This window comes from Nuphar pumila, chromosome 17 (genome assembly GCF_984573655.1).
Source record: "Nuphar pumila chromosome 17, dmNupPumi1.hap1.1, whole genome shotgun sequence".
Taxonomy (NCBI): Eukaryota; Viridiplantae; Streptophyta; class Magnoliopsida; order Nymphaeales; family Nymphaeaceae; genus Nuphar; species Nuphar pumila.
This window is the reverse complement of record NC_143265.1, coordinates 8,233,442-8,305,530: the sequence shown is the minus strand read 5'-3', so window position 1 is coordinate 8,305,530 and position 72,089 is coordinate 8,233,442. Positions and strand designations below refer to the sequence as shown.

Sequence of the window (72,089 nt, the reverse complement as noted above, 5' to 3'; positions counted from 1 at the left end):
GTTGGCCTACAAGGGCTCTGGTCATCTGACTTGAGGGTTGGCTCAAGGCCTTTAAGTTGAAGGTTGTCCCAAGTTCGATATTCAGGGTGTTCATCCCTTGCTGTGTGGTCGAAGGTAACCCCAAACTATTCTTGTGGTGTGGACAATGAAACAGAGCCACGATCGACGTGACACCTCTTGGTAGGGCTAGTAAATAAGCTGAAACGGGTGTTCAAGCCTAGCTCATTTTTTGTGGCAGGCTGAGTTGAGCTCAAGTTCATGGCAAGCCCGAGTCAAATGAGCTGAGTTCTAGTTGACTCGTTTATGAAACAAAAAAAATACATTTTAAGATTAAAAAAACACTAAAATTTGGCCTCTAAACCTACTGACCCAAGCTGAAACTAGCTCATTACAACATGAATGCATTGCTTCATGTTGTAAACAATAAGATGCTAATTCTAAACTTATTGGCTTGCAAGCCAAACAGTTCTCATACATGCTCCATGACAATGTATATATATATATATATATATATATATATATATATATATATAGAGAGAGAGAGAGAGAGAGAGAGAGAGATGCCAGAGCACCTACTCCCACATAGTAGAAACAAAGGTTGCATTTTCTCAATCAGTTTATTTGATAGAAATCATGTTTTGGATCATGTTTTTGAACATGAAAAATATGTTTTTTTAAGTCATGAAATTTTGGTACATTGTGAGCCATTGATTTTTGAAGATCTTAAAAAAACTATATGTATTCCATAATTACATTATCCACAGCTCAAAACTTTTGAAGGTAAGTAGGTGCTTCGGGAGCACCATATATATATATATATATATATATATATATATATATATATATATATATATATATATATATATATATATATATATATATATATATATATATATATATATATATATATAGAGAGAGAGAGAGAGAGAGAGAGAGAGAGAGAGAGAGAGAGAGAGAGAGAGAGAGAGAGAGAATGTATTTTTTTCTAATTAATTAACAAGCTTATACCAGTCGAGCCAAACCAAACACCTATTGTTTGTGTTTGGCTTGCCGAGCCTACTTCACTAATTTCAACAAGCTCTTTACGAGCCAAACGCAAGCTGAGCCATGAGCGGCTCATCTCATTTTCCCGACCCTACCTCTCAGCTTGCAGTGGGACGTCCCAACCATAATTGTGATCTCTCCCTGTTATACAAAAAACAGTAACAAAACAAAGCAAAAAGCTGCACATCTTGTTGTTCCGCAACCCACCATACGGCATGCATAAGGCAAGTGGATTGTTGCAAAGGGGAATCCACCATTCTCATCCTCTTATATCATAATTTATCAATCGAATAAAGTGACACCATTGATGTACGGTCTAAGAGATAGAAAAGAAAAAGTGTTGATAATTGCAAAAGCAATACAGCAATAAGGCAGCAACAACAACAGTGACAATCCCTTGGAGCACACCAAGCTTCATGCACATACGAAGACAATACGGGGTCTGTTTGGAAACTGGCAATCCCAGGGAGTTTATGCATTTGGGAAAGTGGCAGGTGCCAAATCCTACCACCTATAGGAGGTGGTAGTTACCAAATCCAGGAATTGTTGCAAATACAAAAGAGAGGGTTTCACTTCCTTTCTCATGTGCATAAAGTCTCATGTTACATGAGTTTCCAAACATAACCAGAAAGGTAGTTTGAACATGTTTTTACCAAAGGAGTAAACTACTGTTAATACGTCACGACCTGAAGACAGATCTAGTTCAAGCATCATGTGAGGTTCACAAGGACTCTCACGGTTTCCTCAAATGTGAGAGTTCCAAATGAAGTTCAGGTTCATATAGAATTCAAGTTGTTCAGGATGCTAATGTGGATAATGTGAAGATACACACATAGATAATGTCAAAACTGAAGAGACACACGTAGAGGAAAAACTGAATTATCCTAATATCAAAAAGACACCAGCTGTTGTAAAATTTTACTCTTTTTTATATAAAGGAACCTCTCATCTCAAGTCACATGATGAAGAGAGATATAGAGAGAAAGGTCAGGCTCCCGTGGTATAATTGCTTGTTAATTAATTAGAAAAAAATACATTCTCTCTCTCTCTCTCTCTCTCTCTCTATATATATATATATATATATATATATATATATATATATATATATATATATAATGATAGGGTGCTCCCGAAGCACCTACTTACCGCCTTATAGAAGCTTCAAATTTTCAAAAGTTTTGATCTTTGGATAATGTAATTATGGAATACATATAGGTTTTTTAAGATCTTCAAAAATCAATGGCTCACAATGTACCAAAATTTCATGACTTAAAAAAACATATTTTTCATGTTCAAAAACATGATTCCTAATAAAAAAACTGATTGAGAAAATGCAACCTTGGTTTCTACTATGTGGGAGTAGGTGCTCTCTCTCTCTCTCTCTCTCTCTCTCTCTCTCTCTCTCTCTCTCTCTATCTCTATCTATCTATCTATCTATCTATATATATATATATTTACATGGAGCATGTATGAGAACTGTTTGGCATGCAAGCCAATAAGTTTAGAATTAGCATCTTATTGTTTAATTACAACATGAAGCAATGCATTCATGTTGTAATGAGCTAGTTTCAGCTTGGGTCAGTAGGTTTAGAGGCCAAATTTTAGTGTTTTTTTAATCTTAAAATATATATTTTTGTTTCATAAACTAGTCAACTCGAACTCAGCTCATTTGACTCGGGCTTGCCACGAACTTGAGCTCAACTCAGACTGCCACAAAAAATGAGCTAGGCTTGAACACCCATTTCAGCTTATTTACTAGCCCTACCAAGAGGTGTCACGTCGATACCACAGGAAACATATAGGATCGTGGCTCTGTTTCATTGTCCACACCACAAGAATAGTTTGGGGTTACCTTCGACCACACAGCAAAGGATGCACACCCTGAATATCGAACTTGGGACATCCTTCAACTTAAAGGCCTTGAGCCAACCCTCAAGTCAGATGACCACAGCCCTTGTAGGCCAACAACATGTCTAGTTAGCGATGAGAAAATGAGCACTCTACATCCATTGACCATGAATTTTCAGCATTGCCTATGGATCCTATATGTTTCCTTCCATTTATATATACAGATTCAGAAGGCCAATGCGGTTATCTTGTGAGTCCAGATTTACATGCTTAGCAATCTATATGCTAACAAACAAGTGAAAGAGGTACGCACACTTCACATAAACGCATGTAGAAGCGAAAGAGAGAAAAATATAGATAAGCTATTGTAAATGGGAGTCCAAATGAAGGTTGCATGCATGCATGCCTCAAAACAAAAAGATCACTTATGGTGTGACTCAAACCCGGCTGTTCAAACCCAAATTAATGTCAGGAAACGGGGGCTTCAGTTTCCAAGCATGTGTGTTCTTTGCGAGAAGGCGGTAGAGGACACAACTCACCTATTTTGGTTTTGCCCGGTAGTTTTAGACCTATTCTTTCAAACTTGGGGTGCACCGCCGGTTCAAACGCATTCGAGTTCTTTTATTCGGGACCTCTTGTTTGGTCTCATGAGTTTACGAAACAAAAAAAAAAAGGAGATTATTGTGGCGGGTATGGTTGTTTTCAGCATGGTGGGTGATATGGACTGAAAGAAACGATATCTTTTTTAGAGGCATCAAATTCAATTTTGGAAGGCTACGTCAGCGGGTTCTGTTTGATGTGTATCTGACTCTTAAATTACATAGTAGAGACGGGGGTTTGGATCTACTTGTACTCTGAACTGTGCACAGTCACCATCTAGATGGTGGCTGTCTTACTCTTATGTTCCTCTCTCATCCAATATTCGGTTGGATGTATTTTGGTAATGTTGAATGATAAATGTTCTCTCTCTCTATCTCTCTTTTGATATGAGAGGTTCCTTTATATATAAAAAAAAAAGTTTATAATTTTACAACAGCTAGTCTCCTTGATATTAGGAGAATTCGGTTTTTCCTCTCTGTGTGTATCTTCAGTTTTGACCTAATTTTCTAGTGTTTATGGGTTCTTCCCTCATTTTTTGGTCTGCTCGCAAGCAACAGATTGTTGAGCACTCTTGAAGCTGAATACAGGTCCTTGTCCAACACTGCTACAGAAGTTCTTTGGTTAACCTTTCTTCTTCGTGACTTGCTAATTCTTATCACTGTCGTTCCCATCATATGGTGTGACAATATTGATATAGATGTTCGTTTTATTCGGGGATCATGTAGCCAAATGCAGGTGAAATACATCTCCTCTGCAAACCAGCTAGCTGATGTAGTTGCTAAACCATTATCTCACACACGTTTTCATCTCCTTTCTGGCCAATCTCAACACCCTTCCTTGATCGTTGAGCTTGAGGGGAGCTAGCTATTAATGTGAAGACAGATACAGTTCCAGTATCATGTAAGGTTCACACAACAAGACCTGGAATCCCAAGTACTCTCACTATTTCTTGAAATGTGAGAGTTTCAAATGAAGTCCAAGTTCATCATCAAGATAGACTTCAAGTTGTTGAGGAATCAGGATGCTAATGTGGATGCTGAGCATAACGTCAAATGTGAAGATACACACATAAATAATGTCAAAACTGAAGATACACAGAGAGGAAAAACCGAATTCACCTAATATCAAGGAGATTCCGGCAGCTGTAAAATTGTAAACTCTTTTTTTTATATGAAGGAACCTCTCATCTCAAGTCACACGGTGAAGAGAGACAGATCAGAGAGAAAAGCCAGGTTCCCGTTGACGTAGACCAGACTCTGGTCTGGTCGAACCACGTTAAGTCCTGATTTTTGCGCATGAGTGTGTGCTTGATTTTACTTTAACAACTACCATCCCAACTACCAGTTTTCAAACAGAGCTTAGAAGTTTCTAGTAATTAGGGTTGAATATAAGTATATATATATATATATATATAGAGAGAGAGAGAGTAATGGGTCCCTGCTAAATATGCTAAATGAAACGTGCGAAATGAGTTTTCCACGGTTTTTTTTGTTTTATTTCTAAATTTTGACCATACATATTTGATCTATGTACTTGATTTTATAGGGATCAGCTCTTGAAGTGTTCCGATTCCAACACATGGGTGGGTTTTTATAACGTTTTAAAAAAAATAAAATGTCCAAAATCTTTGTAATTTTTTTTAAGCTCCAAATATCTTTTTTTTTCATCCAAAACGCATGATCCAGGTATAGATTCCTCGTAAATCGACCAGTGGCATAGCTAGGATTCATGTGAGGGGGGGGGGCAAACAGGGGTGTAGGAAAAAAAACTGGTTTAATAGTCGGGGGTTCGGGGGCAGCTTCCTCGAAAAAAAAATTGAGATAAAATAAAAAATGGCTACAATTATTAATAAAAATTTATTTCATATGGACGAATCAAACTATTTGCTGCAGTCAGGGCTGGACTAGGACTGGGCTGGGCTACAAAAATGGATAAAAATCTATTTCATATGGAATCAGGGCTGGGCTAGGACTGGGCTTTAAAAAAAAAATAACTGTTTCAGGAGGCAGGACTGGGCTACGCCTTTGAAATCGACCATGTCCAACACATTTATAGAGTTGAAACTGCAAAAAAACCACTAAAAACAGAAAAACTCATTTATCACATTTCATTTAGCAAGGACCCATTTCTCTATGTATATAATAGAGCTAGGGGAATTAAGGTTGCTTCCTTTTACAAAGTTACTAAACTACTTGTATACTATTAGGATTCGAATTGCACCGTCACAACACATGGAGACCTGCACTAACTGCTCCTACCAGACCAGCTGAACCCACCCACCCCTGTTGGTAATCAGGGTTGAATAACTTGAAGCAATGTTGTTAAAATCGGTTGATTAGGTGAATCAGTTTTCTTGAAAAAAATTGATCGAAACAATCTTGAATTGGCTCTTTTTTTATCACCAGATGACACATGTCATTAACAAATAAAAAATGTTAATTTTTTAATCCTCTTAAAAAAATTAAAAAATTGAATCGAATCAACCCCTTTTGAATCATCTTTGGGCCCATTAGATCTGAATAGACCGATTCCGGCAAATTCAGACCGACTTTGACAACATTGCCTTAAGAGAACAAATCCAATGATAGGGTCCGAGTACTTTTTAAAGTACTTGGCCACCCAAAGAGTACATCATGCTCCCCCCTATCTTCATGTGGTCTGTAACTTTTATTAATAATGTCTTTTATAAAATTCCCACATAGACTAGCAATTTTAATCTTTTTAATAATCATTTTTTTGGTTTAGTGTGTTATATTGATAAATAGTCACTAGATTTATGAAAATCTCTTGATAATATTGCGAGAAATTGCCTGAAAGTTTAAAACGGTAATTTCTTGTGAGATTTATAAAAATACATAAATACCGTGATTTAAACACAATATTTACGTTTTAAACAGCTATTTTTGTGGGGAAAAAACATGTATTTTTATTTTTAAATAAATTTGTATTAATATTTTCTTATAAAAATATTTTTTTATATTTTTTATATTTACTTTTTTTTTGCCAAAAAAAAATGCGAGATTGTGTTTTAAATCACTTGACAAATAAGTGATTTTAAACACTATTAGGTTTAGAACTATAAAGAATAATTTTCCATTTAATAATTTTTATCAGGTAGTGTTTTTGTTTAGGAAAATCATTGAGTACCTTAATAATCAATTAATAAATAACCAAGCTTGAATTCAATCTATAGCTCATTTAGTTGAATATGCTAGGGTTTGAGCTTAAGCTCATCAAGAGGTGGATTAGCATGTATAATATTTACTAAAAGTGCAAAAAAAGTGTGTGTATATATATTATACTTCTTTTTATGATGAAGAACCCTCGACCAAGCAAGAAAAACCCTAGATGGGGCCCCACGACCACCCTGCCTTACATGGCAAGTTTAGATCACATATTAAATGGGTTCGTAAATGGCTTTGCTTGAGCCCACCCAAACCAAGCTCAAACATATCGTCATGCTTGACCAAGCTGAGCCAGCTTAAAAGTAAAACATCCCATGTGCCTGGCTGAGCTTTTACTTGTCTCAGCTCGTGCATAACCCTACCTAATATTTTGTTTTCCCTTTCTTCTGTGTATTTTTTTTCTTGAACCAATCTCTCTCTCTCTCTCTCTCTCTCTCTCTCTCTCTCTCTCTCTCTCTCTCTAGGTTTGTGTATCTGTTCTCAAACTGTGCCCTTTTTTTACTGAGGCAAATGAGGTCATACTTTATATCCATTATATTCAATCACCACCGCACATCTCACTTGGGAAGCCGTGACCGGGCCCACATGTTTGTCCATCAAGCAAGATGTGTGGTGGGGATTGATTCGATTAAATATCATGGGTTACATACAATATGACTTGGGATTTTTTTTTATTCGTTTGTTTTTTTTGCAAATTGGTCCCTCCCTTATAGCAGATTTACAAAATAGTCCCTAATCAGTCCTTGCGTTTTCATTGACCTTCGCAAATCAGTCCATTGACGTTAACAGCCGTTAGCTTTCTTGACCTTAACTGCTAAAGGACAGACAGATTAACAGTTTCAAGATGTGTGGCGAGGATTGATTCGATTGAATATCATGGGTTATATACAATATGACTTGGGATTTATTTATTTTTTTAAATTGGTCCCTCCCTTATAGCCGATTTACAAAATAGTCCCTACTGCTATTTTGCAAATCAGTCCTTGTGTTTCCATTGACCTTTGCAAATCAGTCCACTGACGTTAACAGCCGTTAGCTTTCCTGGGCTTAACTGCTAAAGGGAAGACAAATTAACAGTTTCAAGATGTGTGGTGGGGATTGATTCGATTGAATATCATGGGTTACATACAATATGACTTGGGATTTTTTTTTATTGTTTTTTTTTTTGCAAATTGGTCCCTCCCTTATAGCCAATTTACAAAATAGTCCCTACTGCTGTTTTGCACGAGTCCTTGAATTTTCATTGACCTCCTTTAAGGTTAACAGCCGTTAGCTTTCCTGACCTTAACTGCTGAAGGGCAGACAGATTAACAGTTTCACCCATACAGGAGGACCAATTTGCAAAATGTGAAGAAGGCAAGCACTAATTTGCAAAAAAAAATAACAAACCAACAGATATTTGATGAAGACCAATTTGGTAACCAATTATCCCCGAAGGACCAATTTGCAACAACGGTGAGAAAGACAATGACCGATTTGCAAAATGGCAAAAGGTAGGGATTATTTTGCAAAATAACTATAAGACAGAGACCAATTTGCAAAAAAAAAAAAAAAATTGTATTAGCAAATCATTATTTTTTGGAAACTCGGGTCGGATCCGGGTCTGGTATAAAATTTCACAAACTACACCCGGGTCCATGTATTAATGGGACCTTTGGGTCCGGACCCGAGTCTTCTTATTTATCACCATACCCAGACCATATATATAGGGTTTGGATCTGATCGGGTCCGGGTAAACCAGGCCCGCTGACACCCCTATGCACCAAAATACATATAGAGACAGGTTTTGTATGTTTGATAGATGCCCATTTTAAACTTTATCCTGTTTAGTTACTCAATTGTAATCGGTCTTTGACTATAGAGAGAGAGAGAGATGGGACAGGTTGGACAAAGACCACCTCAAGTATTAAGTCCAAAAGAAGGAATTAGGTAGTGGTCAAAGTCCAAGCTCCCCTAATGAGGTTGTCCAATGCCAATTGAATTCCTTATTTATTGTTTGCACCAACATTAACACCAGTAGTCAAGCTAAACAAAACCAACAGAAATCAGATTTTAGTATGGATAGTCAAGCAAACAATACCAACATATTGATGCATTAGAGGCATGATACTTTACTTTTTGTTTTTTCTTTTTAGATAATTGGAGAAAATTATATGACTCACTCGTGAGCTCATTGGTGTAAAAGCTTAAAGCCTGAGCCAGGGCTAGGTCAAGATGTACCTAGGCCCAATATCCATTTATGGATTTGTTTTAAGTTGTTTAGATTTTTTCTTAGTTTTCAAATTTAGTTAAGATTTAGATTTATCTTATATCTAAATTAGATTATGAATTTCGTATATAAATGTCAATTATAGAGGGTTTTATTTTCAAAAATGAATGAACGAGTTTACGAGTATTTTTTTTTTGCTGTTTTTTTCGTTACATCTCTATTTTCTTGTAGTGTAGCGTATGAATTGCTTGGTAGATTGTAGAGTTCTTTGCAAATCCGACAACGAATTTGTGTTATAAACAGTTTGGATTTGGATCTAATGTAGCTAATACCGTATTTGATTATTCAAATGACTAAACAAAATCAGATTCAGATTCAAATGGTGAAAAGCTCATACTAGATCTGTTTTTGTTTTTACTTGTAAACTGATTGAGATATCCATCAAATTCAGATATTTGTTGGATTTGATCACAAAAAATCAAAAGCATATTCACATCCAATTATGATTAGATATGGTTTTGGCTTACCAAATGCAACTAAATAGAATTGAATTCAATCTGATATGGGATAAGGTTTGATTTATTGACATTCCTACCTCCATTAATGGGTTTGAAACTTTTAAGATTCGTTTGGTTGTAATTTTTAAAAGCTAAAATATTGTTTAAAAGAGATTCACTTTCAAAATTTTATGAAATTTTAAATCTCCAATCTCACACAAATGAGTTTTTTTTTTTAAATCACACTTTTAGGTTATGTGCCTACTCATTTTGTTTTTTGGATTGTGTGCCAAAAAAGATTTTTGTTTGGTTGATTTTGAGGTACTGTTCATTTTAAGCTTACCCTAGTGTCCCTTCAACTTTGTACATTGGCAAATCACGTCAACCTTGGTAGACACTCTTATTTATTGTTTATTATTCAGTGCACCAAAGTTCTTGACACAAAAGAGACGAATTCGGTGCATCAAGGTTGGAAAACAGCAATTGCCATTGTATGGTCCACATGGATGGTCAAAGTCCATTGACCATCGTACGTGTCAAACGTCAGTCAATAACCAAATGACACGTGTAAAACGGGATCACGGTTCTGACTAGATAACCACTGGTGGGATAGTGCCACGTGGAACACACACACAAAATGCAGTCTTTGGTACCAAAGACAGTTGGCCTCTCTTTCTTTCCCAGCCAAAGTAGAAAAAAATCTTACTCTTTTCTACCGTGAGAGGGTTAGCAGTTTATTGCCAAACTCCAGTTAAAACGGGTAGTATTCACTAATCTTAGGTTTGAATGATTAGGGCTGAAAAAATGGCTTGGCTCATGTTGGGCTCACTAAGAGCTTGTTCAAACTCATAAAATAGGTTGGGAAGCTAAAATATGAACAATAGTTACTTGGCTTGGCTCGACTCATATAAGCTCGTTAAGAAATTAAAATATATATTTTAATTATATTTTACATGTATTTTTTTTAATCATTTTTTTGAAAGGATTTTATATGTTCTATTGCAACTTACATTATACAGTTGCGCTTAGAGTCTATTTTTCTTTTGTTGAGTCTGATGTAAGTTGCCCAGTTTAGGTGAATCAATACCCAAAAGGACAACCCGTATACTTGAACTGTAATAGCCTGCGGACAAAATTGTGAATGAAGTAAATGCGTTGAGCTTTCTTTTGTTCACCCTCGTTGTGATTGCTTCTTGTGATTGCAATTTCTCTTCCTTTATTCTCTCTTGTTCTCTTGCACTTTGTTTACAAGCTTCCTCGACCGGCAAGCGAGCTGACAAGTAGGCTTGCAGCGGTGAGGAGGGATCATCGCGCCGCACTGGCTCATTGAAGAAAATAGGCTCATGACAAGTGGTACCAGAGCCCGTTCTTGTGCTGGGGAAGGGACTCCGGAGTCGGTGTCGACAAACACGCCGACAAGCTATGATTTGTGAGCAAGACATCGTAGCGCCTTATCAAAACTTGCGCAACACCAAAGGTAAGGCAGTTGCCAAAGCTGAGAAGATGGGTTCACCTCGGGGCCAAGAAGAGTTGGTTGCAACTGTTAACAAGCTGGTAAAAGATGTGACTTTGCATGAGGAAGCGATTTCACGCGCATGTGAATCATTCAGTAGACTGAATTATGTGGTGGCGAGCCTACAAGAGCACGTAAACTTACTAATGAGGCAGGTTACTTCGTTGACGACTATAGTGGCCGACTTGTAGACTGAAGTGGGGGAGCTTCAGTTGAAGAACCGTACGTTGCAGCGGGCGGTGACCCTAAATGGCGAAAATGGTGAGAGGCCATCAAGGATTGATGTGCCAAGACCCGCAAAATTTAATGGTTCTCATGATAGCAAGGTCATTGAGAACTTTTTGTTCCAAGTAAAAGACTACTTGGATATCCAAAATGTGATCATTGAGGATCTGAGGATTAAGGCCGCAGCAGCCTTACTTGATAGAGATGTCATCGCTTGGTGAAAGCGGAAACGCAGCGACATGGAGAGGGGTCAATGCATGATAGACACCTTTGGCGACTTTAAAATGGAGTTGCGCAATTATTTCATGCCAAAAAATGCGCAGAGGCAGGCGTACCAGATGGTTCGTGAGCTCAAACACTGTAGTTCGTTGCAAGACTATGTCAGAACGTTCCAAAAGCTTATGATGGAGATACCTAACATGCCAGAATACAACATGCTTAACTGGTTGTGGGACTTCAACCATGGGCACAGTCTGAAGTGGAAATGAGCAACCCTCGTATTTTGGAAGATGCATATGTGGCGGTCGAGCACTTAGTTGACACTCAGCGCAAGTCTTTCACTCCATCCACCAAAGTCGGGAAGAAGCCTGACCACGGAGGCAAAAAGGATGAGCAGTGCGATGATAAAGGTGAGGTGTCGACACACCATCAATCTGAAAAGAAACAGAACTACACAAAGCATAACAATAGCAACAAGGGTGCGATTGTGACATGCTGGTTAACTGGTGATAGGCACATCGCCAGGTAGTACCCAGAGTGCCTCGTGAAGGACGATCGGCAAGCCAACGCTGCACAGGAAGAATACAGCGATACTGAATGTAGTGACACTAAGACTATGCAATCAAGGATGGGGGCCATGCGATCGATTAACATAGCTAGAAGTTGCGCGGCTAAGAACATGCAGGTTAGTAAGGAACTTATGTACTTGAAAGTCATTATGAATGAAAAGTCTACTTCAGCAATGATAGACTCAGGGGTCATACACAACTTTGTCTCGCGGAAAGAGGAAGAGCGGTTGGGCTTGAAGCCTGGGCCAAAGTAGAGGACCATCAAAATGGTAAACTGTGAGGCCAAGCACATCCTTGGTGAAGCAAAAGACGTGGCTATTCAAGTGGGGAGTTGGGCCGACAAAGTCAACTTCTCTGTGGTGCCCCATGACGATTTCAAGGTAATTTTGGGTATAGAGTTTTTGCGAAGCCAGAATGTTATAATGTTGTCAAAGTTTAACACGTTGACGATCATGGGATCAAACTTTTCTCACACAGTGCAGTACCTTACGCAAAAAGGCAAGTCTTCAGTGCTATCGGCAATGCAACTGAAGAAAGGTGTCAAGTATGGGGAGCTGACATTCATAGTTGTAGTGCACGCAGAAGAAGGGAAGGTAGAAGCAGCAGTGTCGCCAACCCTAGCCCCGCTATTAGAGGAGTTTCGGGGGGGATGCCTCCGAAATTGCTGAAACGACTTCCGCCATGACGTGAGGTCGACCACAAGATTGAGTTGACCCCGGAAGCGAAACTTCTTGCAATGGTTTCATACCATATAGGGCCAGCTGAGCTGAAGGAGTTGTGCAGGCAACTAGATGAGATGTTGAATGCAGACATTGTTTGTCCATCGAAAGCCCCATTTGGTGCCTCGGTTCTTTTTCAGATAAAACATGACGGCCCGAAGCGGTTATGTGTGAATTATCGTGCTTTAAACAAGTACCCATTGTCATTGATAGTAGACTTGTTTGATCAGCTAAGCAGTGTCTGTATCTTTTCCAAGTTAGATCTGCAATCGGGTTACTGACAGGTGAGGATTGCTGAAGGTGATGAGCCGAATATAACTTTTGTCACTCGTTATGGTGCTTACAAATTCTTAGTAATGTCATTCGGGTTGACAAATACTTTAGCCACGTTCACGACTTTAATGAACCAGATCTTCTACCCTTACTTAGACAAGTTCATGATAGTCTACCTAGATGATATCGTGATCTACAGCAGCAGCATGGAGGAATATGTCGGGCACTTGTGAACCGTGTTTCAGGTGCTGAAGGAGAATGACCTTTGTGTTAAATGAGAGAAGTGTCTCTTCGGGCAGGAGGAGATCAGCTTCCTTGGCCACGTTGTGGAGCATGGTGCGCTGCGTATGGATGGGAAAAAGATAAGGGTCATCTAGGAATAGGTTCTGCCAAGCAAAGTGTCTGAATTGCAGTCATTCCTTAGTTTGACAAACTACTATCGATGTTTCATCGAAGGCTATTCCCTCATTGTTGCGTCCCTCACCAATTTGTTAAAGAAAAATCGGACATGGCTCTAGACATGAGCGTGCCAAGATGTCTTTGATGGCTTGAAGAAAGCCTTAGTGAGGGAGTCAATGCTTCAACTGCCTGATCATTCGAGACCCTTTGAAGTTCACACGGATGCTTCAGACTTTGCCATTGACAGAGTTATTATGTAAAATAGCCATCCGATTGCATATGAGAGTTACAAGCTGAAAAATGGAGAAAGGCGTTACACAGTGCATGAACGTGAGATGACCACCATTGTGTACTGCTTGAGGACCTGGCGTCACTATCTCTTGGGTGCTGAGTTCGTCGTCAAGACGGACAATATGACCACGAGCTATTTTTAGACACATAAGAAGTTGATGCCTAAACAAGCTCGATGACAGATGTTTTTTGGCTGAGTTTGACTTTGCCTTGGAGTACAAGGTTGGAAAGACCAATGTTGTGGCAGATGCCCTAAGCCGTATGGCTGAACTGGTAGTTGCGTGCGCGGAACCTTCTGAAGTGCATTTGGAGGGCGCATTGCTAAGTCGCATCCGCAAATGTACGCAGCAGGATCTGACTGCACAACACCATGTTTCTCTAGCGTAGGCAGAGAAGACTCGACGATTTTGGTTACAGGATGGCTTCCTTGTGACAAAAGGGGGACACATCTTCGTGTCGCGGTGAAGAAGCCTCCGTCGAGAACTACTTAAGAAGTGCCATAATACACTATGGGTTGACCATCCTGGTCAGGAGCGGACCTTAGCACTCCTTGAGTGTGGATACTATTGGCCACAGATGAGAGACAACGTTGAGGGGTATGTGCAGACATGTCTCATCTGCCAGCAAGATAAGGGGACAAACCAGAAGGCTGCTAGTCTCCTTGAGTCTCTACCAATTCCAGAACGTCCTTGGGATAGCATCTCCATGGACTTTATTATTAGTCTGTCAAAGGTAAAGGGCCTCAGTTCTATTTTGGTTGTGGTGGATTGTTTCTCAAAGTATGTCACCTTCATCCCAACTTCTAAGGAGTGCCCTGCAAAGAAAACTGCAGAGTTGTTCGTAAAGCATGTGGTGAAGCACTAGGGCATACCAAAGAGCATTGTGAGTGATTGTGATGCTCGCTTCAGGAGCAAGTTCTAGCGTTAAGTATTTCAGCTACTTGACTATGATTTGTTATTTTCAACAAGCTTCCATCCGCAGACAGATGGGCAGACAGAGTGCATCAACAAAATACTTGAGCAGTACCTTAGGCACTTTGTTAGTGCCAATAAAAAAAAATGGTGAAGTTCTTTGATGTGGCACAGTTTTGTTACAATCTGCAGAAGAGCGAATCTTCAGGCCACGACTTGTTTGAGATAGCCACGGGGCAGCAGCTACTGATCCCGCACACTCTTGCCACACAAGAAAAGGGAAGACCATCATTCGCCTATCAGTTTGTTCACGAGTGGCACAAACAGAATGACTTGGCGAAGGCATTCTTACACAAGGCGCCAAAGAGAATGAAGAAGTGGGCGGACAAGCATTGTCGGCCTGCGGGATTCCAAGTTGGAGACCAAGTGTTGGTGAAGCTATATCCTGGTCGTACATGCATCTTCCGCGGGCGGCACCGCAGACTCCTCAGAAAGTATGAAGGACCCTTCATCATCACAAAGAAGGTGGGCAAGCTGGCATACAAGTTGGAGTTGCTCCCAGACTTCAAGGTGCACCCGATGTTTCACGTGTGCAACCTCAAGCAGTTCAATCCGGATGATGGAGACCCAGAACACAGTGCGCTCTCATCATGCAGAGGACCCCGGCAGCACAACAGAACGAAAAGCACCTCAGTCAGATCCTTTGCCACAAGGTCAACTACTTGGGGAGATGAAGAAATACTTTGTACAGTGGAAGGAAACAACGGAACCAACGTGGGAGCCTGCATTTCGAATGAACAGCCGCTACTTGGCTAAAGTCAGAGCTTACCACGAAATAGATGGCGCCAAGAACAACGCATGATTTAAAGGAGGGAACATGTTTTCTTGCGACTTACATTGTACAGTTGCGCTTAGAGTCTGTTTTGCTTTTGTTGAGTCTAATGTAAGCTGCACAGTTCAAGTGAATCAATACCCCGAAGGGCCAACCCATATACTTGAACTGTAATAGCTTGCGGGCAAAATTGTGAATGAAGTAAATGCGTTGAGCTTTCTTTTGTTTACCCTCGTTGTGATTGCTTCTTGTGATTGCAATTTCTCTTTCTGTATTCTCTCTTGCTCTTTGATTACAAGCTTCCGCGACCGGCAAGCGAGCTGACAAGTGGGCATGCGACGGTGAGAAAGGATCGTTGTGCCGCGCTGATCCATTGAAGAAAATAGGCTTGTGAGAGTATCACTGGGGTTTTGAATCTCCAACATTCCACCACAGGGAGACGCTGACAGCTCCTACCAACCATGTATAGCCCCATTGGTTGTAATCACCAATGCATTCTTTTATAAAAAAAGCAAACTCAAATTTGGCTAGAACTCGGCTTGGCTTGGCTTGCCACAAGAATGAGCCAAGCTTGAACGTTTCAAGTTTGGACGGTTCAGCTTGTTATCATATACTTTGAATCTTAATTTGAATTCCAAAGTAGTTATACCCTAACTTGTTTTTCAAGAAAACTCTCTCTCTCTCGCGCGCTATATATATATATATATATGTGTCTTGATCATTTCAACTCAAAATTTTATGTATTTTTTTTTCATTCACCTGGTTCTCATGTTTATTCTTTAATGCAATTTTGCAGTCAACAGGAAACTGTCCTAATCGAGGACAGGAGCACTCAGGGAGTTTTACATTGTGGACAACTAAATAAGGTCGCGATAAACGTGACACCTCTTAGCTCGTAACGGGACATTTAGACTGTAACAGTGGTTTTTCCTTGTTAAATAAAAAAGAAAAAAGACAGAGAATACGCATACATGCGAGATCCCAACTAGTCCAACTTGAGACTTTATTTTAGTTATCTTTTCTCCTCCCCTCTCTTTCACCCTCTGTTCCCAATAACTAAAAAAATGTACACATTGGGACGCCTTGAAAGATCAAGAAATTCTTGGGTTCCCCAATATGTTATGCCATTATCAAACTTCCTTTTTGGGGTTTTAGAGCGGGGCAAGTTTTGGAGTCGTTGTTTCATCTTTCTATATTTTGCTCTAAGGTAGGTTTGGCTGCTCCTTTAAAAAAAAAACATGATTAAGAATCACTTTCTAATTTACTTGAGATTCAGAATTACATGGGTCTCATGTGATTTTGAATTTCAAGCAAATTAGAAAGTGATCCACTCTCTCACCGCTTAACTTTTTATGTTGGGCTGCTTATACAAATCAAATTCACTTTCTCATTCAAATGAGAAAATAAATCAGAATGATCCAACCAAACCTGTCCTAAAACTCCACAAGTACTCCTGCCTATTGAGAAAGCTATCAAACAATGTTGAAAGGAACTTGAATTTTTCACATTCAAGATATACAACTATGAGAGCCTAGAAATAGGATGAAAATACAGTTTCAGCATATTGCCAAACATAGCCTAAATTTCAGCAAAAATCTAATTACTTTGCAAAGTACTTAGCAATTAACATCCCTGAATCTGACTATATCCTTGAGGTGTGGGTCCCCTTTCGAAGGAGGAGGAAAGGTGGGGATATGGCAGTCAGTGATTGGGACAACTATTCTTTTAAAGTAATCACTGAATTTGCTTTTATTTGACATTGGAGGAATCCGGAGATCCAGCCAGGATGGCTTCCGAAGTTTGAACCAGGTTTCCCAAGCTAGATGAGCCAGACCAATTTCCTTCACTGACCACGCCATAACTCAAACCGGGTGCATGATCAATGCGATTAGCATGCTGGATACCTGACCCTCCAAACCCATCCGGACCTGCCTCCAAAATTCAGGTCCTAGCAATGGTTCTATCCAGTATTGCAGTCTGAGATGTCAATTATCTAAACCCTGATTACCAAGCTAATAACTTGGTACGACTCGGCTTGACATTAAACAAACCGGTTCCATATTTTAAAAATGGAAAATAAAAAAATTAAATTTTGCCACAGTTCCAGGAAATACTCAGAAAAAACAGATTCGAGAGAGAGATGTAAAATTAGAGAATGAAGAAAGGGTTGCCACAGTTGTAGGAAATACCCAAAAAAACCAGATTTGTGTGTGTGAGTGGGAGCAGTGTGAAGTTAGAAAATGAAGAAAATCTGAGACTTGCACAGTTTCAGGAAATACCCGAAAACCCAAATCTTAGAGAGAGAGAGAGAGTATTGTAAAAAAATAGAAAATGAAGAAAATTGAGACTTGCCAAAATTCCAGGAAATACCGGAAAACCCCAGTTTTTAGAGAGAGAGAGAGCAGCGGATGCAATTTGCGTGTAACATCCGAAGGAACCCTCAGGGGGAAAATTCAACACCCCCACACAAATATAACACCCCAAACCAAAACTGGGGTCTGAAGGGAAACCCCAAACCCTCCTTTCCCCACACCCTCCCCTTATGTTTCTCATCTATTCCCCTCTCCTCGAGAGATAATCACACACAGAGGGTCATTCATTCACACCCCACAATCACTCAAACACATATACCCACAGAGGCAGAGGACCATCTTAAATCGCTCCCACCATTCAGAATTTTGCTCACCATCGATCTTCTCCTCCTACAATCCCTTCCTCTTGCTGCGGCGGGCAAGAAAACCAAGGAAAATAACGGAACTCAAGAACAATACAGGAACCAGAGTCTCCCCCTCTTTTCTCTTTCTATGTATCTCATCATCATCTTCACCAATCACCACCATCGTCTTCAGATACATATTCCGGTTTCTCTCGCCTTCTGATGCCGTTGATTGTCTGTTTCTTCTTGTTGGGGATTCGTTTTTAATCCATCCTCCCCAAAATCTGCCCCCCCCCCCCACTTGGTCTTTCCTGCTGCTGCTCCGGCGCCCCAGAATCCAATCGCCGTGATGGGGGAATCGTCGCCTTCTTCGTTTTTCCGCACTCCGCTTTTGCCCACTTCTTGATTTGGGGGAGGGGGGTTTCTGATAATTGGGGTTTTGAATTGGTGGAAGAGGAAGGAGGCGGTATTGAAAGATTGAGGTTAGGATCGAAACTTTGCGGCAAAGACGGGGAAGAAGTACCAGATTGCAGTATGTGGTTATTAGTTTCTGCATATAGTTTCAGGTTTCGAGATTTTTGAAGATCGAGGTTGTTCCAATGGTGAACTTCGGTTGGGATCTTGGTTGAAGCCGGCACCGTGGAGGGGGCAAATTTGGGATTAGGGTTTTGTATGCCGTCGCCCGATGACCCGGTTCTGTGAATCCTTGCAGTGGAACGACGAATTCGGAATTGGGACATGGAAGAAGGCTGTACATTATGATCGCTGCCGAAGGCTTTGGTTTTTGCTGATGAAATATGATGATTCGATTCTTTGAGCTTATTGGATTCTAAAGCGGCTACTTTCTAAGAGAAAGTAAAATCCACTGGGGATTCATACTGCGGTTGGAGCTTGGTATCATCTTCTTTGTGGCGTTGGTGTTGGGAAATGCTTTACCTGAAATTGCTGAAGGTGTGCTTAGTCAGAAATAAATGGGTGATGGTTAAACGATCAGGTTTTCGAGGGCCGCTGTTTTTCAGGATTCCTTTTGGGTTTACATAAACAAATCATCTCCGACAGTGTAGATTGATTGTAGTAGTTCTCGTTTGTTTGTGTTTGATTGATTTTGGTGGTTCGTATAAGTTTTTTCTAAATTAATTTCTCCAATTGAAGACGGTGTTGCTGCAATTGGGTGTGGGCAATTGGGTTGGAAGTGTTGGCATTTGATCAGGAACAGGTTTCAGCTCTGAGGTGGGTGTGGAAAAGAGAGATGAAAATGGAACTTCTCTGAAGCTGGAAATGAAACCGGGGACATGGTGGATGAACAAGATCACAAGTGCAGGTTCGTTCCTCATTCGGAACAGCATTATCTGGAGTTAATTGCATTTGTTTGCTCGGTGGAAGGAGAGTCCATTGCTGATCCAAGGATTGTGTGCAATGTCTCGCTGCTTTCGGTTCCCACCACCAGGATATGAAAAGAAAACTAGAACTGGCGATTTAGATTTGGTACTAAAGGTTGTCTGCCTTCCCATTTTGCTTCATTTGGGTTAGATTCTAATTTAGCATCGCGTTAATATCGTTTTCTCGATACCAATATATATGCTTATAATCACTATTTTTTTTATTACTTTTGTTTCTTCATGGTATTACTAGTATTAGAGTTGAGTAGATTGGATAAATTACTGACATGTGTTGTGTTGAATTGTGCTACTGATTTAACATGCTACTGTTTTAAACTTCTGCATGGGCATTGGTTTTGTGTTGTTTGGTTAATAAATGACCGGTTGGTTGATTAGAACCTTGTGGTGATTGACCTTTATTAAAATTTCCTAACAAGATGTATTCTTGCAAGAAGAGGTTTCTTAGCAGGTAGATTGAATCATATGATTGAGTTGGGCAGACCACCTGAGGACTGTATGAAGATTCCATTCTGCACTGTGAATGTACCTGAGCGATAGCATGTCTTACATGATCCCATCAAAGTTCTTGCAACAGTCTACCTAAACTGATAGTTGAAGTCTCATGCCACAAAAAAACTAGCTATTGAACAAGTGTCAAATATATTTGTCTTTTCCAGTCACTGACTGCTTTGACGTTCATGTGTCTATTTTTGGATGAATACAAATACAAAAATTGTTGTTTAGCCCAAGAGGATCAGCATTAAAAGGTTAGACAATCACTCGTAATGAAGAAACATGAGGTGCTTTTAAACCTGTGTTGACTTAAACTGATTACCAGGGAATGAGCAACTTAGCAGCAACATGAATTCTGGAGCGACAATTTTCTTGGTCTCTGTCATACACAAATCAATGCTTCCAGTGATCTAGATCCATAAGAGATTCTATATATCCTGCTTTAACTGTGAAAACAAAAGCATAATAATATGTGACTTTTTCCTAGCTCTGTCAAACTGCTCTCCTAAAGATACACATGAAGACATGGCAGTGGAGCATTTCAAGATTTTTCCATTACTGATTCCAAGCCAGTGGGTCTTAGACTATTCATGCTTATGTTACCATAGCATGATGAGTGGGTTTTATTGAATGTCAGAAAATGTGGACAGGGTCATTTGACTCATTTCACTGATTCCTGTTCCAGACGATACAAATGCAGTTACTTGTTTGTCCTTTGACACCTGTCTGCTAATAAAGATTCTGAAAATTGGTATGCACAATGAAATATGCAAAGGAGTTTTGTAAATCATTGCACATATATGTTGCATCCGTGATGTGGGTTGGCTTTCCATGTCTTATGGAAATATACACAGGCAGCACATTATCTAAACATGCTAGAAAATGGGCATAATTCACAACCATGGGTATTTGGTATCATGAATTGCCAACTTATCTGAAGCATATAGCTATTCTCTTCGGTGAGGCAGTGTAGGCTTTATGCTGGTGGATATGGTGTGGTCAAAGTTTTCCTAGCTCAATGGGGGTTATTATTTATTGGAGGAGGTTCAAGGTTGGTTGACAAAAGACATTAAGGACTGCGTGTGAACTTTGGTGGGTTATCTTTGGCTTGGTGTGATTAGATTATTAGATTTTTATTAGATTATTAGAGTCCACAGGCCAGTTATATGAAAGGTATGGGTGCATGATCTGCATGTTTTTTGTTGGATATGATGGCTCATATGGGATGTGATGACATTAGATTTTAGAAAGTCGCTATGTGCTTTGGATGCTTAGATGCTCTGTTTATAGGAACTGATGATGTCAATGATGGAATCATGGGATCTACAGCACTTCTCTAAGGATCAGCTTAGTTTAGATGTCTAATTGATAGTAGACAGGTTGTTTTTGATGGACAGAAAACCCTTCTAATTGGTAGAGTTGTTGCAATACATAGGGATAGAGTCGATAGACTGTATATTATTGGAAAGGGGGCAGTGGAGCTGCTGTTGCCTGAATTTATGATAAAGGGGATTCTGGTCATGCCATTACCAATGCTGTATAGGAAAGGATGTCATTTCCTGGGGCGGAAACTTTTGCATGTTTGATGATGAATGAGAAACTGCTTATAAAGTTATAATAGATAATGCTCAGGCTATGGATATCTAGTGGGAAGATGTGTTTCAGATATGATATTTGGAGAAGACATGTTTCATATATGATAGTTGGAGACTTGGAGTCTTAGAGATTATGTTGTGGTATAAGTGCCTCAATGCAGTGTGTTAAAATGTGAAAATCTTAAGCACTCGAGATGGCATAATGCATAAGCCATGGGAGAAAGGGAAAAATCTAAAAAAATTGTGGGGGATCTTCAATTGATGTTAATGATGTAAGAAATTCAAAACTTGAAGGACATTATCATTTGAAAAAAAGGCGATGGTCAAAAACTGTGTTACATATAACTGAAATGCAGTAAGAAAAGCTAAGTAGCATGGCCATCATTCAATAATAAGCAAACACAAGAAATGAATATATGATGTCGGTAGGTTGCTATATTTTTTTACCCCTATGTTCACTGGTTATGGAACCATCAACCATCAAAATGCTGGTTTCTTAATAGTATTGTGATTATCTCCTTGATGATATCGTCTCTTGACTCCTTGCTTGCTGGAGTGGCATAATCTATATCCTTTATTTTTTACTACATGAAATATTGGCCATATGTTTACTATATTCGTAAACCTTCCTCCATGCTGTTATAAAATCATGAGAGCAGCAAGATTAATCATGCTCGTCGTCTAATTATTGCGAAGAAAACAATTGCTATAAAACTAGGTTGCCTAGAATTAAGGTCAAGTCCTCTTGATTAGCCTATATATATATATATATATATATATATATATATATTAGTAATGATACGGTGCTCCTGGAGTACCTACTCCCACCTAATAAAAGCTTTAGATTGCCAAATTTCTTAATTTTTTTTAGTTGATCAGACCCTGTAGATATGATCTATAAGCATTATTTAGTAGAAAACAAGTTTTGGATCATGTGATTATAACATATGTATGCTTTTCAAGACCATTAAAAATCAACGACTCACAATGTATCAAAATTTCTTGACTTAAAAAATCTTACTCTTATGTCCCAAAAACATGATTCAAAGCATGATTCCTATCAAATAAACTCTGTTGAGTACATCCATAAGGTTTAATTGAGAAGATACAACCTATGTCACATAGGTGCTGTTGCGGATGCAGTGATGCACCACTTTAAAAAAACTTGGGTGCGGGGGTGTGGGGAGGGTATATATGTATATATATAATTTTTAACAGTTTTAAGTTAACACTAATGAAATAAAAACAGTTATCATATCATCAATTCATTATGCATAAATTCATGCAATAAATTAAATTAATTGCTATTACTCATCAATAAAAAATAACACGACACTGGTGCGGAGGTGCATATATATATATGTGTGTGTGTGTGTGTGTGCATTTATGTATTTATATATAATATAAATAAAACTGGAATTCGTCAGGGTTAACTGAATCTACTTTTGGATAGAAATGGACCAAAGTGTGGTTGACTTCACTTGACACAAAGGAAGTCTGTCCAAGTGTCGCACCCGCATGGGTGCAGGTGCGGTGCCCTGTTAGAAGAGTCCGTGTTTCATAGCCTACAACCATGATTTCTATTATGTGGGAGTAGGTACTCCCATAGGTACTCCCATACAACTCAACACGAATCACAAATTCCTTATCTCACCTCTGAAATCAGAATTAAGCAATAAATGGCATCATTATAAAATTGTATTTTTCCCCAGTATTTGAATGTGAAAAGAACATACATCATAGTGGCAATTTCATTATTCTGAAAGATTTGAATGTTGAATGTTATTCAGACACGTACTATCAATCTTAGTGCGTCTTATGTTCAAGTGAATACAATGAATCATTTCTATACTGTGAACATGTTATGGAGTGGAAATTCGGTAGATTAAGTGGAAACTCTCCAGTTTCTGAATTGCCAACAGGGAACAGTTTGTCCTTCATTTTTCTGGCACATTGCACATGCCATGGTAGGATGGATATGATGTTATGCATTAGTTATTAGCAGTAAGCTTGTAATGTTTCATTTCATGGATATCACGATTTTCAATATTAGTTAAAATTTTCACATGATTAACTCAACAGGCATTTCCGTTTCTTCAATATCTGATGCTAGCCCAGGTGGGATGATGCTAGTTATCTTATAGAAATGTGCTTTCCAGTTGATAAACTGCTATTTTTTGCATCATAATAACAACTTATTATATAGCACACTTTAGTGATCTAGAGAAGAAAAGATTCTGCTTGAGTGCTGGAAATTATATTTTACAATAAGAATAATGATTTTTTGACCAAGGTGTTGGTTTAAAGAAACAAACCTTGACAGGTTGAGCTTGATGCTGCCACACATTGTTTGAAAGTTTTTCCTCGAAGTGCCTTCATCTTTTCTGTTAAATGAAAAGTATCCATTTTTGTACTGCTGGCAGCATAGATGATGTTTGAGTTTTGTGTGGTTTGCAATATCACTGCTCTTAAAATAAATATAATAGTTGTCTTGAAATATTTTTTTTATAAACCAAAAAAGAGAAAAAAATGCTATTGCATCAATGTCTTGCAGAGAAAAGCCAGTAGATATGAAAACTTCTAAATCTTAGAAGCAGTGTCACCGATATCACCAATATTTTGAAATTTTTGTGATATTTTTGGTATTTCAAGGTCAACCGATATTTTCGCGAGTTATTCTTGATATTTTCAAAATATCACCAGAATAAAAATTATCGCAATATATTCTCGAGATTTTCGCGATATATCCTGAGATATTAAAAAACATATATATTTATATATTTTAAGTAATTTTTTGTTTCTTTTATATTTTAAAAGCTTTTCTAGTTGTTTCTTTATATTTTTGTAAGAAAAACAGTACAAAACCAACTATTCTTGTCTTTTTTATTATTCACTATATATTTTTTTCAACTTTTAAAGCTTCCGAGTTCCTGAGATTTTCTCAAGAAAAATCATTTGAGAAATTATCTCCGAGAAAAACCTTCACCGAGAAATTACCTTGAATGATATAGGTGGCTATGCTTAGAAGTGTAACAAGGTGCTAATCACAATCTATCACTGCACAACTTATATAAAAGGAACAAGGACAAAAGGTTCCTCCATCGGCCAATCTATCCTCAATGTTTGATGGGTTCATCCAAGAAATTATGCATGTAGTGGATGGATGATAAATCTTTGGGAAAAGTTTTAAGTTCTACTTCAGCCAAAAGCTTGACCTTGGCAAGACCATTCTTGGTTTGAGAGTATGGTGAGGGTGTACATTGTGATGTATATGTAATGAAAAGAGGCGGAAGCACCAGCCAAGAACACAAACACTAAAAGTGTATACACAAAACTCACAAAAGTAGGAAATGACTTAAAGTCATAAGTTGAATATTATTGAAGAAAGAAATAGGAGGGTGAAAACCCAATGCCTTTACAATGAGAGAGCCTCCTCTATTTATAGAGGAGGAGAACTAAAAGGAGACCATAAAGGGGGCTCCCTTCTAGTCGTTGGGAGCCCCAACGGTCATAAATATGATCGTTGGGGCCCCAACGACTAGATGGGTGGGGCCCCAACGACTAGATGGGTGGGGCCCCTTATGGTACTCCAAAGAGAAAAATAAGAAATAAAAAAGAAAAAGGAAAAAGAGAAAAAATAAAAAAATAAAAATTACATGGTAATTTACCAAAACACCCCTATCGGGTTTTTGGTTGTATAGAAAAACAGAAAAAGAAAAAAGAATTATGTATATATACATATATGTATATATATACTTATATATATACGAATGTATATATATATAAGTATATGTATATATATATATTAATATATACATAATTTAACACGCCCCCTCAAACTTTACGGGGAGAAGACCGAAAGTTTGCTAAGAAGAAACATGAATCGTGGAGTTGACAGCGCCTTGGTGAAGAAGTCAGCCAGTTGATATTCTGAAGTAACATATGGTAATGTGATGGTCCCTCTTAGATATTCGTCTCGAACATAATGGCAATCCATTTTGATATGTTTGGTCCGCTCACGAAAAGTGTGATTGCTGGCAATGTATATCGCACTTTTGTTATCACAGCAGAGCTTGGTGGGAGTGAAAATGGGAACGCCCATGTCACCAAGGAGACTTCTGAGCCATACGATTTTCATAGTTGTCATTGCCATGACCCGATATTCAGCTTCAGTGGATGATAGTGAGACCTTCTGTTGCTTCTTGCATCTCCACGAAATGAGTGATTCACCTAAAAAAATGCAAAGACCTGTAATTGAGATACGATCATTGGGATTTTCTCCCCAGTCAGCATCAGTAAAAGCAGTTAACTCAAGAGATGAGGAAGACGATAAGAAGAGTCCCTTGGAGATGGTATTTTTGATGTATCGTACAATTCTCATTACGACTGCCATATGAACCGAAGTAGGTGCATGCTGAAACTGGCTTGCTGCATGAACTGCATGAGCTATATCTGGACGTGTGATGGATAGATAGGTGAGGGATCCAATTAATTGACGGAAGGGGGTTGGATCCTTAAGAGGAACACCATCCTCAAGTCTCAGTTTTGCATTGATAACTTCGGGAGTCTCAACTTTCTTTTCATCGGATATTCCTGATTTTGTACAAATTTCTGCAGCTAATTTCATTTGAGATAGGATGTATCCTCGCGCGGAATAAGCCACTTCAATTCCTAAAAAATATCTCAAGTATCCAAGATCAGACATATCAAAAGTTTCTTTTAACATAGACTTTATATCATTTACCCCATTTTTGTCATTCCCAGTGATGATCATATCATCAACGTATAGCAGAAGCATAACAATGAAGTCACCTGTCTTCTTAACAAAAAGAGCAGTGTCAGTATAGCAAGAAGTAAATCCTGAATTGATTAATACATTACTAAACTTGTCATACCAAGCTTTAGGAGCTTGCTTAAGTCCATACAAGGCCTTTTTTAATTTTAAAATTTTTTCATTTAAATTCATACCTGGAGGAGGTTCCATATAAACTTCTTCATTTAAATTTTCATTCAAAAAGGCATTTTTGACATTAAGTTGAAAAATTGGCCATTTTTTAACAAAGGTTATAGCAATAAGAGCTCGAACACTAGTCATTCGAGCAACTGGGGCAAAAGTTTCATCATAATCTACCCCATACTCTTGGGCATATCCTTTGGCTACTAACCTAGCCTTATATCTTTCTAATGAACCATCACTCTTAGTTTTAACTTTAAAAACCCATCTACATCCAATGAGTTTCTTGCCATTGGGTGGATCAATGATTTCCTAAGTTTGTGCCCTTTTAAGAGCATTAAGTTCAAGTTTCATAGCTTCATTCCAATGAGCATATTGTTTAGCATCATTGTAATGAAATGGTTCATGAAAGGAGTGAAGAGCAAGTAGATATGCTCTAAAATTTGGAGAAAAAGAATCATAAGAAACAAATCTATTTGGTACTTTGGAAATACGATTTGATCTTCTTTGAGAGGTTTCTTCGATCGACTCACTTTGAGAGAATTTTTCAAGGGCACAAGGTGGATTTCTTTCATTCCTTCTAGAGTAGACTTGTATTTGTCTTGAAACATTTTCTTCTAAATTTTGATCATCATTTGGATGTTCAAGATGATCTTCAATGAGAGGTTCACTATGATCAATATGATCATCTATGATGTTTTCTTGAGGCAACAAGTCAAATAGAAAGGAATAATCAATATTTTCATTTGGTTGGTGTGAAAAACCATTTTCTTCTTCTAAGAATGTGACATCTTTTGAGATATAAAGTTTGTTTTTGAGTATGTCAAAACATCAATAAGCTTTTTGTTTTTCGCCATATCCTAAGAAAATACATTCAATAGCCCTAGGAGAAAGTTTATCATTTTTGCGAGTTAGAACAAAGCATTTACATCCAAAAATTCTTAGTCTTTTATAATCGGGAGACATATTGTAAAGTTTTTCAAATGGAGAAAGATTTTTCAAAGAAGATGAAGGGGTTCTATTGATAAGGTATGTTGAGGTTAGAACCGCTTCGGCCCAAAAGGATTTTGGAATATTTTTTGAAATTAATAACGTTCTTGTGGTTTCTATTATGTGTCTATGCTTTCTTTCCGCAAGACCATTTTGTTGCGGAGTGTTGGGACAAGAACGTTGATGACAAATTCCATTTTCTTTTAAATAACTTTGAAATTCATTGGACATGTATTCGCCTCCCGAATCAGACTTAAGAATTGATAGATTTCCTAAAAATTGATTTTTAACCATCGCATGGAATTCTTTAAAAAATGAGAAAACTTCGGATTTGCAACTTAAGAAGTAAATCCATGTAAATCGAGTGAAGTCATCAATAAAGACCACATAGTACGAAAAACCTCCTTTGGACAAAATAGGGGAAGGTCCCCATACATCGGAATGAACAAGTTCAAAAGGCTGAGTGGTGAAATAATTTCTTTGAGGAAATGGAGTAGCTTTAGAGTTTCCAAAAATGCAATCTTTACAAGTCATGTGATTGTCTTACAAGTATTGTTCAAAAAAGGGAAAAGAGACATTTTTACAAAATTTGGATTACCAAGTCTCTCATGCCAAATTCCAATACTTTTGTCCTTTACAAGATTGCAAGATGACTTAGATGGAAGAGTCAAAAAATCCATAAAATAGAGATCACCCCTTCTATGGCCTTGCCCAATCAGCTTCCCTGACTGGAGATCCTGCACGGTGCAATCTTTAGGTGAGAAAGAGACTTGACATCTATGATCGGTGATTTGGAAAACAGAAAAAAGATTTAGATTAATCTTTGGAACAATTCTTACTTTAGGAACGAAAAAGTTTCGAGAGTTTTTAAAATCAAGTGTTCCAATACTTTCAATTTTTAAAGATGTTTCATCGGCCGTTGAAACATAAGAGGATATAGGTTCGGAAAAAACATTAGAAAGAGAGTTTTTATGAGATGTCATATGAAAGGAAGCACCGGAGTCTAGTATCCACATATCTGGAGGTAATGAAGAATAGGCGATGACAGCTCCGGATGTTGAAGAAGAAGTCTTGAGAAGATGTTGGAGAACATCGGAGATATGATTAAGAGTTTCTTTGATATCTCCCTCTTTGGCACTTTCTTCTTCCTTCTTAGGAGAATTTTCTCCAACCGCGGCTACTTTTCCCTTAAGCTTTGGACAAACCGGTCTAATGTGCCCCGGTTCATTACAATAGTGACATATTACTCCCTTTCTAGGCCCATTATTTTTGTTAAAGTGCGGAGGTCTATATGCTTTTACATTTGATCCGGACCTAGTAACGGCCAAAACTTCATCACCCTTAAATGCTTAGGCCAAGTCGAGTTTCTTCTTGGCATATTTCGGTAAGGGCATCTTCAATGGGTAAGGCTTTACTTCTATGGAGAAGGGATGCCCTAACTTGTTCAAATTCCGGTCGAAGACCATGAAGAAATTGAAAAAAATGCTCTTTTTCAATTTGTTCCCTTCTTAACTCAATATCTTCCGGAGCCACCCATTTAGGCTCAAGAAGAACGAGTTCATCCCAAAGAGGAGTTAGAGAGCTAAAGTAGTCCCGGACACTCATATCCATTTGTTTGGTGGAACGGATTTTTTCTTGACAAAAAAATTGATGGGCAAGATCCTTTTGGGTATACATACCCTTAAGGAAAAACCACGCCTCATTGGCCCTCCTAAATTTGGCAATATTAGCACAATTTTTTAGGTCTACATTGTTCATAAACCATGACAAAATTTTGGCATGGTTATTTTCGCAATCCTCAACTTTGGATTGATGATCATTGATAGCTTTGATGCGCTCATCACCATTTAAAGCTTTTTCAACCTCATTTTCGATTTTAGTGAGAACAAGAGAAGGCTCGGGAGTAGCTCCCATAACAAAACCCCATAGTTTCTTACCTCTTAGATGATTTTCCATAGCGGAAGCCTACATAAGATAGTTGGACCCATTGAGCTTAAAAGAAAGCTCAACTTTAGAATCACGTTCCATCGACACCAAATATTCTTTCTTTCTTCAAAAGCTTGAGAGGCACACGTCCCAAGATAGCAAAGAGAAGCCCAATCACCAACCGAGCTCTGATACCATGTAATGAAAAGAGGCGGAAGCACCAATAGAGCAAAAGCACTCTTTAAGAGTGACCACAAGAGCCAAGAACACAAACACTAAAGTGTATACACAAAACTCACAAAAGTAGGAAATGACTTAAAGTCATAAGTTGAATATTATTGAAGAAAGAAAGAGGAGGGTGAAAACCCAATGCCTTTACAATGAGAGAGCCTCCTCTATTTATAGAGGAGGAGAACTAAAATGAGACCATAAAGGGGGCTCCCTTCTAGTTGTTGGGAGCCCCAACGGTCATAAATATGATCGTTGGGGCCCCAACGACTAGATGGGTGGGGCCCCTTATGGTACTCCAAAGAGAAAAATAAGAAATAAAAAAGAAAAAGGAAAAAGAGAAAAAGAAAGAAAAAAGGAAAAAATAAAAAAGGAAAAATTACATGGTAATTTACCAAAACACCCCTATCGGGTTTTTGGTTGTACAGAAAACAAAAAAAGAAAAAAGAATTATGTATATATACATATATGTATATATATACTTATATATATACGAATGTATATATATATAAGTATATGTATATATATATTAATATATACATAATTTAATAGTATAGTGGGTCAGGGCGATCCTCAGATCAGGCTTGGGCTTAGGGATGGCAGGAAACCGGGGCGGGGGCAGGGGACAAGGTCTCCACCCCTGCCCTGTCTCAAAATTCTGTCCTCCATCCCGGCACGGGTTTTGATTTTATCCTCCATCTTCGCCTCCATTCCCGGTCCAAACGGGGCGAGGCGGGGCCCCGTTTCCCCTCGGTCCACTGCCATCCCTAAAGAAGGAGAGGAAGGTTTACTAACGGGGATCGGGGATCGGGTAGGGCGGGGCAAGGCAGGGGTGTGGCGGGGCAAGGCAGGGGTGTAGGGGAAAGCGTAAGTCCATCCATGCACGGGTTTTGATTTTAACCTCCATCCCCGCCTCCATTCCCATTTCATGTCCTCCATCCCCGGTCCAAACGGGGCGAGGAGGGGCCCCGTTTCCCCCTGGTCCACTGGCATCCCAACTTGGGCTGGCTGTTTCAAGCTTGGCCTTGCCCAGCCTGGGTTTAGTCCTGGTCCACATGTTGGCAGGCTAGGTATGGGCTCCCTCATGCATAATTCAAATGTAAATACACTGATAAATAAAAAACTTGAAAAAATTCAGCCTTACTCATGGACTACTGCCCGTTGCACCCCTCCAACCCCTCTCTCCCATGTTCTGACAATCGGCAGCTATCTCTGCAGGAAAAGCTGCAATCCAAGTATCCAACCACATCTCTCTCTCTCTCTCTCTCTCTGGCCTGCCCCGCTTAGCGTAGGTACATGGGACTAATGGGAAGGCCATGGGATGAACATCCAGTCCTAGCCTTTCCAGTTCCCCAACCTTACAGTTAGTGGGTTTCTTTGTAACATGAGTACTTAAAAAGTGGTGTACTCATGTCAACACTGGTACCTTTGGGTGCTTCTGGTTGCTTCCACATGAAAACATATTAGATGATGTGTAATTGTGAATTTTTCTACAGATACTTTGTAGTTTTTGTAATCTTTATATTTTAGTATAACTCTCCATTTGTAATATATATGTCATGTATATATTATGTGGGTGTGAAAAAGATATACAACCGAACCACACCCCTGCACCCTTTTTTTGGAAAGCATGTGTGTCATACCTGTTACCCCTGTCATACTAGCATCCATACCTCTGTGACATATGGAGCTTCTAATACTCAGCAACCTGAAATGGGCTGGCTTGACCCAAAATTTAGGCTTGATAATGATTAGCCTAGGCCTAGCGCAGCTCAATAGGCAATTAGGACTAGTCATGTGTGCATATGTGCAACAAACTTATATTAATAAAGTCATACCTATTTGAAATCGCAATCCACCTAGAAGGTTATGATGGTTGGTGATTACAGACTATGTTGGAGTAGCTTCCATCTGTGTGCTTCAATTTTAACTTTAAAACAAAAGAACTTTTATGGAATATAATCTTGGCAATCAGGTTTCTGAACACCATCTTATTTTAGGCTTTTTGGGTTATTGAATACCGACTCTATTTGAAGTTTGAAACAAGGACTATTTTCTGCACAATGCTTCTTTTAAAGAACAAGGTTGTTGAGGTTGTACTATCATTTTATGCATCAGCAAGGACAGGATAAAATTACAAAAACTTGCACAAGGTTGTAGTATTGTTTTATGCATCTGCAAGTACAGGTGATAAAATTACAAAAATGTGTGCAACGTCCATGCTATTTTCATCCTTTTTGCATACAAAGGATTTGCTTGTTACTAATAAAAATTTAGCCTCCATTCTTCATTAGATCCTTTGTTTCACTCTAGTAACATCACAGATCGGGGTTGATGTGACATAAATAAATACATTCTAGATCTATCATAATCTGGATCATGCCACATCCTTTACCTTATTAGATCTTAGGAAGCCCATTTGTATATTTTGTTAATTGCTCATTTGCAGCTATAGTATGCTGTTGAACTGCTCTCTTTTATTTCCATGTCCTAGATTGTTGCTATTATATGAAAATACCTTGCTGAATACAATTTTCAGGAAAAACACAAGGATAAAAAGCACAAGGAAAAGAAAGACAAGGAAAAGAGAGAGAGCAAAGATAAGGAGAAGGACAGAAGCAAGAAGCACAGAGATAAGGACCGGAAGGATAAGCATAAGGACAAGAAGAAAGATAAGGATAGGGAAAAGGATAAGCATAAGACAAAAGATGAGCAGAGGAACGGAGAAAGAAAAGCGGATGATACTCCTGGGAAGATTGTGGAAACAAAGCTGGCTGCAGAGGAGAAAAAATTTGCAGATGAGTTCATCAGGAGGATCAGAGATGATGGAAGAAACGCTGAGAAACAAATGGTTGGAAACTCCAATGGCATGGATCAAAGACGAATTAATGGTACAGATAGGGCAAAGCATATTGAGGTTAAAGAGAAGAATAATGAAAGACGAATTGAGGGGGCTGAGAGGCCAAAGGGCATTGAGAATAAGAACAAAGAAAGAACTGAGGGGATTGACAGACCAAGGGAGGACATTGAAGGTGAGGACAAGAACAAAGAAAGGCGAATCGAGGGGAATGATAAGCCAAAGGAGGACATTATGGGGAAAGATAAGAACAAAGAAAGGCGAATCAAGGGGATTGGTAAGGCAAAGGAGGACATTGTGGGTAAAGATAAGAGCAAAGAAAGGCGAATCGAGGGGATTGATAAGGCAAGGGAGGACATTGTGGGTAAAGATAAGAGCAAAGAAAGGCGAATCGAGGGGATTGATAAGCCAAAGGAGGACATTGTGGTTAAGGATAAGAGCAAAGAAAGGCGAATTGAGGGGATTGATAGGCCAAAAGAGAATACTGTGGCTAATGACTATAACAAAGAAAGGCGGACAGAGGGGATTGATAGGGCAAAGGATGCAGTTGTGGTTAAAGAGAAGACTAAAGAAAGACAAATTGAGGGGACTGATGCGCCAAAGATTGATGGTAAAGAGAAGGCCAAAGGAAAGGAAGGTGACAGCAAGAAGAAAGAAAAACACAAGGATAGAGGTCAGGAGCGAGATGAGAAGAGCAGTAAATCAAAAGATAAGAGGGGGGATAAAGAGAAGGAAAAAGAAGGGAAAGTGGAGGAGGGAACTAGTCATAAGCAGATAGAACAGAAGCTAGGAGAAAGTGTCAATAAGCTGCAGTCCGGTACTTTTGGTGTTGTAGCAGCATACCTTGCAAAGGAGATTGCTAATGATGCTGGTGTTGATCCAAATTCCAGAAAGAGAAAGAACTTGGAGAGTAATGGAGTTTTCCATGGTGAGAGGTGTTCTCATTCGAGTTGTATTGCATGCTTTTGAATCTCCACTTTGTTTTAATCAACCATGCATGTCAAATCTGTGTTGTCCTAGATATTTGTTTTTTGAGATTGGTATACTTTTCAGTCTGTTTAAACATTCTTTGTATTTCCAATGCATGCTTGCAGATGAACTGCGACCTAATAAACTTCCAAGGGCAGCTTCTGGCACCACTTTGCAATTGGAAAATGGTTGTAGATTAGAGAATGTTCATATTGCTGTTCATTGCACTCCTGACAGACAGGGAGGAGCTGTTAACATAAAGTTAGAGAGATTTATCGATGGCAGTGCATGTTCTCCCTCACCATACAATAAAGAGCATAAAATCAATGGCAAAATAGAACCTCGGTTGCCTAGTATTAACCTGAGGCCTTGTGCATCTGCTAATTTTGTAGACACCAGCATGGGTGCTGCAGAATCCATTAGACCTCACCCTGATTCTCAATATCTAAGTCAAATTCTTACTGTGCCAAAAATGGCCGAATGGTCTGATTTTGATGACCAGGAGTGGCTGTTCAGCAACAATAGCGTCCGGACTAAGCCAAGTTTCCAGTCAGAGATTGAATGGATCCCGCAGGTATGGGCAGAGGCCTTACACATTGAAGCAGCTGATGTGCACGCTTTGCCATATGTCATTCCATATTGATGGCTGACAGGTTTTACTCTATTCTGATGCAGAGCCAAAGTACCCATCAAAGGTATGGCAAGGTCACAGGCTATGTTTTTCTCTTGATTGTAGTTGTTATTGGTTCTGTTCTTTCACGTGTAGATGCCAACCTGTTAGAGTAGGTAATGCCCACAATTGTTTATTGGAAAGAGCATTCATGGCTCTCCTTGGCCTGGTAGGTTAGGTTGGTGCATCTTGCAGGGCTTGGGATAAGTTCCCCGCTCTGCATCTAATTGATGGAAATCGATTCAAAGGCTTATTTATGTTGCAAGGCTTTAACATGCACAGGCTACAATAATGAACTGTTTTTTAGAATTTTCAGGAGCAAGCTAGCTTGTGCGTCTTCTTGCTTTTTAGGCCTATGATCTGTTCTGGAAAGTAAGGTGGTCATGATGCATACCACAAAATTTTGATTTGTACAATAGAAGTTCTATTACATGAAATGTACAATAGAGAGAAGAAATGGCATTCATTTATGGTTTTCTTTTCAGACTTCTTTCTCCATCACCTGTACAAAAATTTGATTGTCAACCCGATGTTTGTGTGCACGCCCATGTGTGTGTATGCATACATGCATACCTACCTAATCATCCATTGGGCACACTCAGAAATCCTTGCAGGTTGCAACTAGTTACAAGTATGGACGACATTTTGAATACCTTGTGATTTTATTGTGCCTTTTCAAAACCTGATAAAATACTGACAAACACAATGTTTTAAAAAAACACATTGAAATATCGTGATTTTGTCCTCATATTGATGAAATATTGTCTTTTCAATATATTTTCTTACAGTTTGATTGCACTTTATGTTTACTTGTATTTTTAAGATGTTACTTTTTCTGAGAAAAACAAAAAATTCTGTCACAAGATTGCCTCTCCAAAAAAACCATGATAATGAGTTTTGTGACGTTGGTGGCAACAAAGCTTATCCCTGTGTATATGTTCGCATCCAAAGATTGTGTTCTCTAGTGAACTCATATCAGGTAAAATCTAGTTCACATGATAAATTGTCCTGTTTGGCATTCATAGTGGTTAGTCAGGACACGTGTCACTCTTATGTAGTGGTTTTACCATCAGTCCACGTTCACATCCATCTAAGTTGGGTGGACAAGAATATGGTTGGGTTGTATGCTGAGCTTGTTTAGGTCAATCCACACTTGCATCCATATCATATGCAATGAGTTCATATTTCTCAAGTACTTGTACGTGTTCTACCGGACATTTGAAGATGGCTAAATGTAATTTTAATCATTCTTTTAGTAACCGTGTCTTTATGAATATCTAGTCTGATTTTATTTGTATGATTGATACTACGATGATCTGTGTCCTTAAAAATGAAATTACTTAAAGGGGCTTTTTTCGCATTTCTGAAGCTTTTATGAGACGCTCACTTATGAGAAATAAAGTTGATTATCTATCTTGGTATGATGTTGATTTTGTTTTGTTATTGGAAATGTCTTTTTCATGTTGAAAGAAATGTGATCTTTTAGATTTTGTTTCCATTATATATATATATATATATATAGAGAGAGAGAGAGAGAGAGGTGATGTTTTTGGTGCCTACCACCAGTGGATAGGGGTTTTCAAGTTTTTTAAAAATCCGACCCTACACGTGTTGTACATGATTGATTTGCTAGGAAATCACACTTTGATTATGTTTTTTTGAGAAAAAAGATAATTTTTAAGCATTAAATATTTTTTTAAATTGTAGACTTGATTTTTGAGTCTTATAAAAACCTAACTTGGTGTTGGAATTAAAAGTAGATTTCCATAAAATCAAGCATGTAGATCACATCTGTATTGTGAGATTTTAGAAAAAACATAGACAACCTTTCCAAAGCTTGGTAGGCACAAAAAGCTTCAAGCCCCTATCCATGTATATAATTGTATAAAGTTTTATGAGAAGTCTGTATGGATCCTTAAACACGCTTCCGGGCCCACTTTGAGGCTTCCATGCATCAATCTTGAATGCATTCCTCCTCAAAGAGGTGGTCATTATCTGGTGGGCTTGAGCTGCCTCATGGATGGGGATGTCAATGAATTGGATTTTATCTGGTATCCAACAAAATTTGGTTAGTTAAAAGGGTATTCAATTATAATTGGATGCAAATATGGTTTTGATTTTTTGCTACTGAATTCGACAAATATCCACATTTGATGGATATCCAAATCCGTTTACATGTAAAAAAGTGAATCTGGTATGAGCTTTTCACCATCCAAATCTGAATTTGAATCCATTTAGCCAACAACCAATTAGTTGGATATGGTACTGGCAACTTCTGATCCAAAACCTGCTACCCCTGATCACAAATCTCGTTGTCTGGATTTCTTCTGCTGAGAAGTATCTTGAAATAGATTGAAATTTCTTGAGAAAATATCAGAAACAAAGTTTGATACATTTATAGTTAAAAAATATTAAACATAATAAAAATGTGAAATTATTAAAGCATAAAAAACCCTCTTTTGTATCTCTTTGCTGGAGTGATCCCTCACCATCTTCTTCTGAATAAATTATACTTTTATTAAAAAAATCTCAATAAAACCATGATTGTTATTGCAATGTGTTGGCAATGGGTGAGATTTTGAAAATCTTGTGATATCTCTGGATTTCCAGTTTGTGAATATCTCGTTATAATGTGAGATTTTTAAAATGTTAACGATATTTGTGATTATGAACTAAAACCTGCTTGATCCAAATTAGTAATATGTATCCCATTCCCAGTTGAAAGCTTGTTCCCTCAAAGGAGAGTTTACTCTTTAAGCACTAGGGGATGAATCTCTAATAAAGCCATAAACGGATCTCAAAACCAGGTAGGACCCTTAACCATGTGATCCAGTTGTGATCAGCCATTAATGGTATATTCGTCATTGGGACGGATTCGGGTTGCTTTCAGGCAGTCAGACATATGACCCACCAAGTCCAAGATTCTGGATCAAGTTTTGACTGCACTGCTCCATTTCTTTCTAAGGGGAAAACAAAAGCAAGATCGGGTCTGTTGGGCCAGGTTGAACCCTTTTGTGCCTTACCCAGACCAGAACATGGACGGCCATGACTGTTGCCTTGCAGATTCATAAATTCACATGATAGGTCTGGATCTTCAGCAGACCCATGTAGCGGTTACTGTAATTTTCTTGATGAGGGTGGAGCCGGACAGAAAAACCCTGGTTGCACCATGACTTTGTTTGGATATTCCCATTTGGATATGGTTCTAGATCTGAACCTTCTATGTGCAAACTTTCAAAATGATATTGGAGTGCCTATCAGGATAGCTTAGTCATGTCAGCTGGATCCGTGAGGGTCCTCTTAAGAGGCAGTGATTGGGAATCATTCTGATTCATGATCCAAGTCGGTTTTGGTAAGGTGACCCAATTCATCAATGGTTTTAATTGATTGGGTTGAGCTGAGTAGGACAAGATCCAAAGATTATTTACACATGGATCTAACCTAGACATGAATCCAGGCCAGTACGCCCAGTCAGTCCGTATCCGGGATCCAATCAGGACCCAAATGGGTCCAACCCATCTATCCATATATAAATACAGTTTGAGCAGTTGGTTGAATAGCTGTGGAATATGGGTCTGTTTTTCCTTTTTCTTTCCATAACAGAACATGGGCCTGTTTGGATGTCCACAAAGATATCAATGCATCAATCAAGAAACTTTGGTAAGTTAATTCCATTGAAGTTGATTGGAACAACTATGTCAAAGGGTCACGCCATTTTGTCTGCGTGTCCCTGGTGACACATTGGACGCGCGGATTCTGACACTGATATGTACAGCCCTTATTTTAATATTTTTAATCATTTTTATTGCTCTTAATTTTATTTCAATAAAAGTTATTTTTAATGTTAAAATATTTAAAAATAGTTTTTATTAAAAAATAAAAAATTCCATGTCCTTGCCCTAATTTTTTTTTAGTTGAACCTGAACCCTGTATCTGCGAGTCCACGAATCATTGTGACATAGTTTGACGTTATAAAGTGAACAAAGAACCGTTTGGCTTGGATTGGTGTATTTGTTTTGCTATAATCCAAGTACCATTTTTCGCGATAATAAGGGGAAAAAATAGGATCACCGAGCCTTCGCTTGGTAAAACCCTTGAGGTGGCCCCTGCTTACCGGAGGGGAGTACACCCAGCTTTAACCTTAGGGCAAGAGGGTCTCAAACTAGTGACGTTCCGTCAACTTGGTGACATTCACAAGTTTGCACCTACCAGACAAGGGCCGTCCTTGTGTTCTATAATCCAAACACCATTGCTATTGCGACTAATCCAGTGTCCTGTAACAGGACAATGTATTTTAGAGGTTTCAGATTGTCCTAGGTTCAAATCTCATGGGTGTTACTCCTTGCACAAGCCAAAGCATGGCAACTCCCTGGGGGCAAGGGTTAAGCCCACAGAGTTTTACACTGCCAAAATAGCGACTGTAAGTAGGGGTGGCAAAACCTGACACGACCAGCCAACCCGCCTCTTAGACGGGTTCGGGTTGGGCTTAAGCCAACCCGTTTAATAAACGGGTCGACCCACCTAACCCGTTTATTAAACGGGTCGGGTTGGGGTATGCCAACCCGGCTGACCCGTTTAATAAACAGGTTAGGCGGGCGGGTCAACCCGCCGACCCGCCAACCCAACCCGACCTGTCAACCCGTCGCCCCTCCAACCCGACCCGTCAACCTGACCCGCGAACCAGAGAACCCGTTTACCCGACCCAACCCATTTATTAAATGGGTTGGCGGGTCATGTCGGGTTACCCGTTTATTAAACGGGCCGGGTTCGTGTTTGCCACAGCTGACCCGTTTAATAAACGGGTCGGGTTCGGGTTGAGGTATGCTGACCCGCCAACCCTACACGATTGCCACCCCTAACTGTAAGTACATCAGGTAGAGCCAGCGGCTAGGTATCTGATCTTGGGGGTGGTTTCTCTGCGCGCGTATATATATATATATATATATATATATATATATATATATATATATATATATATATATATATATATATATATATAAAGAGCTCTTCATGAGCCGAGCTACTAACTGCTTGACTTGTTTCTCAGCCTTAGTTATATCAGCAGGACAACAGGGTCCAATTGTTTGCCAATAGTGGACCTGGTCTGGTTGTTTCTGATCCAGGACTGTTTGGTGCAGATAAAGGCCTGACCAAGTAGTAAATATCATGGAAATAGGGAGTCCAAGAATCGAACCTGGATCTGTACCTATTACAAGTGCATTCAGTTTGGACCAGTCCAAGGCCCACACGGATTAACCATGAAAGTAGTCGTTTAGCTGGCCCTGGTTAAGTGGTTATTACTCGAAAATTAAATTATAATTCAAAATAAAAATAGCGTCTTTGGAGAGGGGTTACCCACGAGAATTGAATACAAACTTATATATTTAAATTCATGTTTGATTCTAGCCACCAGGTCTGTCAGACCATTTTCGAAAGACTGATGGTTTTACTTGTGTTAACTGGGTGCCCTAACTTGCCTAATCCCAGCATTGCCTATTAAAAAAAAAAAAAACGGGTTTGATCCAACTAGATGCAGCTCAAGAGAAGTTGAGGCCCTAGGGGAAGCCTTCAAATGAGACCTTAATTTTTTTCATTGTATATAAAAAATTTATTGTTTATTAAAGGAGTAAAACTTTTTTCTTAAATTCTTAATATCCTCCATATTTACTAATTTGGAGGTCCCACCAAAATAGGAGGCCCTAGGCGGTGGCCTCAAATCTCAAAGAGGTCAGCCGACCCTGGATCCAACTTGATTGAAACCAAATTAAAAATATTAAATGTAGTTTGATGAAGCTGATGAAAGCAAAGCCAATGAAAAAAGAAGACATCATGGATGAAGACGAAGCCATTAAAACTCCTACTATGATACCATAAACGAGTTTATGACTCACAATCAAAGAAACAAGTTTTAACATGGTTTGGTTGTTAAGCCTCTCTCTCTCTCTCTCTCTCTCTCTCTCTCTCTCTCTCTCTCTCTCTCTCTCTCTCTCTCCAACAAATGTTAAGAGTCAAGCTCATCATCCTCTTTTTTCTATCGATGTCGGGTCTTTCGCTGAACACTGATAACTGTTGTATTTTCATGATCAATGTTCTTCCGCATACGTAGGCCATCGGTCAGAAGATATTTCAGTGCGCCACTTCGGATAAGTTTTTCTTTTACCTTGGTATGCCGCTTTAGTTCTCACGTATTTCATCAGCTGCTTGGAACGTCACTCTCCAAAAGGTTCGAACTAAGATTTCAACCTGGCAAACCTCTTACCTTTTGATTGTCGACAGACTTACCCTCATCAAGCAAGTTCTAAATGCTATGCCATAATTTTTTATGTATGTGTCTGTTATGCCTATGGGGATCAATAAGAAGCTTTCTACGTTATTGGCCAGGTTTCTGTGGTCTGGGCAAGGTAACAATAAAAAATGTCACATTGTGTTTTGGGACTATATAAGGCTACCGCAGAATAAAAGAAGGTTAGAGATTTGGGACTCCAGGTTAAGAAGTATTGTTCTGGTTGTTAAGCAAAGCTGGCTTGCACACCAACCGGGGTCCTCTTGTGCAAACTTTCTTTTGGCTAAATACGAATCGGTGGAGTCTTTGTTTGGGGGTCAACGCGCGATTAGGTCGCCCCTTTCGTACCTACGTAGATCGTAGATTCAAGCTTGGTCTGCTATGTGTGCTGGCGAGGGCGACAACGTCGCTCAGACCCAGTTTCTTTGTAGAGCGATCACCCTGAACGACTCCTTCCGCACCAAAGCAATCTACCTTTCTCTCCTTCCGGCAGGTGTGAATCGATGCCCTGTGAGTATTATCTTGGGCAAAGGTCTTCCTCCTAGAGTGCGCTTCTTAGCTTGACTTATTCTGCACGATCAGGTGCAGACGGATAGCTTCCTCAAGTTCATAGGTTTCTGTATTGTGAGTAAATGTGCTCTCTGCGAGGTGGTCGAAGAATTTGCATTGCACCTATTCTAGGAATGCCAGGTCTTTCAGAATATTTTTAAGGTTACCTGAAATAAGTCGGTCGTGTGCGTGCACCAGGAGTCTTTCGTTGTGGATCTCTTGTGGGGGGCCCCGCCAGTTCGTAGATGTAAAAGTGTTGGTGGATCATTTAGAGAACTTGGTTGCTTTCTTTTTGGTGGGTTGTTTGGAAGTCGCACAACAATGCTATTTTCAGGCAGAACACGGTTCATTTCAATAAGTTAGTAAATTATATTCTGCCGGATGTATACGCTTCATTACGCATCTGTCTCCCTAATCTTCAGTGTCACTTGCCGCTAAGGCCTTCCTCGGATACGGATTGATCGCCTCTGCTTCTGTTTTGTATTATGTGCTCTTTTTTTGGCTTATGTGTTCTTTGTCGTTCTGGGTTCTGTTTATTTTGTTTGCCGGTTTCAATGTTCGTAATGTTGATACTCTCTCTCTCTCTCTCTCTATCTCTCTCTCTCTCTCTCTCTCTCTCTCCTGGATTAATATGCCTACTGGTTACCACGAAAGTAGCCATTTAGCTGGCCCTTGTTATACTTAGTTAAAAAGAAAAACAAAAATTAATTAAGATAAAATTAATGAGGGGTTACAGTTGCAAGTAACATGTGATGATCGGCAATGAGCCCATGAAGCACCTAGAAAGCAAACCCGCTGTTTGGGGGATTCGAACCCATGACCACATGGTTAATAGCCATGCGCTCTACCAACTGAGCTAAGACTGCTTATAATGACCATAGGCTCTTCAATACTAAAGTCGATCATAAAGATGAAAATAACAATAACAATAATAATAATAAAGTTTAACATCCAAACATTGATATTATGGGTTGACAGAGACCAACTTCATTGAAGATCATGAACATGGCACCTTCTATCTGAACTCAAAATGATCCCTTAATTTTGTCATAGAAATGGATTTGGGGCACTTTAATTAAGCAAGGCAACGAGGGATTGGGCTGTTGTGGTTGAGAGCAGATCAGGTCATATTTTTTTGGATAATCCAAGGAAAAAAACCCCACATCACTGGCCACACATTGGCTGGCCGACGGTTGGTAAAACCCTTGAGGTCCCCCAAGCCCACCTTGAGAGTACACCCTGTCCCGGTTCTTTGATTAGGTCATATTCATATAACAGATTCTTTGACTTTTTTTTTACTTTTACTCGGAGAAACCGCCGCAGTCACAGAGACCTAGCCGCACCTGCTAATGGTCTCTGTCCATGTCGGCGTAAAACTCTGAGGACTTACCTCTCGACCCCAGGGAGTCGCCAAGCTTCGGCTTACGCAGGTGGGTGAGGCCCATGGGATTTGAACCTAGACTGCCCGTCAAACAGTGTAGGCCCCATCCCACTACCCAACCCCTTGGGTCTATACTTTGATTATTTTTATGCATGGGTTTTTAAATGAAATGCGTAGTGGGGGATTGAAGAAAACCTGTGATCAGTTATATACAATAGGGTAATTTATAAAAAGCTGCCTAACTTATCTGTTGTTTACAAAGAGCAACTTAATGTTTTGGTTATTGTGCTTCGTTGTCTGCTTTTATAAGTTATATTTCACACAACTTGGTCCTAAAATCATTCATTTGACATTTGTTTATTTAAAAAAAAATCAGAAATGTCCTTATTGTTGATTTATTCGACCAAAGGCCATAAGGCGACATAAGATGAGTGGCTTAATAAAAAAAGGACAAAAAATGTTATTTAATACTTTGAGGGAGTAATTGAAATGCATTCAAATAAGTAGGTGCTTAAATCTAAAAAGTTAAAATTGAGCAGCTTTTTGTAAATAGCCTCTAAGTCAAGCTGTTTTTCATAAATTACTTTGTAGTTTGTAATATGACCTGACATGCGTCCTTACATGGTCGTGTTTGATTGATGATAGCGAGAAATTTGGTGCTATTTTTCCTTTCTATTCGTGTTTCACATATTGGATTATGTCTAGGTTGGCAACAGACCCTGTGAGAAATTTACGTAGGAGAAATGCGAAAAACCTGTAAATGACAGAATCTTCCCATACACTCTCAAACGAGAGAAGATTTTAAATGAAGAATATTGTACAATTTTTCACTAGCCACACATAGGAAAAAAAATTCCACCTAAAGATGTGAAGAAATAATGGGGAAAAGTTTCATATCTATGCATCTCATGCTTTTTTCAGATATGAATATTCAAAATTTCTAAATCCAGGACTTAGGCCGAGTTCTTAGCAAAGTAATTGGCCCAATGGATGGTGCCATGTGTCTGTGGTCAGCCACAGGAGGATCCAAGGGGGTCTCCGGCAGGAGGATCAGGTGCAATGTGATTGCACACTTTTTGTGTGATGCCTAATCACCCACCATCTTTGGAATACAGCCTGTCAGCTGTAGGGCCAACATCAGATGGTGCGTGATCAACTATGTTTTTGTGAAGTAGGCTTGACAAGCCGGACATGAGCAATATGTGTTTGGCTGGCTCAACCACCTATCATCTATGATATAAAATATATTTATTAGAGTAATGCTAGGGGAGCACCTACTACCACATACTAGAAATCATGGTTATAGTTTGTATCATATCAGTTAAACCTTGTGGAATTCCTCAACATGGTTTATTTGATATAAATCATGCTTTGGATCATGATTTTTGGACATAAAAGTAGGATTTTTTAAGTCATAAAATTTTGATACACTGAGCCGTTGATTTATTTTTAAAGGTCTTAAAAAGCATACATGTATGCTATAATCACATGATCCAAAACTTGTTTTATACTAAACAATGCTTATAGATCATATCTATAGGGTATGATCAACAAAAAAAAGTCTAAGAAATTTGAAAATCTAAATTTTCTATTAGGTGGGAGTAGGTAGGTACTCCAGGAGCACCTTAGTTAGTTGACTGTCTCCACTCTGCTTAATGTAATCTATCACCTATTTACAGATAGGGGGAAAATCCACACATTGTCAATGCAGCAGTGCTAGAATCATCCATCTCAAGACGGACAGAGATGATAGCAGAGTGGAGAAGAGGCTGCAGTACCATGCAAATCCATCTCGACACAGATGCTTAATCCAACTGCTGCAATAACATTGCATTCAAACATGACAAAAAGAAAGGTCTGAAATCACTGATTTTTTAACAGAATGCTTTCCGAGTGTGCAGACAAGTGCGTAGCAACACTAAGAAAAGATAATGGGCATTCATTAGAAAGGCATCAATGAAGCAAAAAGAATCTAAATGGATGGGGCCTTCTTAGATTTCAGAGCCAGTCTTCCAACAACATTACCATAAGAAATAAGCAAAGACGACTTTGGTGTGAAGTATTCCATTCGAAAACTAGTGGCAGAGACCGGAAAAGAATGCCGCCTTAACAAGCCAATTGCCCCCGGACTAGCCTACAAACCCTTCAGATAGTTAGCTTTTCAACTATCACTTGGACTTCTTCCCTGCCTTTTTCTTTATGACTTCATCAACATACATGATCCCCTTGCCCTTGTATACTTCAGGAGGCTTACAGCTGCGGACAGCAGCAGCAAACTGGGACACCCTCTGTTTATCAATCCCAGTACAGCAAACTATATTGGGCTTAAAACAGAACACACGTACAGCAGGTGGTACTGTCAATTCTACCTCATGACTGTAACCCAATTTGAGATACAGAAGACGGCCTTCTGCTTCGGCCCTTGCCTTGAATCCCACTCCAACGATCTTAAGGAACTTGAAGAATTTGGCGTCCAGCATTGACATATTTTCAAAATTAGATCAAGGCACACTGCTACATGCAAAACTACTAACATGAGAAGGGATAATACCAAAACACAAAAGCAATGGAATAAAGATTAATATCCAACTCAATAGTTAAATCTAATGCAAGAAAAGGCAGTCTCAAGTCAAACTTGCAGAGGCGACTCAACATAGGCAAAATCACTTCCTTGCAACATTGGTTCCTCATCATTTCCATGAATGTGGTCATGCTAATATAAACTTAAGAGCCACTAACCAAAACAGAGTTCTACATATTTTTTTTCTTAACACTTACCAACCAAATACAAGAGTTTCTACAAGAAGGACAAGATTCATATCTTCAAGAGCATCTCAAAACCCTTGGAATAGATCTAGTGAAAACACTGAAAAGGAAAGTTAACTTGCAAACTTTGAATTATGTGATAAAAATGTTTGATCGTCTCAAACTGTTGTCACAAGTAGCATATTTTTCCCATTTGAGAAAGACCTCCGTAAACCATATTAAACCTTGACAGTATATAATTGTTTCCCTAGAAAATTTGGCAATTAATTATAAAAGAAACATGATTCAGTTAACATGGTGGTGAAGTCTGTTTCACATCATGATGGATTTAACCCAATCCATGAAGGCCTATCAAAGACTACCGAGAGCCTGATGACTCCAATGTCCCATCAACTAAAACCAAGCTGAGCATGACTAGTACATGCAGCAATACAGCCAAGCCAAAGTCATGGCCTGGCCAAGTAAATCAAGGCTCAACAAAGTCCATAAACCACCTTATTGATTAGAATATACATCCAGTCAAGAATGAGTTAAGACAAGTTTTGGTCCAAAATAAGTTTTTCTAATAATGGAGCCCGCTACATGAACCACCAGCAGATGTGTTAGAAACATGGAAATCTCCAACTTTGCCCATCCAACAGTGAGAATTATCATACAAATGCAGAATTTTTTATTGTTTCCACATACAAACATCAAGAGAAACCTTTTCCAAAGTTTTTTTTTCCTCACTTAAAATCATGGGGTTTCCTGAGAACTATGTAGTCCAGTCATCTCATATTTAAGATTATTACTCATTGTTATCTCTATATCAACATTTGACAGTGGAGCTCCAAAGAACAAAGCACGTCCAATATCCTCCAGCAAAAATTTAAAACAAAAAGTTCAGATAAGGAGCCATTATTACAATCATCCTGGCACCTTTCATACATGAAGTTGGAATTGAAGTTCTTCCCTCTAGCATAGAAGCCAAAAGTCCCTATACTAGCAATTATACATGGCTAGCAACTAAAAAAACATGAATAAAATAGTGTAACCAAGGGAAAGGTCCTCTCCACCAGATGCAATCAAGCTGCATAAGCATGATTTCCACCAACAGGAAGATCACACTACCAACTTCTCTGCACTATTTAAGTCTTTTCCTATTTGCTATAGTGATGGATGAGCTTACGAGATCAATTCAAGATAATGTGCCGTGGTGTATGTTGTTTGCTGATGATATTGTTTTGATTGATGAGTCTAGAGATGGGGTTAATGCTAAGTTAGAATTATGGAGACAAACATTGGAAGCAAGAGGTTTTAAGCTAAGTAAGAGTAAGACAGAATATATGGCATTTCGGTTTAGTAAGCAACGAAGTAAGATGATTGTTTCAAATATTTGGGATCTATCATTCAAAAGTATGGAGAAATTGAAGGAGATGTAAATCATAGGATAAAGGTTGGGTGGATGAAATGGAAAAGTGCAACTGGAGTGTTGTGCGATCGTAGAATGCCATCGCGGTTGAAAGGAAAGTTTTATAGGATAACTATTAGGCCCGCTTTACTATATGCTACGGAATGTTGGGCTGCCAAGAGACATCATATTCAAAAAATGAGTGTAGCTGAGATGCGTATGCTTAGATGGATGTGTGAAAATACAATAAAATATAAGATTCAGAACGAAGAGATACGTAAGAAGGTAGGCGTTGCACCCATTGAAAATAAGATGAAAGAGACTTGTTTACGGTGGTTTGGACATATTCGGCGAAGGCCTAATGATGCTCCAGTTAGAAGGATGGAGAAATGGGAAAATATATTAGTTAAAAGAGGTCAGGGTAGGCCTAGGAAGACATGGATGGAGATGATAGGAAAGGATATGAATGTTTTGAACCTCACCGAGGACATGGCATTGGATAGAAATGATTGGAGGAGAAGGATTCATGTGGAAGACCCAAAATGATTTTCTTTTTTGGTTCATATCGCCGACCCCAATTGTTTTGGGATGAAGGCGTAGTTGTTGTTGTTGTTGTAATAGATGTTGACAGCATTAAATAATTCACACTGTTGATAGGAAAGATTTCTCCAATCCCTCCAAACTAATTCCAACAAATTATTGTGCTCTAGACATTGCCCACATTCCAGAAATGAGATTTAAAGCCACTAACAGCTCTTGAGCTAGTGAGGTTAGGATTTTTCTCTGTTCAAGCTTAAGATTATAATTTATAAGGATTAAGAACTTCTCACTGAAATCACACATCTGAACAAACATATTTCAATTAAAAAAAGGCCCACAAACTACCCAAAAAAAGTACATAGAAACTACGCTACCACCATAACATCATATTTCCCAACCGCTTCACTTCACAAACCAAAAATTTTGATTATTCACCTTGCACTGTATCCATTCCTATTGGGACAGAAATTGAATCAGCCCAAATCAAAGAAAAAGGAAGACCCAACTCCTCATAAACCACTTCCTTTTCATCACTTAGGGCCTGTTTGGATGCAAATCCAGATATTCAAATGCCTAGTTTTATAAATTTTATATTTTTTAAAAATTCAGGTTTCTTAAATTCTAGAAAAGTGGTGTTTGGGTGCACTTGAAATTCTGGAAAAATATCCAAATTAAAAAATTTCACCTGTTTGCTTATTTTTAGTGAAAATTTTCAAGATCTCTCTCTCTCTCTTTCAATTTTTCTTCGCTGTATATTAAAAAAAAAGAATTGATACTTATGAACAAATGCAATCAAGGAAAGGGACCTTTCCCTAGCTTATTCAGCGGGGGAAAAAATTAAATCAAACTAAGTTAAAAAACGGATTGGCTGGCAATTTAAATTTCCATTGAAGCCGACCCAAAGCTATGAATCATGAACTATGCACAAAATGGTACAAATTTTCCTCATCATATCAATATAGCAGTAATAAAGATCAACAAAAAAAGTCAAGGTAACCTTTTGAAAACCAAGAAATCCAAACCACTCATCGGTTCTAACTGTAAAAATGTTCACTAAGAGACAATCCACATCCAAGCAATAATACTTTATAAAAGATGTGCTCAAATGTACTCAAACAACACTTGAACAAATACGCATACAAGCGTAAAATAATCAAACATGCACAAAGGCATGCGATGAATGCATTAATCAAAAAGAAAATGCTTGAGACTCTCAAGCTTATTTTTACAAAGGGGGAGCACCCCTATAAATACACATCCACACAAGAGGAGCCAACATGGGGGCTCCCAAAGGAGTCGTTGGGAGCCCCTAACGGTCACATTTGTAACCGTTGGGGGGCCCCAACGACTCTATTGGGAGGCCCCCAATGTGGTTCAAAAAATAAATAAATAAAAGATAAAAAAAAAAGTTAAGAAAATAATTAAAGCATAATTCCAAAAGGAATATGCGTAAAAGGAAAAATTACAGAAATACTCCTTCGGGTATTATAATAAAAAAGATATATATATATAGAGAGAGAGAGATATGTATACATACATACATGGTATATATGTATATGTATATGTATCTCTATATATATAAATATATATATATATATGTAATGAAATTTGGAATTACATTTTAACACCCCACCACAAGTTTGCCAAGAAAGAAAGTGAAACCTAGGCGAACAAAGAGCCTTAGTGAAGAAGTCCGCCAACTGATATTCAGACGTCACGTACGGGAGATCAATGACCTTCTTCAAATATTCCTCTCGAACATAGTGACAGTCTATTTCTATATGCTTTGTTCGCTAATGGAAAGTGTGATTCTTGGCAATATAAATTGCACTTTTATTGTCGCAGCATAACTTCGTTGGTTCTTCAATGTGAACTCCCATATCTTCTAGAAGACGCTGAATCCATATAATTTTCATGGTGGTGGACACCATGGCTCTATATTCTACCTCGCTGGAGGACAAAGAGACCTTCGGCTGCTTTTTACATCTCCAGGAAATCAATGATTCTCCTAAGAAAACACAGAAATCAGTGGTGGAGTGACGATTATTAGGGTTACCTCCCAAATCTGAGTCAGTATAAGCAATTAACTTTAATTCAGAAGAAGAAGACAAAAATACTCCCTTATTTACAGTTTCCTTAAGATATATGATGATGCGAAGAACAATACTCATGTGAACCGTTGTGGAAGCATGTTGAAACTGACTGGCAATGTGGATCGCATGTGACAAATCAGGCTGAGTGATGCTAAGATACATCAACGAGCCTACCAATTGTCTGTAAGGAGTGGGGTCGGTCAGAGGAATCCTGTCATCAACCTTCATTTTTGAGCTCACTGTTTCAAGAGTTTTACAAATTTTGTCATCGGAAACTCCTGACCTGTCAATAATCTCACAAGCAAGTTTAGATTGAGATAGAAAATAACCACGTTGAAAGTAAGCAACCTCAATTTCAAGAAAATATGTCAGAAAACCTAAGTCTGACATTTCAAATTTCAAAGTCAAGACGGATTTAATACCCTTGACTCCTTGAACATCATCACATGTAATTAACATATCGTCAACATAGAGTAATAATATCACAATCCCTGCATCAGATTTTCTAATGAATAATGCAGTATCAATATAACAGGAAGAAAAACCATTTTATAACGTTACATTGTTAAATCTATCATACCAGGCTTTCGGAGCATGTTTTAAACCATATAGGGCTTTCCGAAGGCGAAGAATTTTATCTTTAGGAATTTTCATGCCTGGTGGGGCATCCATATAAACTTCTTTATTAAGATCACCATTTAAAAATGTATTTTTTACATCCATTTTTAAAATGTTCCATTTTTTAATAGATGCAATAGTGATAAGACATCTGACTGTAACCATTCGGGCTACGGGAGCAAAGGTTTCTTCATAATCAATGCCATATTTTTTATCATACCCTTTTGCGACTAAGCGAGCTTTATATCTCTCCAGAGATCCATCGCTCTTAGTCTTAACTTTAAATACCCAACGACAATCTATAGTTTTTTTCCAATAGGTAGAGTTTAGAATTCCCATGTCTCAGCTTTCCTAAGAGCTTTGAGTTCATTTTTCATAGCTTCTTGCCATTCTACACATTTTTTGGCTTCCTCGAAGTTTCTTGGTTCAAAGTAAGAATGAATGGCACTAAGACAAGCCTTATATCTGGGTGAAAAAGTGTCAAAAGAAACAAATCGAGTTGGAGGTCTCCTATTTCTTTCAGATCGTCTATGATCATAAGCAGGAATAGACTCATCATATTGCCCAATAGCACTTCTGAAAGTATCTTGATTTTTGTGAGAATAGGTTATTGGGTCATTTGAGATTCTATCTCCTTGAATATTAGGTGAGTTAAATTCTTCAATATCTACTTCATTTTCATCATCATGGTTTGATGATATTTCATAGGGGTGGCAATCGGGTCGGGTCGGCGGGTTGGCGGGTCGTGTTGGTGGGTCAGCATACCTCAACACGAACACGACTCGTTTATTAAATGGGTCGGATGTGGCAAACACGAACATGACCCATTTATTAAACGGGTAACCCAACATGACACGGTTAACCCATTTAATAAACGGGTCTCGATCGGAGATTACGCAGGGCTCTGCATGAGCCTCACAACCGCCTTTGACGCCGGTCCCTCCGTACGCCTCTCATACCGCCCCAACGACCCCTCCAACGCCTTTCGCCTCGTCGTCAAGATCGGCATCGGCCCCTTCGGCTCCCCTGCTGCCTCCCCGCTCTCCATGAGCGCCGAGTTCGACTTCCTCCGCGGCGGCCACGACCCCAAGTTCTTTGTCCGGTTCAACCCCCGGGCCGACAATTTCTCCATCAAGAAGACGGCCAGATCACTGTCGATCGGATTCTCCGATGATCCCGACACCTTCTTTGACCGGAAGACGGGCGAGGGTTTGGAGGTAAACGGCCTCTTGGAGGAGAACGGCGGCGAAGGATCGGCCGATCGTCTCCGGCTAGGGTTCTGCGAGAACGGAGGAGTGGTCGTGGTCGTGGTCGAGCAGCGCGACGGATCGGCGGTGGCATCGGGATCGTTTGTCGGCGTGATCAACGGCCTATTCTCTGGTGTCGAGATCAGCGTGAGGAGCGCCTTTCCTGTGAGGAAGCACGTCGTTGTCAGCTTTGGGTGGGGGATTAGGGTTCCGGCGGGGCTATCATCGATCGGAATCTCGCTCAGGAACCTGCCGGTCTTGGTGATGGGACCCGATTACCATAATAGGATTCGTGTTCGTGTATTTGGCGGGACTCGGGTTGCGGGTTGACGGGTTCGTGTAAACAGGTTGACCCGCCCGCCTAACCCGTTTATTAAACGGGTTGGCGGGTCGGGTCGGGTCAGATTTTGCCACCCCTAATATTTCATCATCACTAGACATATCTGTTAGAAAATGACTTGGAATACATTAGGTTCAATAATGAACCCATACACATGCACATGAAGTGCGAATATACCCATTAAAGGGAACAACATAAGCACATAATGTGCTAACACATAAACCCATAAAAGGGGAAAATGACTTAAGTCATAAGTTGAATATTATTGAAAAAAGAAAGAGAAGGGGTGAAAACCCCATTACAATGGAGCAAGAGCTCCCTCAAGGATTACCAAATACAAAGGGGAGAGCCCCTATATATACACTCTCAAAGGGACCACCTTGGGGCCTCCCAAAGGAGACGTTGGAGAGCCCCCAACGGTTGTGACCGTTGGGGGCTCCCAACATCTCTATTGGGAGGCCCCCAATGTGGTACAAAAAACGAAAATAAAAAAACAAAAAATAAAAGAAATTACAATGCATATTCCAATTGAAATATGCGTAAAATGACAAATTACAGAAATACCCTTGAGGGTATTTTAGGAAGAGAAAATATATATATTTATATACATATATATATACGTACATTTAAGGATTATATTTCAACATATATGTGTACGAGTACACATTTTAACACCCCCACTCAAACTTTGCGGGGAAACGAAAAGGTTGAAAAAGGCACAAGACTCCAAGAAGCTTCGGTAAGGATGCTATTGAAACTTGAAAATGCCTTTCTTCAATTGCCTTCAAATGGTGAACATGTGTCCCGATCCATCTGGGGTACTTCCTTTTATCCTATCTCCAAGATCCTGTAGAATAACAACAAAGAAACAACTAAAACATATTTTTGCACTTTACTCAAATGGAACATTTCTAACAAGATTAATTGAAACCATATCGGATGACACATCCGCAAAACAATGATGCAAAAATATAACTTATGCATAGAAATTTGAAGCACATGATAGGATAATTATTTTAGCATGAAAAGAAAATTTAGAAAACCAAAGTTTCAAAATCATATATCATGTTAAAGAGTGAGCGGAAGCAAATTATGCGGAAATGAATTGCAAGAATGCATAATACATTTAAAAGGTCCAACATTGGACAAACATAACCCCATAATGGGGAATAACACAATGGTCCACTAAGAGACACCACAATAAGCCTACGAAGAGGCATAAGGTACATATGCTTTATTAACGAGCATATGCATATACAATCATGAAATGAATTAACACTTAAAGGAATCATTAATGAACATGCTTCAAACAAACTTTAGTCAAAATGAACACAAGAGTTCAAAAAGTTTTAAATCGATTTAAGAGACAAAATAATGAGTGTTATTTGAGTAGAGAACCTTACACCTTTAGAAAAATCTCACTCAAATGACAAAAAACTCATTTTGCATACAAAAGTGGCCAAAAAAGCCATAAGCACTCAATATAAATGCTAAAATATCAATTTGATTTTTAAAATATGCATATCAAAGATATGATTCACTTGTATCTAAAAGAAATCAAGTGTATAAGCTACTAGATCAAGAATATAAAGCCATTAAATGCCAAAGACACACACAAAGGTGTGCAAAAGAACCTCTTGTCTACATATAATAATACTTGAAATGAGTGCATCTACGACAAGAACAAGAGAATACATGCCAACATGGACCAAAAGTATCTCTTGTCTATGTAAAAATACACTCAAAACCAAGTATGTTCAGCTACTAGAACAAGAGTAATAAGTCAACCATAGGCTAAAACGCAATACATCTCTTGTCTACATAAGATGACACTTAGATAAGGGGCATAAAAGGAGAAGACTTTTGAGGCAATAAAACTTGTAATGACAAACATATAAATAAAACCTTGAAACAATATTCTTCAAAAAGAATACCCATAAGAAAAACATATTTTCAACAAGATACTATAATCGATTCCTTGAGAATAAATGTGTAAACATACACACACCAAGAACACTTAGAACACTTGTGCAAAAACACAAGAACACAAAATCACAAATGTGTAAATGCACTCGTAAGATTCATAAACAATAAAAGGTTGGGCAATAATCCCCAAAACCTATACCTTAAAACATTTAAGGTTTCAAACATCAAATATCCATCACAATTACATATAAATAAGAGCATCCATTAGATCAATGGCCAAAAGAAAAAAAACGAGTGACACACTCATAATTAAAGATCATATAACAAATCATTTTAGAGTCCCAAGGTGCCCATAACTCACCTCAACAACCATCTTTAATATGGCAAGTGGACAATCTAAAATAACATAACATAAGGTGCCCATAACTCACCTCAACAACCATCTCTAATATAACAATAAGGCCATAAGAGGATTGATGCATCATATAACAACTTGTGATGGATAAAATAAGTGCCATAAAAGGCAAAAATACCTTTGCAACAAACATAATAAAGAAATCATCTTGGGATAATCAACACAATCAAGCTTTTAATAAAGGAATCACAAGAACCGTAACGGTTCACACTTGAAATTTTATAGAATTGGGATTAAATCTCATACAACACATTTTAATATTTTTTTATTGTGATGAAATATGCGGAAACGTACAAAGTGCTATAAGCACTTACAATGTTTTATAATGATTAAACAAAAGAGTCAATATCTAAATTCATTATACTTTCACAAAAAGAAATGTGCACAAAAGCTTCATAATGTAAAAATGTCTACGAAGAGACAATACACATGCAAACACAAAAGGTTTTACAAAAGATGTGCATGAAGGCACTCATACAATACTTGAACATATACACACCAAGGTGTAAACAAACATGTACTAAGGCATGTATTTCATAGAAAAGAGGGAATGCATACAAGCGCAAATATTTGAGAAACAAATGCGCACAAAATACAAAAATACACAAAAGTGAGCAAGCATGCACTTTATAAAAAGAGCAATGTTTGAGACTTCAAATTTTAATTATGCAATTATATGCTTGACAAATGCAATTTAAGACAAAATAGACCATATTACGGCCAAGGTAGGCATCTTTAGAGATATAATCAAGAGGTTTTGAAACCTTATGTGAAAAATACAAACCAACAAGTTTATAAAGTTGCATCATTAAAATTAATGAAATCTTTTATACCAAAAGATGCAATAGATACACTATGCATTCTATACAGTGTGAGAAAGTCTTTTAAAAGATCTTTCCTAATGAACACAATGGTTCATACAACCTATTTATCACAAACAATTTTTCAAAGTTCTTTAAATAAACCAAAACCATTGAGAGACTTTTAGGAGTTCATAAATATTTATCATTAACAAGAACTACTTAGGGTTCATAAAAAAGTAAACAACAAAGATTTAGATGTGAGAAATTCTCATACAAGAATTATATCAAAATATTTTTTTTTTGTTTTCATAAAAAATGCACTAAAAATCATACACAAGAGTTTTTAAGCAAAGATCATTAATTTAGCAAGAAATCATATATAAAAAGTTAACTTATAGGTTAATCACGAAATTCTTATGGAAAAATCATAAATCTCACATAATTGAAAACAATTTTGCAAAACATAACTTACTATTATATGTGATGAGGAATCGATAAATATATAAACAAGAATTATATATTTGGACAATAAGCAAGTTTATCAAATTTAAAAGGGGATATTTTAAAATATACGAACACTCGAAAAGGAAATGATTCAACTATCAAAAACACTAAATGTGCAAGAAAAATAGTTTCATAATGCATAATATGTTAAGAAAAAAGATACATACCGAAAACTTCTAAAAAAAGAGAGGAACAATGAATACTTCACCATTTCTTGAGCACCACGCTTTCCGTTGCACCAAGAGACAACCCCATCGTGACCTTGCTCTGATACCATGTTAGAAAATGACTTGGAATACATTAGGTTCAATAATGAACCCATACACATGCACATGAAGTGCGAATATACCCATTAAAGGGAACAACATAAGCACATAATGTGCTAACACATAAACCCACAAAAGGGGAAAATGACTTAAAGTCATAAGTTGAATATTATTGAAGAAAGAAAGAGAAGGGGTGAAAACCCCATTACAATGGAGCAAGAGCTCCCTCAAGGATTACCAAATACAAAGGGGAGAGCCCCTATATATACACTCTCAAAGGGATCACCTTGGGGGCTCCCAAAAGAGACGTTGGAGAGCCCCCAACGGTCACATTTGTGACCGTTGGGGGCTCCCAACGTCTCTATTGGGAGGCTCCCAATGTGGTACGAAAAACGAAAATAAAAAAACAAAAAATAAAAGAAATTACAATGCATATTCCAATTGGAATATGCGTAAAATGACAAATTACAGAAATACCCTTGAGGGTATTTTAGGAAGAGAAAATATATATATTTATATATATAAATAGAGATATGTATACATATATATATAAATATATATACGTACATTTAAAGATTATATTTCAACATATATGTGTACGAGTACATATATTTTAACAATATCATCATTACCAGACAGTAAGTTAAATAAGAAAGAATAATCAACATTTTCGTGGTGAGAAATATTTTTTTCAAAGCCACTCCCATTTTTCAAGAATGTCACATTTCTTAAGACGTATAACTTATCATTTCTAAGATCGTAACATCGAAACCCTTTTTGAGTTTTGGAATATCCAAGAAAGGCGCAAGGAATAGCCTTAGGAGAAAGTTTATCATTCTTATCTGTAAGAATAAAACATTTGCAACCAAAGACTTGTAACCTGTTATAATCAGGTTCCATTTTATATAAAACTTCAAAAGGAGAAGTTTTATCCAAATTCCTAGATGGTAAACGATTTATAAGATACACAGAAGCAAGAGCCGCCTCGGCCCAAAAGTTTTTAGGAATATTTTGGGATATAATAAGTGTTTGAGTGGTTTCAATGATATGCCTTTGTTTTCTTTCGGCCAACCCATTTTGTTGAGGGGTTTTAAGATAAGACCTTTGGTGAAGAATACCACTATCTTCAAGATACTTCTTGAATTCATTGGAGAGATATTCTCCTCTAGAATCACTTCTGAATATCTTAAGATTGCTGTTAAATTGATTCTTAATCATCACATGAAATGATTTAAAACATGAAAAAACTTCATGCTTATGTCTAAGAAAATAAATCCAAGAGTACCTAGAAAAGTCATCCACAAAAATCACATAGTAGAAAAATCCTCCTTTCGAAACAATTGGTGTTGATCCCCAAACATCGGAATGAACGATTTCGAAAGATTTAGAAGTAAACATAGATTTTGTTCAAAAGGCATACTTTTCATTTTTTCAATAATACAATCATTACAAGAGAATGTATTTTTACAAAGATTTTTAGCAAAATGTAAATAAGATAACTTGGTGATGTTAGGATGACAAAGTCTTTTGTGACAAATATTTATATCCTTATGTCTGGCAACATTACAAAAAGAATTTTTTTGAACTTGAAGAGAGTCCATATACTATAAGTCTCCCTTCATAGATCTTTCCCCAATCAATTTCCCGGACCGGCGATCCTGTATTAAACATTTATCAGAAGAAAATTTAATATCGCATCCATGGTCCAAGAGTTGAGAAACAGAGAGAAGGTTCAAGTTTAATTTAGGTATAAATCTAATTTTTGGAATACAAAAATCTTGAGTTTCAAAATTACCTATGGCTTTAAAGTCCCATCCGCAGTAGAAACAAAAGATGGGAAAATATTTTTCGAATAATCGGAAAGAGAATACATGTTTGGGGACATATGAAAAGACGCACCCGAATCCAAAAGCCAAGAAACTTTACCTGGAGGGAAAACGGTAGACACGACGGCACCGGAGGTGGCTCCCTTGAGGAGAGGTTGGAGAGCTTCCGCTATTTGATTTAGTGAAAGAGATCCATTTGAAGACGTCTCCTCCATTTGCGGTATACCAATGGTCGTCATGGCTAGAAGTTTCTTCCACTTAGGGCATATGGGTTTGATATGCCCCGGTTCTTTACAAAAATGGCAAATAATCCCCATTTGGGATGGGGAGGTGAAATATGATTGTACAAATATTTGTGCATTAAGCACTTGATCGCCTTCTCTCGAAAAAGGGCCTATCAATTGTGGGGCCCAAGGCCTTATAGAGGGCAATCAGGTGCTTAATACACAAATATTTGTGCAATCATATTGCATCCGACTAGGTTTTCAGGGCAGGATAATTAAGACCAACGAGAGGGCGGTTGGTGGGGGGTCGAGGGCTTAGCTTGTCTGGAAAGAGCAGTTAGTGCAAGTCACTTTGTATTGAGAAGTTGCAAGTTCAAACCCCAGATGGTATAGTTGTATAACTAGTAGGGGGTCTAACTAGCCCCAACTTTCTCTTACTAAAGAAAAAAAAGAGTATGCTACTTGTATACTACTATATCCCCATGTCCACTTTGAGAAAAAGAAAAATATAACATTAGAAAATTGAAGAAGACTGACACTTGAGATAAATAACAATAAAAGAAGATAAAAAAATAAAGCTTCTACTTCCCTAGCATACTAGAAAAGATCAGGGGCAAAGGTGCAATATGATTGCACAAATATTTGTGCATTAAGCACCTGACCACCCTCCATCTTGGTGACAGGACCTGTCAGATGTGGGACCCAAGACCTGATAGAGGACGAAGGAGTGCCTAATGCACAAAATTTTGTGCAATCATATTGCACTAGATCTTACTCCTCGCAAACCACTAGGTGGTTTAGAGCAAAAAGAGCTAATGATAGGAGTTTTTTTCGAAGAAGAAAGAACAGGGTTACTTAATGGGCCTACCGGAGCAAGTTAAATCCTGGGTGGGGTCATGACACCTAGGGGTGCACAACGAGTCAGGTTAGCCCGAGCTCGGCTCCTGCTCAGCTGGGTCTAAGCCCGACTCGTGTGCACCCATATCACTATATGAGTCGAGCCTGTACATAAGATACAGGTTTCGGTTTTACAAACAAGCCGAGTTTGGTAAATCGTCTTGGATCGTTTAAGCTCGAGCTTGGTTGAGCTCGCTCAAGCTCGAGCTTGGTTGAGCTCGCTCAAGCTCGAGCTCGTCCAAATCAGTTGGACCCGGTTATATCCAGGTCCAGTAAAACCTATTACTGCTGAGCAGTTGATCTCATAATGATCAACGGTTCAGAGTTAATTACTGTTAGGGTTAGTAATTTACCTTTTCCAAGTTTTCGTATTCGGCTATTCCTCCCCTTCTCCTCTCTCGGCTCTTCGTCCTCCCCTTGCCAGTTCCCTCGTGTGCTCAGGTTCTCTAGCTCACACACACTCTCTCTTCAGTATCACTGAATCAGAGTCGCAGAGGGTAAGGGGAAGGGTTTCAGTGCTCTCTCTCTCCCATCTTTCCCATTTTTGTGTTAGTTTATTTGATTTTTATGTTGACTTTTCAATTTTTTTTCTTTCAATTTTGTGTTTCAGATTCACTGAATCAATCGCAGAAGGTTAGGGAGGGTTTTGGTTTCGCTAAAGCAAAGCATCAGCCATCAGGTCTCTCTCATTTTTGTTTTGGGTTATGTTTTTCTCTGTGTCATTGTGTTGATCTTCCTCCATCGCATTGTTGAGCATGACAACTGATAGGTTGTTACTCCATCTCGACTCGTTACAGACATAACGAGTTTTGGCTCGAGCTCAGCTATCACGCATAGTGTTTTACAATTTATACACTCGTCAATGAAGAATGGCTACATCTCAAGAGCCTCAATGTCTTTCTTTCCTAAAAAGACGATGCTATCGCAGTTTCACCTTTGTTGTTGCGTTAGATTTTGTAATACTCATTTTAAGAAAACATGTTGCAAATATGTGCTAGAGTAATTGATTTGTTTCCATATCCAATAGTTTCCCTTTATAGTTCCCTATCATTTAACTTATGTCATGCTTTACTTAGGTTATATTATGTTTTTGATATAACTACATTGTAATCCTCTGTTTTTCCTTTTGTCTAGAGTTATGATCATTCCCTTATTTAGATTTCATGACACCTATTATCCAATTAAATAGCAAGAAAGGTCAGAGGTTTTGATTTCTTTCTATATCCAAAATATCCTTTTTCACTCCCTCTCCTCAACTCTTTGTTAGATTTCGTGAACAAGCCAAATGAACAGAGTTTGTGGTTTTCCTAAGTTCTTCGCTAGATTCCCTGAACAAATGAAATGAACGGAGCTTGTAGTGTTCAAGTGTTGGGGAGAAACCAAGAGTAGCGGAAACAAGCCAAAGCACTTCCCTTAGGGATGTCAGTGAGTCGGATGTAACCCAATAGCCGTCCTGAATCCGATTAGTCATATTCAGTAGCCAATTCTAGGCCCGATTAAACTTCAGTTTTGGATTTGGAATTAATATTGCATTGAAATCCAAGTCCGATTAAAACATAAATGTGATCAAGTGTAAATATTGGGTTTTAGACTATTCAGATCCGGGTTTAGTTTATCTTTTTCCATCCGACTCTGAATCTTAATATGATTAAGTAGGATTGGTAATTCCTATATCTCACTTGAATCCGACACATTGACATCCGTAACTTCCTTTCTATGTGAACCACTTAGGAAACTTCAAACACTTGGTATGCACAAATATATAAACCCCAACTACACCAAATAATGTGCAACCTCCTCTGCCAAAACAACCATATAATACAATAACAATAAAAAAACACTAAAGAAATCAAAACCAAAGAGAATAACACATCAATCTAATTGAAAAACTCTCCAAAAGAAGAGAAAAAACCATGGGACTGTCACAACAAATGCACTATGTGAAATTTGGTTATAATGCTTTCTTTTCAAGCTCACAAGATTGGGCATACAAATTTTTGCTTACAAGAATCCTATTTTGTGTTCAATTAGTGGTAGAAAAAACATTAAGTCACTTTATCTTTTATTATGAAGAAGAACCTCACACTCTCATGTCTCTCACAACATGTCTATCTTTAAGAATAGAGGACTGAAAGACTAGTATTAACAACCACTTAAAATATGAGCAAAAATGTAACGCGCCGGATTTTTGAACCCTTTTATTATGGTATTTATTTAATAAATATGAGCCTTTGCTTTGGGATTGGTGTTTTATTCGTGATGAATATTGATTCATCATGAAAATTGGATCTTAAAATGGTAAAAATTGGGTTTGGGTTGGAGCAATTTGGATCTAGGGGCATAACAATCATTTTTTTAGGAAGATTAAGGTTGGTTTGGGGAAGGGGCATGACCTAAATTTCTAATAAAAGGTAGGGATTTGTTAAAAGACTTTGTTTTATTTGGAAATGGCATGACATAATTTATATTGTAGCCAAAGGCATTTTTGGCATGAAAGGGTTTTGGATAGCAATGAGTTTGCTTTTAGGGGCATTTTTTGTTACAATACATGCGTGAAGGTTTTGTCACTTCAACTCCCATGTCAGCAATCATTTGAGCCAAACTACCTCTATTATCGTGGTGGCCATGATGCAATATTCAAATTCGGTAGACGAAAGAAAGACCTTCTGTTTTTTGTATCGTCACGAAATCAAAGATTCACCTAAAAAAACATAAAAACCAGTGGTTGAGTGTTTGTTATTGGGATAGTCTCCCCAATCAGCATCAGTATAAGCAATTAAATCTAATGAAGAGCAGACAAGAAGAGGCCTCGTAAAAAGGAAGACTTAATGTATCTAACAATATGCAAAACTATTTTCATGTGAACAGAAGTGGGAACTCTAACGTCCATCAAAAATCCAACATTTTTAAAACTTTCTCAAACCCAAAATTTTGAACTTTTTATTTATTATAAAATTTTGCATGATTCTCAAAAGTAATATGCCAACAAGTTCACCTATGACCACATTCCAACCGCTCTGAATATTAGACGGCCCACCTGGGCGCAAGCACGAGTGTATATTAGCCTCCCAATATCAGATCCAGTACGGAATCATCCATAAATACAACTCGATTTGGGTCATTACTTTAAGGATCCTTATACATGAAAAAAAATGCGAAAAAACGAAATTTATTTAAGGTTTAAGACAATTGAGGAGTTACGTAAAAATTTAAAGTTTCCAAACCACAAGTATAACAAATGCGAAAATAAAAAGACAGAGCTCAGAATTCTTTTCATTCCAAAATATTACAATTCTTAAAACTTAAAGATCCAAACATAAAAGGTTAAATATTTACAAATTTATAATCATCCAAAATTTGTCTGGGTCCTCTAGAAATCGTAATAAGAGTGGAGTCTTCAGACATGCAGCAATCCGTACTTCGCTTTAGTCCTCCACAAGGTTATTTGTAATATTGTAGGGCATCAACCACTTGCCCGTAGAAAACCCAAAACTAAACTTGGAGAATATAAATCAAGTTGTAAATGTCCAATCAAAGTGTGATTCCCATTATTTTAAAAATGAGAATCAAGGAAATCTACATCAAAACATGCACATGATATTCAATCACATTTATCATCGTTCATTCCATAACATTCATAATTGTGTAAGTTGTAAGCATGAAATTCAAATTCATATTCATTTTCATTCATGGCATTCAAGATTATAATCATTCATATCCATGACAAGTGTTCGCATAAATGAATGAGAATTCAAAATTCATATCATGCTTCGAAGTAAAGTAAAATGCAACAGTCCATAAAAACGTAAACATTCACTTTCTTTACCCTCAAAAGAAGTATGCTCATGTTCAACTCAAGACTAAGACATCATTATTTAAATTATAAATTCACATGTCATTTCTTATGCACTTTGTATTCAGATATATAAATAAAACAGGCTCTAATTCGATATTTCCCGTGTGTCTCATACACAAGCACCTAACGTGCAACTACCAAGCTCCTGGCTTGTATCAACAGGTCAATCTCATAACCAACATAGTCATGTCATGTAACAACTCATATGCAATAATCATGCAAACCTTTGTAGTCGCTACATGTTCACATCTATATGTTTATGAATATGATAGCAGTGATTATAAAAATCTAATTCATTGTTTCTCTTGTTTACCCATCTAGTACAAAAGAGGGTATAGATATCTAGAAATAACTATAGAAGTATTTATTATTTTATATATTTTATTTACCCTCGTATAGCTTAATTGGTTCTTTCCTAGGTGATTTAACCCTGCAATGCAGCGGTTAGGAGAAGGGACCCATGATCCCAGATATTGACCTATGTCAAATCAAAATCGCCGACGAAAAATCAAGCATGCATCCTAACTTTATAGAGTTGTGGTATTACCACTTAAAACTCGTTGGTAGACATGTCCCCTAACCTTCGTGGAAAAGGGACAATAAGTGCCTTTAGACCTTGAAAACTCAACATGTCCCATGAGGCTTGTACTACCCTTCCCTCTCCCAGGAGGACAAGAAATTGGGACGAACCCAGTCATTTCAGATAGCCCGACTTCACGAGCGCCTCAAACAGACCCATGGCCCAAGGTTATCTTGATTATTAAGTCATAGGTCAACAGTCAAGTATCATTATCTCACAGGATAACCCCCGATGCCCTCATGCATGATATCAACAGTTCATGCCCTCTTACATGGCTAAAATAGTTTATGTCATATGTGTGACTTAATCTTACATGTTCTCATGTATATTCATAACATAATCATTTTCACTTTCATGTATGATCCTATCATGTCATGATTTATTCTACACATGTTCTCATACATGATTCATTTCTAACATACTTTCATGTATGATTCAAATTCAACACGCTTTATGCATGATTCTCCTATATGTGTTACCATGCATCAACATGAACATATCATAGATGATTCAATTTTTCATGCATAATACATGTCACATCGTAATTAACACACAAATATGATATGCACTAACACGCATTCGCGCGCATGAGACATTCATTCCAAGATGTGAACTCATGATACATGTTTCACATACATGATATGCTTCACTTAATTATTAATTCACACAAGCATTCAATACAATCATGTAAAACACATCAATTTATGCAATCATATATTTCACACAATGCATGCTCAAACATGTACCTGCAGCAAACACGCTCCATGTCCCACTATCTAAAATCATGATGAACATGATCTTCGAACTATAAAAATAAGATCACTTCTATTCTCATGCATTCAAATCATGATCTCCGAACTACAATCACAACAGTCCTAAATATCCACAACTAAATAAGTGTGTGAGCAAAAAAGTGTCGCATACAATAAAATAAATATAGTGTTTGATGTATTTGCACCACCTACTTACCACGTGTATTCACCCGATTTGCATTCTTATGTATTGCATTTATTGTGCATGGCATTTTTTTCGTCACAAGCGAGACTTAGCAATAAATATCATATTTCCTCTTTTTTTCTGTACCTACAAATCAATTAACACAGTGCAATATATTTACCTCTAAGCATTATCTACTATTACAACTAAACTACAAATTTAATCTAAATATATTTTAATTGCGAAAATAAACTTAGCTACGCAATAATTCAAACTCAACATAGTACTGGAATACATTAGATTGATATTAAACAACAAGAATTTATATTCTACGAATTTAGTTTAGGGATCCTACCTTTACGATGCGATAAAAAGTAGCGAAACTCAAAAACTAAGAAGTCCCACGAAAAACTGCAACCAGTTTGCCGCGCAGGCGAAACACCAAACACTTGGTGCGCGACATGCAATACCAAGCAAAAAACACCAGAACGGGTCAGCTAGTGATCCTCTAAGAGAGAGATAGAGAGAGAGTGCTACATTACTGCACACATAACAACAAACTTATTGAAATTCGCTCTCGCATATGAGCGACAAAATTTACAACGTAAATCGGTCAGCCGATTGGCGAAAACCATGAAACCACCAACTAACAAGTCCAAAACAAGATTAGACAGCTGAGTGGAGCATCTCCATAGGTTTGCACACTATCCAAAACATCGCCCCAACAATGGCACAAAAATTGAGGCACTTGATTTCAAGAGAAAAATTACATTCTCTTGGAAAACAAGTCCAAAACAGGAAAAACACATAGAGGAATGTTAGCAAAGCGAAGGGTACCCTTGCTGTCATGCGACAACAGCCCTGCACCATTCCCAATGCTGGGAATAGGGCATGCAAAACAAAGCAATGATAAAAATAGAAATCTGCTAGAATTATACGTAAACAATGAATAATCAGCTATTGAAAATGATGCACATATGTACCTCAGCCCACTATTAAGCGTGAAAAAAAATAATCCCTATCTGCTGGGCATGGATCCCTATGCAGGGGAAGAAGCAAACATTAAAGAAAAACCTTAGTTAGGGTCATACGGCTGAGGCAAAAACACCCTATGACTTCAACAGAAGAAAGAAAACTCAGTAATACTAAAAAAAAGGAATCGACAAATGAACAATGACAGACACATTTGGGCCAACCACATACATTGCCTAAAGGCAAGTCACCTAAGAACAAGATTATATCAAACTCTCCTCATTGCCAGAACAATTTGATGCGCTAAAAGATATCAAACTAAAACAAAAATAGATCAAAGCATATCAAACAACACCAATAAACAAGACTTTTTATTTGCTTGAAAGATACAGAAAACTCGTTTAAAATACGATTCTGCTCCCAGTTCGGTACATAGTGCAGAGCTCCAAAAACTCCTCAAATTGCAGTTCATCGTTCAGAGAGAAACTCAGCAAACCCCAAATGAACCATCCAACAGAAAAATCCAAATCACCAAACAGCTACAAATCATACTACCATTCTACCAATGGCCAATAAAAAAATCAAAACCAGGAAAATCGTATCCCAATTTCTACCAATTCTTTCCATTGCACAGCAACTACGAACATCCCACGACAATTAAAGCTTCCCCAATCGAATTAAAGAAACAAAGCATGGTTCGATATCTCATTTAAGGGAGCTAAAGGGGAGGTACCAAACCTCAGGTGAATGGCGTCGTCGGGGTCGTAATCAGGTCGGACTCCGGTGGAGAGAAAAGAAGGGCAGCGTCTGGTGACCGTGTGGCTCCCGGCGTGAAAGGTGGATGACAGGCGATGGCTGGCGTTGGAACAGGGTCTCACCACCACCGGCGACACAAACTGGGAGTTGCAGAGAGAGGGAGGGGACGAGAGGAGACGGCTCAGGGGGGTCGTGATGTACGGTGCCGCCGGCTGGTGTGGAATGAGAGAACGAAAGAGGGAGGAGGGTTGGGGTTTTCGGCTGAATGAGAAAGGAGGAGAAGCCAAGGACAAGAGGGAGCTCTGCGAAAGAGAACAGCGAATGAAACGTTTTCGTTACAGACTGAGGGTTTACACTTTTTTTTTTTTGTTGCGTGAATGGTGTTGGGTCCGGATCGCGCTTGGTTTGGGTCCGGTTCCCACACTACCACACTGAAACAAAAACCTAATAAGATTTAATTAATTGTGCTTTAATTTATTTTTCTTTTAAAATTTACAAAGTTAAAATATATATTCCAATGAATATTTAATTTTAAGAAAAAGTAGTGCTTATTATGAAACTAGGTCGACCCATTGGGTCCGAACCTACTTGAACACTGAATCCATACAAAAATTCATAATTTTTCTAAAATTTATTTTATTAATTTTTTTCTTATTAACACCAAAACAATTGTACTAATTCTAAATAGTTCATAGTTTTGGTACTTTCTATAATCATGATTTGTTAATGGAAATTCTTTTCTTGTAAATTGTTTTATAACCAAAATACCCTTCATTAGAAATTCTTTAGAAAATCACAAAAATGCATCTAATTAAGTTTAAAACACATTGAAAATACCTATATGAGATTGTCTCCCTAAAGCAATTAGTTTTCATGATTTTTTTATATTTTGTTTCTATTATAAATCTGAATATATATATATATATAGAGAGAGAGAGAGAGGTAGGTGTCTGAGGCTTTTGTGACTACGGCATGCCTACTGCCAGTGGATAGGGATTTTCAAGTTTTTTTTTTCAAAAATAGCTTGGATCATGTTTTTTTAGGGAAAAAATATTTTTAAGCATTCAATATTTTTTAAAATTGTAGATCATTGATTTTTGAATCTTATAAAAAACTAACTTGGTGTTGCAATCGAATGATCCAAACGTCGATTGCCATAAAATCAAGCATGTAAATCACATCTGTATGGTGAGATTTTAAAAAAATAGAAACAATCTTTCCAAAGCTTGGTAGGCACAAAAAGCGTCAAGCACCTATCCATGTATGTAACTGTATAAACTTTTATCAGAAGGTTGTGTATGGATTCTTAAACACGCTTACAGGCCCACCTTGAGACTTCCATGCATCAATATTGAATGCATTCCTTCTCAAAGAGGTGGCATCGAATGGTGGGCCTGAGCTGCCTCATGGATAGGGATGCCAATGAATTGGATTTTATCCGGTATCCAACAAAATTTGGTTCTGATTAGTTGAAATTGGTATGTTAAAATTGTATCCAATTATAATTGGATGCAAATATGGTTCTAATTTTTTGCTACTGAATTCAACAAATATCCACATTTGATGGATATCCAAATCCGTTTACATGTAAAAAAAGTGGATTTGGTTTGAGCTTTTCACCATCCAAATCTGAATTTGAATCCATTTAGCCAACAACCAATTAGTCGAATATGGTATTGACAACATTCGATCTGAATCTCCCAACCCCTGATCACAAATCTCGTTATCTAGATTTCTTCTACTGGGAATTATCTTGAAATAGATTGAAATTTCTTGAGAAAATATCAAAAACAAAAATTTCAAATCAAATAAGCCAGATATTGTTTAAATTTCAGTAAATTCATAGACATTATTGTTAAAAAAACAAAGCATCACCATTCGAGATTATCTCAATTTACATGGCATCACACATCAAAGATCTTGTCCACACACACTACAACAAAATGGTTTGGCCGAGCAAAAACACCAACACATTATATAAATTACTATGACTTTATTAATAGCAAATCAAATTCCAAAAAAATTTTGGGCGAAAGCGGCCTTGCCTACTACCTATCTCACTAGTTGAATGTCATCTTCTTTAAAAAATATAACTTCAAATAAAAAAAACTTGTTAATTTATCTTCTAGTTTCTTTAGATTGGGATTTTTTTATGCAAAAGTTTTGTTTTCACCAACAAAAATGATAAACTCTCCCCCTGTGTCATTCCTTGAGCTTTCTTAAGTTATGCTAATAATAAAAAAGGCTATATATATTTTGATTTTGAAAATAGAAAATTGTATGTATCAAGAAATATATCCTTCTGAAAAGAAGAATTTTTGTTCATTTTAAAAAGACCAAGGAAGTAACCAAATATTATTTTTTATATATTCGACTTCAAAATCTGATAGATGTGACTATGAATATGACTTAGATGATGGTCAAGGTATTATTGATTCTAAACATAATGTTATTAATGAAGAGCAAACTCATAGGGACACTAGTTTACAATACTCAAGACGTAGAGAATCCAAACTTCCATGTGCATTGAAAAAATATTTCAAAGGACAAACTAGAAGGTCATCCAAAGTCTCTAAACCTCCAGGTAAATTCGTATCCTACGAATCTTTTTCACCCATATATAAGACATTTATTGTATTAATACACTCATATATAAAACCTTCATCGTATACTCAAGTTAAAAACCATACATAATAGGTAAAAGCCATAAACGCAGAATTAAAAGCATTAAAAAGGGCTAACACTTGGACCATTCAAGATATTCCACAAGAAAAGAAACCTATAGGTTGTAGATGAGTTTATAAAATTAAAATCAAGAGTGACAAAACTCTTGAAAGATATAAAGCTAGATTAGTTGTCAAAGGGTATTACAAAGAATAACGATTACTAAAAAACTTTTTCTCCAGTTGCCTGAATGACCACAGTCAGGACACTCATAGCCTTATCTTACATTAGAGAATGGCTCATACTTCAAATGAATGTCAAAAATATATTTTTTCAATGCAAACCTAATTAAAGAGATTTATATGAAAACACCACCTAGTATAAGTATTCCTAAGGGTAAGGCTCTTTATGGTCTTAAAGACACACCAAAAGCCTGATATGACAAGTTTAGTCATGTTATGCTTGATATTGGATTTAGAACTTGCCTGACTAACATTGCTCTGTTTATTAAGATTTTTTATGCATGAATTATTATTCTTCTTCTTTATGTAGAAGACATTATTATCACTGGAGGAGACAATGAAAAAATTAAAAAGCTCCTTAAAATTCACTTTGAAATTACTGATTTAGATTTATTAAGATATTTTTTAGGAATTGAAGTTGCTTATACCACTCAAGATATTTATTATCACAATATAAGTTTGTTTTCAGGTATAGAATTACAAATGATAAGAGAATAGATACTCCATAAATTGTCAATACCATAATAAAAAATGATGATTTAGAACCTCTTGATGCTCTATTTCTTACAAACAGCTTATTAGAGCACTTTTCTATCTTAACATTACTAAACCTGATATAACACACGTTGAAAAACCCAATCAATTTCAACATGTTCAAACTTCTGTTCACATGAAAACAGTTTTGTGTATTGTTAGATACATTAAGTCCTCATTTTCACGAGGCCTCCTCTTGTTTGCTTCATCTTCATTAGATTTAACTGCTTATATTGATGCTAACCATAGAGGTGTTCCCAATAACAAGCACTCAACCACTAGTTTTTGTATTTTCTTAAACGAATCTTTGATTTTGTGGTGGTGCAAAAAGCAACAGAAAGTCCTTTCTTCCACCAAAACTGAATATTGCATCATGGTCACCACGACAATAGAGGTAGTTTAGCTCAACCGACAGTTGGCTAACATGAGAGTTGAAGTGACAAAAGCTTAACGCATGTACTGTGACAACTACAGTGCGATATATATTGTCAGCAACTGAACATTTTATGAACACACCAAACATATTGAAATGGATTGGCATTATATAAGACAGGGGTATCTACACGAAACCATTGATTTGTCATACGTTATATTATAATATCAATTAGCAGATTTCTTCACTAAACCTCTCGCTGCTGCTAGATATCATTTCCTCTTAAACAAACTTCCGCTCATTGTGCCGTATGTTTATGGGAGAGTGTTAAAAATATAAATGTAATTATATATAGTATAATATATGTAATATTTATATTATATATATTTTTAATTATTTTTCTTTTTTTAAAATTGGTTATTGAACATGAATAATCAGATTCAGGTTTAGGACGGCTATTGGGTTACATCCCACTCGTTGACATCCCTAAGGGAAGTGTTTTGGCTTGTTTTCGCTACTCTTGGTTTCTCCCCAACACTTGAACATCACAAGCTTCGTTCATTTAATTTGTTTAGAGAATCTAGAGAAGAACTTAAGAAAATCACAAACTTTGTTCATTTAGCTTGTTCACAAAATCTAACAAAGAGTTGAGGAGAGGGAGTGAAAAAAGATATTTTGAATATAAAAATAAATCAAAACCTCTGACCTTTCTTGCTATTTAACTGGATAACATGTGTCATGAAATCTAAATAAGGGAATTATCATAACTCTAGACAAATACAAAAAAATATAAAGGTTTAAAACATAGTTATGTCAAAAATATCATAAAACCTAAGTAAAGCAGGACATGGTTAAATGATAGGGAACTATAAAGGGGAACTATTGGATATGTAAACAAATCAAATACTCTAGCACATATTTGCAATATGTTTCCTTAAAATGAGTTTTACAAAATCTAACGCAACAACCAAGGTGAAACTGTGATATCATCATGTTTTTAGGAAAGAAAGACACTGAGGCTCTTGAGATGTAGCCATTATTCATTGTCAAGTGTATAAATTGCTAAAACATTATGCGTGACAGCTGAGCCTAAGCCAAATTTGAGTAAATCGGCTCATTATGCTTGTAATAAGCAGAGATGGAGTATCGGGCTCAACAGTGAGATGGAGGAAGATCAACACAGCGACACAGAGAAAAACAGACCCCCCCAAAAAAAAATGAGAGAGAGAGAGACCTGATGGCTGATGCCTTGTTTTAGCGAAATCAAAACCCTCGCTAACCTTCTGTGACCGATTCAATGAAACTGAAACACAAAATTCAAAGAAACAAATAGAAAATTCAACATAAAAATCAGATAAACTAACAAAAAAATGAGAAAGAAGGGAGAGAGAGCACTGAAACAGGATTGAAGCCCTTCCCCTTACCCTCTGCGACTCTGATTCAGTGATACTGAAGAGAGAGAGTATGTGAACCAGATAACCTGAGCACACTGAAATGGTGAAACCCTTTGTCTCTTCCTTCGCTCGATGCATGCTCGATCTCGTCAACCGTCGTCCGTCGGATATATAAATTTACTAAGAGAGGAAACTAGGAAAGAGAGCATGAACAGTCGAGAGAGGAAGATGGGAGGAATAGCCGAATACGAAAAGTTGAAAGACGTAAATTACTAACCCTAACATGAATTAACTCTAAATCGTTGATCATTATGAGATCAATGGTTCAACAGTAACAGGTTTTACTGGACCTGGATATATTTGGGTCCAACCGATTTGGACGAGCTCGAGCAAGTTCAACCTGGATCGAGCATAAACGATCCGAGATGGTATACCAAACTTGGCTCATTTGTAAAACTGAAACCTATACCTTATATACAGACTCGGTTCATATAGTGATATGGGCGCACACGAGTCGGGCTTAGACCGTGCTGAGAAGGAGCCGGACTAACTCGACTCGTTATGCACCCCTAGGTGTCATGACCCCACCCAGGATTTAACTTGCTCCGGTAGGCCCATTAAGTGTCTCGGATCTTTCTTCATAAAAAAACTCCTATCATTAGCTCTTTTTAATCTAAACCACCTAGTGGTTTGCAAGAAGTAAGATCTAGTGCAATATGCACAAAATTTTGTGCATTAACGACTCCTTCACCCTCCATGAGGTCTTGGGTCCCACATCTGACAGGTCCCGACACCTAGATGGAGGGTGGTCAGGTGCTTAATGCACAAATATTTATGCAATCATATTGCACCTTTGCCCCTGATCTTTTCTGTATGCCTGGAAAGTAGAAGCTTTATTGTTTAAGCCTTCTTGAATTTTCTAATGTTATATTTTTTTTTCTCAAATTCAACATGGGGATATAGTTAGGGGTGGCAATTTCTGACACGACCCGCCAACCCGCCTCTTAGGCGGGTTCGGGTTGGGCTTAAGCCAACCCGTTTAATAAACAGGTCGACCCGTGTAATCCGTTTATTAAACAGGTCGGGTTCGTGTTGAGGGTATGCCAACCCGGCTGACCCGTTTAATAAACGGGTTAGGCGGGTGGGTCAACCCGCCAACCCGTCTGCCAACCCGACCCGTCAACCCGCCAACCCAACCCGTCGACCCGTCAACCCATCAACCTGACCCGTCAACCTGACCCGCGAACCTAAGAACCCGTTTACCCGACCCAACCCATTTATTAAATGGTTTGGCCGGTCGTGTCGGGTTACCCGTTTATTAAACAGACCGGGTTCGTGTTTGCCACAGCCGACCCATTTAATAAACGGGTTGGGTTCGGGTTGAGGTATGCTGACCCGCCAACCCGTCGGGTCAACCCGCCAACCCGACACGATTGCCACCCCTAGATATAGTAGTATACAAGCAGCATACTCTTTTCTTTTCTTTTTCTTTTGTAAGAGAAAGTTGAGGTTAGTTAGACCCCCTACTAGTTATACAACCATACCATATGGGATTTGAACTTACAAACTTCTCAACACAAAGTGACTTGCCCTAGCTACTCTTGCGGGACAAGCTAAGCCCCCACCCCCACCACCCCTCACGT

General features: G+C 38.0%; 3 protein-coding genes and 1 non-coding gene across 6 annotated transcripts; 2 read left to right on the top strand and 2 right to left on the bottom strand.

Annotated features, from left to right (window-relative positions):
* The first annotated feature begins 17,836 nt into the window (after positions 1-17,836).
* On the top strand, positions 17,837-34,555 carry LOC149811549 (uncharacterized). Its single transcript, XM_089993965.1, has 3 exons — positions 17,837-19,484; positions 32,115-33,360; positions 33,527-34,555. Exons 1-3 carry the CDS (start codon positions 19,407-19,409, stop codon positions 34,042-34,044), a joined length of 1,842 nt encoding a protein of 613 aa, XP_089850091.1. The 5' UTR covers positions 17,837-19,406; the 3' UTR covers positions 34,045-34,555.
* Positions 34,556-41,696: 7,141 nt separating this feature from the next.
* On the bottom strand, positions 41,697-41,769 carry TRNAN-AUU (transfer RNA asparagine (anticodon AUU)). The gene has a single exon. It is a non-coding gene; the product is annotated as a tRNA-Asn (tRNA).
* Positions 41,770-44,177: 2,408 nt separating this feature from the next.
* On the bottom strand, positions 44,178-65,522 carry LOC149811546 (large ribosomal subunit protein uL6m-like). 3 transcript variants are annotated; one of them, XM_089993596.1, is made up of 3 exons: positions 65,222-65,522; positions 63,867-63,959; positions 44,178-44,795 (listed from the first exon to the last, which is right to left on the bottom strand). In XM_089993596.1, the coding sequence occupies exon 3, from the start codon at positions 44,768-44,770 to the stop codon at positions 44,453-44,455; it is 318 nt and encodes a 105-aa protein (XP_089849722.1). In that variant the 5' UTR covers positions 44,771-44,795; positions 63,867-63,959; positions 65,222-65,522; the 3' UTR covers positions 44,178-44,452. The 3 variants fall into 3 exon arrangements, with proteins under 3 accessions (XP_089849722.1, XP_089849723.1, XP_089849721.1); XM_089993597.1 differs by lacking the exon at positions 63,867-63,959 and having other exon boundaries at positions 44,178-44,798; XM_089993595.1 differs by lacking the exon at positions 63,867-63,959.
* Positions 50,600-51,268, top strand: LOC149811547 (uncharacterized). The gene has a single exon (XM_089992874.1). It carries the CDS (start codon positions 50,600-50,602, stop codon positions 51,266-51,268), a length of 669 nt encoding a protein of 222 aa, XP_089849000.1.
* Positions 65,523-72,089: the final 6,567 nt, after the last annotated feature.

Excerpts from the sequence above, each read along its gene's own strand:
- LOC149811547 (XM_089992874.1), top strand. The coding sequence starts at position 50,600 with ATGAGCCTCACAACCGCCTTTGACGCCGGTCCCTCCGTACGCCTCTCA.
- LOC149811546 (XM_089993596.1), bottom strand. The coding sequence starts at position 44,770 with ATGTCAATGCTGGACGCCAAATTCTTCAAGTTCCTTAAGATCGTTGGA.
- LOC149811549 (XM_089993965.1), top strand. The coding sequence starts at position 19,407 with ATGTCTCGCTGCTTTCGGTTCCCACCACCAGGATATGAAAAGAAAACT. Across the intron at positions 19,485-32,114 it reads ATTTAGATTTGGTACTAAAG|GAAAAACACAAGGATAAAAA; the intron begins GTTGTCTGCCTT and ends TACAATTTTCAG. Across the intron at positions 33,361-33,526 it reads GAGTAATGGAGTTTTCCATG|ATGAACTGCGACCTAATAAA; the intron begins GTGAGAGGTGTT and ends GCATGCTTGCAG.